Source organism: Ceratotherium simum, chromosome 2, assembly GCF_057802395.1.
Source record: "Ceratotherium simum simum isolate JZ-2026a chromosome 2, ASM5780239v1, whole genome shotgun sequence".
NCBI classification, from domain to species: Eukaryota; Metazoa; Chordata; class Mammalia; order Perissodactyla; family Rhinocerotidae; genus Ceratotherium; species Ceratotherium simum.
Window position 1 is genome coordinate 1,986,758 of NC_141901.1, and position 70,531 is coordinate 2,057,288.

At 52.5% G+C, this 70,531-nt stretch overlaps 2 protein-coding genes across 3 annotated transcripts in view; both read right to left on the reverse strand.

Annotated features, from left to right (window-relative positions):
• The window catches only part of LEMD1 (LEM domain containing 1), a 24,477-nt gene extending 23,194 nt beyond the window's left edge, over positions 1-1,283 (reverse strand). Inside the window, exons 1-2 of one of the 2 annotated variants that reach the window (XM_004425118.3) lie at positions 1,172-1,283; positions 452-574 (exon numbers count right to left, since the gene is read on the reverse strand). In XM_004425118.3, coding sequence (XP_004425175.1) covers positions 452-574; positions 1,172-1,253 — 205 coding nt within the window. In that variant the 5' untranslated portion in view covers positions 1,254-1,283. The remainder of the gene's footprint in view (positions 1-451; positions 575-1,171) is intronic. The other variant, XM_087418195.1, reaches the window with a different exon arrangement.
• A 14,207-nt stretch (positions 1,284-15,490) lies between these two features.
• On the reverse strand, positions 15,491-31,575 carry BLACAT1 (BLACAT1 overlapping LEMD1 locus). Its single transcript, XM_087437154.1, has 2 exons — positions 31,131-31,575; positions 15,491-22,347 (listed from the first exon to the last, which is right to left on the reverse strand). The coding sequence occupies exon 2, from the start codon at positions 22,307-22,309 to the stop codon at positions 22,208-22,210; it is 102 nt and encodes a 33-aa protein (XP_087293280.1). The 5' UTR covers positions 22,310-22,347; positions 31,131-31,575; the 3' UTR covers positions 15,491-22,207.
• Between the last annotated feature and the right edge of the window lie 38,956 nt (positions 31,576-70,531).

The window sequence follows — 70,531 nt, forward strand, 5'->3', positions numbered from 1 at the left end:
GGGCTGCAGGCTAAGGAGGAGTTCAGGGAGGTACAATCTGGTTCATCGTTCTTAATGGATGTGAAATCATTTAATCCAAAGAAAATAACTGTCAAATTTATTGATTGAGGCAAAGCAGAGGTTGAGACATCAAAGGAGACCCGGAAGTTACCTGCAGGAACTTCTGGTGTTAGAAATCAAACACAGATTGGGCTTTGGTTAGTAAGATGACTTGCAAATTGACTAGTCCTTCCCCCCACTTTCCACCCAATTGAGTCACTGGCGTGAATACAGACATGGAGTTACAGATGCCTTTTGCAGCCAGGGGCCTATTTTCCAGGCTCTGTGTGCAAACAGGCCATCTGCATATTTCACAGGTCACCTGCATACCATTTAAAGCTGCATAAATCACGCTGGACAAGGTATTAATAAGTGCAAAGTCGCTATCTAGCAGTACAGCTCATGAGGGTACCTTCACTGTCATCACGGTCCTGAGCTCTGTCCAGCTCTCTGTGTCCATTCATTGCAGGTGATGCACAGGGAGCTGAGACCAACAATTGCACTAGCTTTTTCTCATACACTTCCCTGGTAGAAGCTGAGGAAGAATGTGGAGAATAGATGAAGTTGCTCTGTTTGTGTGCGTGATCTCACTGGGTTCAAGGTATTTCACAGCTCAGATCCTTATTCTTGTGCCTTACATTATTGGTTAATTACGGCTTTTACAACGAGGGGAACCCACCACTACTTAACTCCTTTCCTTCCACAAACACTTAGGTGAGGCCTCTATAGATTGCCAAGGAGTCAGGCACTGGATACACCTGAGAACAAGGCTGACAAAGCTGTACATCCTATCGAGGGGGAATATGCACCATAAATACATAAATAGTTAACAGAGTGCACACACTAGAAACGAAAAAAAAAAAAAAAACCCAGGGTGATATAATCAAGAGTAACTAGTTTTTCACTATTGAAAAAAACCAATTCTTTCTCTCTGGCACCCTACTTACTAATCTGTAAGTAGGATCTGGGTTTTACATCGTCTCTTCCCTCTGTATGGTTTTCTGTTTTTCTTATTTTCCTATTTTTATTTTAATGGTTTGTATTGCATATGTTCCTTCCCAAGGACTTTAAATCTCTGGAGGTAGTTTATAAGTAATAAATGACTAGTCTCCAATATTAGATGTGTACATACGTAGTATTGGACCAGGTGAAAATCCAAGCTTATCAAGTTCATTCTGTAATTCATAGTCCCTCAGACATTTCACATCCACCATGGTGACAGATGTTTGGTCTCTTTTCCGACAGTGGAATCTTTGAAACAGTAAAACATTAAATTCATTAAGACAGCCTTAAGAATAAGAACTAAAACTTCACCAGTCCACAAAAGTGTTCACAATCCCAACTCCCCAGTTTTGGAGGTACACAGGCAATAAAGTAAAAATCAGCATTTTCTGCTGTTTTCTGCGATAAATCTCCGAATTTAGTTGCCTTGATGCAAAGCTTCGGATGGGTGTCACTTTCCCCAGTGTCCTTGGGATTCAATTATTTCTAACTTTTCTAAGCAACTAATATGAGAAAAATCTTCTGCACAAAATGAACAAATATTTCCATTACTGCTTAGGAACTCTGAGCAAGACTCAAGCTCTGAGAAGATAAGAAGTTAATTAAATATGAAAGAGCAGAGAGAGATTTTTTAGTGAGTTAAATAAAAGTTATTTATCTCTGCCCTCCTTTTGATGAGAGTACAGAGAATACGGAGCACTCAGTTATTGCAAACAGTGGTAGTTTTCACACTTGTGTTTAACTCTGAACATAACGAGATGGTAGTTTTTAATTAACCACCAGCAGACTTTGTAATCGCTGAATTGGCATTTGAAAAAAGTCAGCTATTCATTCTCTGGCACACAAATTGATTTATGTAGATTTCCACAAGTCTTGATACGGCTTTCCAAACCTGCACAGCCTCAAGTTCAAACAGGTTCACTCAGTTGATCCCTTTATCCCCCAAAACTGACCCCTCTACCTATTTACCTAAATCCTGAAAAAGACAGACCCATTTGTCAAATCTTTTAACAGAGATTTTTAATTTAGGAGTTTATTTATTGTCCCTCATTTCTATCATGTTTCCAGGCTTTTTAATATCACAGTGAAAACGACTCCAAGACAATTACCCAGCATAGGAGGATCTGGACCAATTTTAAGTAATGACTTTGCCTTTATTGGTGATCAATCAATGCCCAATTAGGAAGAACATTGTATACAAGCTAGAAGAAGCTGTGAATTGTCACGTATAACAGGGTTGTTCGAGAACACCTAGCTTAACAGTTCTCCCCACTTTTTTTTTTTAATGAGGAAGATCAGATGCCTGAGCTAACATCTGATGCCAATCCTCCTCTTTTTTCTGAGGAAGATTGGCCCTGAGCTAACATCTGTGCCCATCTTCCTCTACTTTACATGGGATGCTGCCACAGCATGGCTCGACAAGCAGTGCGGCGGTGTGAGCCCGGGATGCGAACCACGAACCCAGCCACCGAAGCGGAACACGCGAACTTAACCGATACATCACTGGGCCGGCCCCTCAGAGTTCTCCACTTTAAAGCTATACTTCGACTGGAGGCATGTTCTGGCACACAGTAGGTGCTTAGTGAATGTAAGTTTCCTTTTTTTCTACGTGCTTGGGAACCTGAACACTTTTAGGCCACTGGTAAACAACCTAATGTTAGGAAGGAAAAGGACAATACACGTCAGACTTTTTCCCCTCATTGGAAGCCAGCTTCGGCAGATCCTGTGACATTTCTTCCTGAGAAGAGCTGTCTGTTTCACCACCTTCCAAAAAATAATCTCCAAAAGAGCCCTCATCAATTTCAAGCGACACTAGACAATTGCCTAGAGGGAACCAACATATGGAAGAAAAATATTCAAATTGAATCCAAATGGATGATTAATCCACTTACCCCTTTACATGGTTGTCTAAAGTCTATGCACTTGGGTTGGTTACTAAAGCTGGGTGAGTTTCACCCAAGAGTTTCCACTAGCAACAGATCCCTTTCTCCTGTTAGATAATATGGTAATCATAATACCTACAGTGTGACATCAGTAACCCCCATGGAAACAGACTGATGTGAAAGTCAGATGATTAATTTAACCTAAGTTCAAACAGAAGGATGCACTGGTCGACTTCATAGGCAGACAGCCATCATAAAATGTCAAGAGATGCAGAGAAGTTATCATTATGTGCAGGAAGTGGGGAGAAGGAGCTGCTACCAAACTGAATGGTGCCAAGAAACTGGGAAGATAAAAGAGAAATCAAACAAACTCAAGTGTCTAGGCCATAATCAAAAGATCCACGGTGGTGGAAGGGTAATTTGGTCATAAACTCTAGCGAAAATGAGCAAGTGGAAGACACCTATATTAACTTGTTAAGGAATTGCTCTTTTAAGAATAAGAATCAGAATAGAGTACAGATAAATAATAACACAGTAGGGGCCGGCCCGGTGGCACAAGCGGTTAGGTATGCGCGCTCCGCTGCGGCAGCCCAGGGTTCGTCGGTTTGGATCCCAGGTGTGCACCAATACACTGCTTGTCGAGCCATGCTGTGGCGGCGTCCCATATAAAAAAAAGTAGAGGAAGATGGGCATGGATGTTAGCTCAGGGCCAGTCTTCCTCAGCAAAAAGAAGAGGATTGGCATCAGATGTTAGCTCATGGCTGATCTTCCTCACAAAAAGATAAATAAATAATAATAATAATACAGTAGTCCCCCCTTATCCATGGGAGATGCGTTCCAAGACTCCCAGCGGATGCCTGAAACCACACATAGTACCAAACTCTATATATACTATGTTTTTTCCTATCAGTACATATCTATGACAAAGTTTACTTTATAAATGAGGCACAGTAAGAGATTAACAATAACTAATAATAGAACAACTATAACGATATACTGTAGTAAAAGTTACTATAGATCTTAGCAACCTCAGCATATGATTTTTTTTCTTTCCTTATTAAGCTGACAACTTTCACCTTTTCACATAAAGGAAGCACTTTACGGCTTCTCTTTGGAATATCTGAATTGCCAACATCACTACTCTTGAGCTTTGGGGCCATTATTTCATAAAATAAGTGTCATTTGAACACAATCACTGCAAAACGTCAACAGCCGATCTGATAACCAAGACAGCTACCAAGTGACTAACAGGCAGGTAGCATATACAGTGTGGATCCACTGGACAAAGGGATGATTCATGTCCCAAGCAGGATGGAGCTGGACTGCGTGAGATTTCATCATGCTACTCAGAACCACACACAATTTAAAACTTATAAAATTGTTTATTTCTGGAATTTTCCATTTAATATATTTAGACTGTGGTTGACCTCGGGTAACTGAAATCAAGGAAAGCAAAACCACGGATAAGGGGAGACTATTGTACATTGCAGAATCTTGATGGTTTCAGCCTTTTCAAAGCACCTTAATCTGTTAACAAACAAAAACTCAGGGCCAGCCCCGTGGCTTAGCGGTTAAGTGTGCGTACTCCGCTACTGGTGGCCCGGGTTCGGATCCCAGGCACGCACCAATGCACTGCTTCTCCAGCCATGCTGAGGCCGTGTCGCACATACAGCAACTAGAAGGATGTACAACTATGACATACAACTATCCACTGGGGCTTTGGGGAATAAAAGGAGGAGGATTGGCAATAGATGTTAGCTCAGAGCCGGTCTTCCTCAGCAAAAAGAGGAGGATTAGCATGGATGTTAGCTCAGGGCTGATCTTCCTCACAAAATAAATAAATAAATAAATAAATAAAACTGTTTAAAAAAAAAAAAAACCTCAACCCAGTAAGTTTAAAGATCTAATGGACTTTATTCAATGATTCATGAATCAGGCAGCATCCTATCTAGTAAATAGAAAGGCGCTTGGAGGAACTGTACAAAATGGAAGGTATAGGCAGACACTGGACGGGACAGGAAAGTTATTAGCAAAAGAAAACAAAGGATTATTTCCGGAAGGTCACCTTTCTCTGGGGAAGGGCAGCAGGGATCTTATCAGGCAGATGACCTCCCTGGAGGTCAGGAGTTTTGGACTGATTGGTTTAAGGTCATACTCCTGAGAGGGGCTGAAACTGCAATTCAGTCTTTTTTTTCTTTCTTTCTTTCTTTTTTTAAACTTTTTTATTATCTTTTTTTGTGTGTGTGAGGAAGATCAGCCCTGAGCTAACATCCATGCTAATCCTCCTCTTTTTGCTGAGGAAGACCGGCTCTGAGCTAACATCTATTGCCAATCCTCTTCCTTTTTTTTTTTCCCTAAAGCCCCAGTAGATAGTTGTATTCATAGTTGCACATCCTTCTAGTTGCTGTATGTGGGACGCTGCCTCAGCATGGCCGGAGAAGCGGTGTGTTGGTGCGCGGCCGGGATCCGAACCCGGGCTGCCAGTAGCGGAGCACGCGCACTTAACCGCTAAGCCACGGGGCCGGCCCATGCAATTCAGTCTTGATTTCCTGTCCTGAGGGCAAGTGACTCCACCTTGGGCCTGTTTCTTTCTTTTAACACATATCATCTCATTTCATCCTCTGCACACTCCTGTAAGACCTCTGGGACAGATACTATCATGTATATTGCAGAAGCCTAGTTTTTGTTATTATTGCTTTATTTTGTTTAAGGAAAGATCCCTCAGGCTATTAGCTTGAGTCTTTGAAGAAAGACTGCTGAGACTTTCGAAACAATTATGCAAGACAAAAATGTAACTTTGGGAAAACACAATGCCTTAATTAAATACCGGGGACAGGAGGGAGACATCTGAAGGGGGTTAAGGCAACAGTGGAGCCAGCCTGCCTGGAGTCAAATCCCAGCTCTGTCTCTGCCCAGCTGGGTGACGTTGGGTGGGTTGGTTACTAACCTACCGCGTCTCCTTTTCCTCATCTGTAATGGGGATGACAATGGTACCTGCCTCACAGGGTTGTTATGAGGATTCAATGAGTTATAATACACATGAAGTGCTTGGCACATAGTAAGCACTATATAAATGTTTTCCATTTTTCTCATTATTCCTGAGCTCTATCCTCAGAAAGTTTCCACATCCAGGCTCTCCCTGAGGAGGCTCCATCCCATTCACACTTGCCCATGGGACCCTAACATTTTGACACTTTCTGGATTCTGGGAAAGGACTGAGCAGTTTGGGGTGATGATCATTGAGTAATCCCAGGGTATTTCAAGGACTATGGCTCTGGAGTTTCTGAATAGAGCATCAATTTCCAAACATGTAATGCAAACATTTGCCAACATCCAAACACTGGATTCACCAAACAAAGACTTTGAAAATTGACACATTTGTTTCAATCAAAGCAAAGAAATGATAGGCTTGGGTTATTAGGATGCACAAGCATTTTGTTTACATTTCCCAGAATTGCCTTCAATAAAAAAGCAGCCAGCAGGTGGAACTGCTTCCATTCAAACAGACTATTAGGAAGAAATAGGCATTTCTAAAATATCTTCTTGGTCAGACCTCAGGGGTTTAAAACAAGCTAGGCTAACAAAGGAATCAATCAGATGATCGGGGTCGAGCCCCCTATTATGTGCAAACTGTTCTGTCCGAAGTTATTCTCTTGAACATCCTACCAGTATATCCATGATTCTATTCTCAGCATCTTCTGTTTAAGAATTCCAGGGGGACCTGCCCAGTGGCGCAAGCGGTTAGGTGCTCTCGCTTCACTACAGCAGCCCGGAGTTCGCTGGTTCAAATCCTGGGCACGCACCGACACACCCCTTGGCAAGCCATGCTGTGGCGGCGTCCCATATAAAGTGGAGGAAGATGGGCACGGATGTTAGCCCAGGGCCAGTCTTCCTCAGCAAAGAAAAAAAAAAAAAGAGGAGGATTGGCAGATGTTAGCACAGGGCTGATCTTCCTCACGGAAAAAAAAAGTATCCTATACTCTGTGATATCCTGAAATATTTGGTTTTGATGTTTACAGCACCTATTTCTCTTGCTTTTATCTGTGAAATCTTGGGCATTAGCTTGTTTTTTCTTTTTTATTCCCTCCATGGCTGCAAAGATATTTTATTCCATTTCTTGAGAGAAGCACGTTTTAACTGCCAATCGACTAAGTATTCAACATGATAAGGTAGCTAAACCCTGAGAGCTTCCTCCTTTCATTAAAATGTAGATCCAATTTCTTTTCCCTTAATGCCACTTGCTGTTATTAAACTGAAATAACGGAAACAGTAAAAACCAGATGTCACTTCAGTCTCAGGTTTGATGTGCAGGGCACAATTTCCTCTCCTCAAGTTTAATCTGCTGTTATTTACTAGCCCCATCCTTTGGAAGAATGCACAATTTAAATGTAAATGCAATTTACACAGGGGAGCAGATAGCAGATTTGCAGTTTCAATTGCCAATAACCATTTGCAAAGGGGGAATCAACTAAGCAAAGATCAGCAGCTGTCAGGCTGAAGTCTGCATCACTCACCATTCTCCTACTTTCCTCCTGAAGCCACCTGCCTCAGAGCCTCAGGTAGGCAGGCACTAGGAAGTGGAGAAAGGAGGCATTTCCCCAGATATTTCAAGCTGTATTTACTATTGACTGTAGGAGAAAGGAGGAAGTTTGGGTTTTGTTTTTTTTTTCCTGCCGAGGAAGACTGACCCTGGGCTAACATCCGCGCCCATCCTCTTCTACTTTATGTCAGACTCCGCCACAGCATGGCTTGACAAGCGGTGCGTCGGTGTGTGCCTGGGATCCAAACCTGCGAACCCTGGGCCGCCGAAGCAGAGCGCGCGCACTTAACCACTGCGCCACTGGGCTGGCCCTGGAAGTTTAGGTTTCATTGAGCTAATCCACTTGCCATCGTTGTTGAAATCACTAACTGACCAATTTCTCTCAACAAATATTTATTGATCATCTCCTATGGGACAGACCTTATACCTGGGCTAAATTAGGGAGGGTAGAAGAGAATACTAGGATACAAAAGCTACAGTCCTTCTTTTAAGGAGCTCAGTCTCCTTAAACAGAAAAGAAAACAAATAATTACAAGAAAATAAGATAAACTGTTAACAGAGTGCTACAGGAGCCACCTGCAAGAAATTTTGGATTATCCGTGGATGATAGAAAGACATCTGAAATGTGGTTTTTGTCCTCAAAGGGATTATGTTTTAGATGGAGAAATAAACCAAAAACACAGAAGGGAAAAGGTAAGAAGTCAAAGTTCATAATCAAATACCAAGGCAGTGGTACTCACAAGTGCCGCAGATGTTCCCAAGCAGAGAAAAACATCACCACTGGTTGGGGGTGGGAGGTGTTCAGGGAAAGCTTCTTGAAGGAGGTGAAACTCAGAGTGGGACCTGAAGAACAGGTAAGGTCTGGATATGCAGGAAGCAGGAGGATGGGCATTCCAGGCGAGGACACATCGTGAACAAAGGCTTGGAGTAGGAATGGGAATGAGACCAGGCTGGTTTCAGCAAAGGATTTGCTGTAGAGAAGTGGATGGATATGGTTGAACCAGAGAGCCCTAGGATTTCCTGTTAAGTGTAGGCCCCCAGGCCTTCTGCGTCCAGGATATCCCATTCTGGGGCCCTCCGATGCCAATGATGGGGTGCCCCTGGAGGCCTCTGACAGAGACTGCTCAGTGATGACAGCAGTTTCCTCAGGAAGACTAACCTGATGTGCGGAGCAAGATGCATTGTGGGGAAGAGAGGCGAGCAGGGAGGGAGATGCGGGGGGTCCTTGGCCCTCATCGTCTCCCCATGAAAGGATAATGACTGGTAGCAACAGGAACACAGGGAGGCTCGGGACTCCAGAGTCTCAACCAGGAGCTCATGACCCACCAGAGGACCTGGAGAGGCAGGCGCAGAGTGGTCCGGAGCACAGACTCTGGGCCAGGCCACCTCTTTGCGTCCTGGACCTGCCACTCACTCTCAGCTCTGTTACCCTGCACCCTGGCTTTCACATCTGTAGAATGGAAATATAATGATAACAATACACTCTTCACAGAATTATTGAGAACTGAGTTAATGCATCTCAAGTGCTTAAAACACTATTTTCAGTAAGTGCCCAAGGTGAGTGCTCACAAGCGTGAGCTGTGAGCAAAGCCCATTACTAGGCCGTGGCTCCAGGGTCCTCCCCAGGGTTCTCGGTGCAGAGGGGAAAGAGGTGTGAGAGGGGCATCTCCACCCTCATGTAGTATCGTAGCCCACCTTGCCCTGGGAACTGAGGGAAACTGAAAGTAGCTTGTCCTCGTATAAAGACCAGCCGAGGATCTGCTTTTCCTCTAAGGAACATCCAAGAGAAAGAGTACGCACTGGAGGGAATGGGATCACATCACAGCAAGAGGAGAGTGTTGTTCAGCATAAGGAACAACTCACTAAGGAGCAACCAAATTTAATAAGAGACTAGACAAATCAAGATGGAGAGGGAATGGTGGGACGTCCATTCCTGTCCTTAAAAGCCAGGAGAGGTGAGTTCCCGTGGCTTAAAGGAGACTGTACCAGCAAGAGTTTGAAGACAGCCACAGAAGATAACCCAGGTGGAAGCCAAAGAAGAAAGAACAAGGAGGATGACAAAACGGAGGCAAGAAGGAGGCTACGAGAGATGGAAACCCCATTGGCCTACAGAGACATGCACTGTATTGCAGGAAGACCTCTAATTTGACCAAACTTTCCAGCCGCCACACACAAAAAACTACAATTCCATACTCATAAAATTAAAACTCATAAATTAAAAACCACTGTTCAGGAGAATTCTAACTGTTCCTGGTACTAAAAAGTGTGGATCCTCTGAGTGTGCAAAGCAGTGGAGTGACTGGCGAGGAGTGAGGCTGAAAGACTGCCAGGGGCTGGTCAGCGAAGGGCCTCAGAAGCACGAGAAGGAGCTCAAGGCTTTATCCTAGGACAGTGGGAGCCACTGAAGGTTTTATGGTGTTTTTCGTTTCCATAGTTTTTAAACTCAATTTATTTTAAATAGTTTCAAGTGGAAGTAAATTACAAACAAGTAAAGTGAAAGTATAATGGAATCCACATATACCCTGCACTTTGCTTCAAAAGTGGTCAACATTTTGGGGCTGGCCCCGTGGCATAGCAGTTAAGTGCACTTGCTCCGCTGTTGGCGGCCCGGGTTCGGATCCTGGGCGCACACCGACACACCGCTTGTCAGGCTATGCTGTGTCGGCATCCCCCATAAAGTGGAGGAAGATGGGCACGGATGTTAGCCCAGGGCCAGTCTTCCTCAGCAAAAAGAGGAGGATTGGCATGGATGTCAGCTCAGGGCTGATCTTCCACACACACACACACACACACAAAAGAAGTTGTCAACATTTTGTCTGTCACCGAGCAGGGGAGTGACACGATGACATTTATGTTTGAGAAAGATGCCTCTAGCTGCATTGGAGAGAATGACAGGAGTGGTGCATGACTGGGTACAGGGCTATCATCAGGTTGGAGCAAACCATTCATTCATTCATTCAACAAATATTTCCTGAGTCCTACCATGTACCTGGCATTGTTCTTGTTGCTGTGGTAGATAAAGCAGATGGAGTCCCTGCCCTCCTAGAGCTCCTGCCATTGGAGGGAAAGCAGACAAACAAATGCAGTGAACGAGAACATTTCAGAGGATGATAATGAGACAGACTGATGTGATGGAGGACTTGGGAGGCAGGGGTCTAATTTAGATTGGGTGGTCAGGGAGGGTCACGCTTGTGTTCCTTGAACAGCAAGAAAGTCAGTGTGCTCATGCTAGAGCAGCATGAGGGAGAGTGTGGTAGGAGGTGAGACTGGACAGGCAAGGTGAGAAGAGGTGACAGCTTGGACTAAGGTGGTGGCAGTGGAGATGGAGAGAAGCACATCTGAATGAGACTTAGGAAGGAGGGCCAATAGGATTTGGTGATGGATCAAATGTGGAGTGGAGAGTGGGGGGTGTCAAGGACGACTCTCTGGCCTGAATTGACGGATGATTTCTGGCTCAAATATCTAGGTGGACAAAGGTGCCCTTCACTGAGACAGGGAAGAAGGGTAATGGGAAAAGCCCGGACTCCCAGGGAGCCCCCTTGCAGCCTTTCAACGTGAGGGCCTGGCAAAGTGAAGCCACTTCCATCACAGCGCCAGTCAAGAAACCGACTATCCATGCAGCTTCTGGATCACACAGCTACTCTGGGCAATTCCAAGTGCTCCTCACCACCACTCCAAACCTCCCAAAGTGGGCACCAACCCACCTCCACCTCCAGTCACATAGAGAGCATGGAAGGACACTTCTGAGTCCAGCTTAACTTGCTTGGGCAGTGGAGGAGATAAATGAGATGCCACAACTACTTAACACAGCCTTGGAGGGAGGGTGGGAACACATGGTATCCACAGTGATGTTTTTATCATGACAGCAGGGGGCCTCTGAAGCCGTGCCAGTGTCTCATGCCGTTCTGCGGCGTGGCTCATCTCAATGCCCACTTGACTCAGGTGGATATGAGGGCTGAGATTTAATGGCAGTAGGGTTTTGCTGGGGGGCAATATGCAGGCCTGGCTAGAGGGAAGTCTGGAATTAGAACAGTTATACTCGCATCCTGTGACTTTTGCATGGTGCGCAGATTTATTAGAAGGGACATAAAAGGTGGCCTGTGAAGATAGCTGTGGTGGGGAGGAGAAAGATGCCCCAAATGCAATCTAGACAGGGGACCACAGGGGCCAGTGCAGGTGTCTGTTTCCGGAAATGACTCCTCCACTCTCCTGTGCCGGATTTTTAGCTATTATCTGTCCTTGCTGCACCTTGCCCTAGAAGGGCATTTTTTTCATCTGTCTACTTGGGGGTGGGGGATGGCCGGGCATTCAGGGTCACTGTCTGGGAATGAATCCTAGACAGCAGGAGGCTGCTGCTCTCACTCCTCATCCTGGCATCTGTCATCCGGCGAGGGCAGCCGCAGCCAGGCTGCAGACTGCCTAATGAAGACGGAGAGGTGGTTCTGGCTGTGCACAGGTGCCGCTTCCCCATTAACAGAGGTGACATTCCGAAACACTACTCATTACAGAGCAGACACTGGACAGGGCTGGGACACATATTGATGGCAGCGGAGCTAGCCAGCGTCTGTCTCAAATCCCACTGCTCCTGAGAGAGCAAGTGAGAGAGCCAAAAAGAAGCGTCACGAGTGTCAAACCTGCAGGTCCCTCACTTTGCAGAGAAAAATGAATTCTTGTCACTCGTCACATTTAGAGCAAAGTCATTCTCTCCAGTGCTTACAGACCCAAGGGTCCTTAGTTTCAGGCCCCTCCAAATGTTGACCAGCTCCTGAAGAGTTCCCCAGCTCTTTCCCTCCTGGGAAGGGCTGATGGTGTGGATGCCTGGGAGTGGCTGGGGCGCTGGTCCTCAAAGTCAGACCTGGATCTGGGGCCCATCAAGTCTTGCTTTAGAGATGGAATGGGCCCAAGTTGTAGTTAGGAGGTCTGGAGGTAGGCTACGGAGAAGAACTTCTGGGCTGAGGGTAATCACGGACGGGCATGGATGGACAACCAAAATCGTCGAATCTCCTTTCCAGTGGACAGCAAGAACAGGACAGATCTCCATCTTGGCTGGGATGGGATGCGCGTTTCCCTTGAGAGAGGGGAGGCCTTCCCATCACCTCTAGCGAGCCAGGAATGGCAGATCACGGCAGCGCCAACAGTTTCTGCAGGTTCCGAAGCTAGGCGCAAAGCGGCAGCGGCCCACGCGCGCACAGCCCCAAGTGCACCAGCTCGGCCACCGCCCCCGCGAGCCGCTCTGCGCAAGCGCACTCTGCCTGCCGCGCCCGCCCCCAACTCCGCAGCGGGGGCCCCCGCCCCCGCTCGCTCGGTTTTAAACCCGCGGCAGGCGGAACTCGACTTAAAAATAACTATTTTGACAGTTCAGATGTAAATATGTGAGCGACGCGTGGGGCTGTTTTTCCTCCACACTTCCCCTCACCCCTGGCTCCCTAACCCAGCCCCAACCCTGCTGGGGCTCAGACGACGGGAGAGCGCCACCTGCAGGATGCTCCCCAAAACATAGCAGAGGGAAGTGACTCGTCCCAGAGCGCGCAGCCCGCTGGGGGACAGAGGCAGGGAGAATCGGAAGTTCGAGGCAACCCAGCGCACCTTCACCACACCACACTGCATTTAGGGGCAAGTCTTTCTATGCACTATTCTTGTCTATTACCTGAGAAAGAAGTTATCTAGGACACAGGTGAGCGAATTTAAGAATTCCTGACATCTCCATGCCCCTCCAATTCAGTTTGACCTGTGTTTACTGAATCTCCATCCTCTACCCAGCACTGTGCTAGAGGCAGTGCAATATGGGAGATAACGCAAAATCTCTTGCCATTTGTAATTCTTTCAACTAACCCTGTCAATTAATGCCTTCGAACCCGCTCTTTGTGCCAGGCACCGAGCTAAGTAAGCGTCTCAACACAACTTGTGGGTGGGCATTGTTATCTGTATTTACATATGGAAAACCGGGGTCTAGGGAGCTTGAATGCATTCTCTAGGCACAGAGTGCCTAGGCTGTCACAGTGAAGAGAATTGAGATCAGAACCCAGGTCTCAAGCTCTTCCCCCCATAGCCAATTGAGAGGAAGGCAGGTGGAGGCAGAGATCCACCCACTCTACAGGAAGGGAAACCGAGGGTCAGACAAAGTCAAGTGTCCATCTGGCCACCAACAAGCATCTTAGCTGGGGCAGAGCCAGGACACAAACCCAGCAGCTTTAGGACTGCCTGCCTAAGCCTCCATCCCCAACCTTCTGGACCCAGGCAGTGCACTGGGACTAGATGGGACATCAAATGATGTCTTTTAGGTTTCCTGACAGTGTCTTTGGAAGGAGGGTAGGGAACAAGGGAGTTGGAGAGAGAGAAAGGAAGAGGAAGGGAAAAGGAGGGAAAAGGTCTGAGAGTGAAGGAGCTGAGGGATGCGTAGACTGCGTAGCCAGGCCAGGCAGAGCTCCCAGCTACCCCTTTCTTTGTTCCCTTTCCCCCACCAGCTGGTGCCCCCCTGCCCCGGCCTGATGCCCACTGATGCTCTCCTGCTTTTCCTCGCATCCTAATGAAACCTGCTCCAGGAGGGAATCTGATATAGTCATTGATGCTGGGGGGCAAGTACCTGATAACTGCCCAGTGTTTGCCTCTCTCCTGGATTACAAGCCCCCAGGGGATCAAAGCCTAAAGTAAAAGAGAGGAAGCACTAATGAAATTTCAGCCATCAGACTCCTGGAGAGGAGAGGAATTTGGGAGCAATGGGACCCACCTGTGCCAGAAGAGGCTGCAAATAGCACCTGCTTGCAAGGTCACTGCCGGCTCTGTCTGTGCCTATGGCGGGGGCAGATGTCTGGAGATGCTGCAAAGAGGAGGGAGGCATCCCTGGGATCTGTGCTTTGAACATACTTTTCTTTCCATCCTTCAGGGCTTGGCTCAAATTCCACCTCCTCTGTGAAGCCTTCCCTGATCCTTCCCCACTCTCACAGTTATGCTCTCTCAGGCCCCTGAAGCCTCAAAGCACTTTTCTTGTACTCTCCCTAAGGCATCTTGCATCCTTCGAGCCTTGGCATATTGCTTTTCATTAAAGTGTGAGCTCCTCAAGGGGCAGGGCGACATCTGATTTCCCCGTGCTTCTCCTGCAGCTTCTCCCCCAGGGCTCTGCCCAGAGTCAGGACTCAGTATTGACTGAACGGATTGAGTAGACAGCAGTACACAGCACACATTCCCCTACACAAGGGGGTAAGGACTGGGGTGCTACCAGCAGAAGAGCGAGGGGCAGGCATCCCAGCTGACGCCCAGGTGTGGGGCACTTATCTGTCCCAGACCATTCAGCAGGCACTTAACCGAGTGCTTATGTGCTAGGCACCATGGTGGCTGAACCAGGAGAAGGGGTGGCCTCCTCTCTCAGGAGCAGTCAATCCACTGCTCAGTCTAAACTGGAGAGCAGCGTGTGACACATTAGCCTCCTCCCACTCCAAACCACTCCATGCCTGACAGGAGGCTGGCTTTGCGATTAGACCTGATGGCTCTAGCTCTCTGGCCCCTCTCAGGACCCCTCGCTTCAGTGATAATTTGGAATCTCTGCCCCTCCAATCAAAGTAGAGTTATGATATAATTCTTTTTAAAAATAGTTTTATTGCTATATAATTCACATACCATATATTAATTCTTGTTCTTAATACTATGCCATCTTATAGCATCTTTCTCTCCTTCTAAGTCTGAAAATTCCCATTTGTTCTGTCAACAGTCCTGAGAAACCCAACTGAAGGTCTTGATTCTTTCCGTAAAAAATAAAAGCACCTTTAAGTCTATGTGATCCTATTGTAGTCCTAAATGACCTTCCCTGCTCCCCACTCCATCTCTTTCAGCCAGCTTTATCCCACTCTTTCTCTGAGATGCCAGGAGGCAGGCCTGCCTTCCCTCAAGTTATAGATAGCGTAAGGGAGACTCACAGCTCCGGGCGCTCAGTGTGTCTCCCGAAGCCTCCGCCTGGGCCGCATCGCCTCACTGTATGTCCATGCTCCTGACTCTTCCTCCCAGTTCCCATTCTCCCTCCTCTCCCCAGCAGAGTTGGTGGAAATAAATTTTTAGCTTCTGCTGCTGCAGTGTATCATAGTGCGAAATAAACACGGATGCCCCATCTACCCTGACAACATAATTCATTTACTGCAAAGGGATATAATAACGTCTGTTTATTACAGCAATTAACAGAGCAGCGTTTGCCGGCATGCTTTTCAGAGGCAACCAGAAAAGTGCTTATTCCAGGTGCATAGATTCCGGAAACCATGCAACTTGAGCCAAACTAAAACCAATTAGAGGCTTAGTAAATGGGTCCCAGCTTTCTTAGAAAAATTACCCATCCAGGAGTCAGTTGAGCTGAGGTGGAACCTCAGTGCAGAAGTCCAACACACTCTGATTGCTACTTTACTAGGTTAAGACCTAGACCTGTCTCCAGGATTATGGTCTTGACGACGTGCATGAAATGCTCCCCCCACCCAACCACCCCAGCTGCTGGATTCCAATCTCGCTGACCATCAGAACGTACAGGTGGGGAACATTAGCACCACTGACTCTCAGGGGCACCTTGCCACTGGGGTGGAGGTGGAGACACGGGGAGGACCAGAGGCTTGGCCGAGGAGAAGGGACAGAGAATGAACAGCTCTAAGAAATCCTTCCATTAAACCTTTACTGCCTTCAAGAGTGTCATCAAAATTTAAGATCTCAAGCCCCTGAAAGGAAACACGGCTGTTTGTTGGGGAGGGAAGGAGAGGAACCCTGGAGTCTGCTTTCAAGCCTGGAGAATATATGCTAACTTGCTTTGGGTGTCAGGACTGGACAAAGATATGAAGCCCAATTTCCCCCAGTTCTCTGCTGGAGGAGCAGAGGAAAGGGAAGTACTAGTTTAGATTCCCTAGTGATGGTAAGTGTATCTGATTGCTAATTAACCAAACGTAGCTCTTCATCCCCTTTCAAGGGGCCAGTAGTTGGCTGGTGCCACCAAAACATGCTTCAGGACCAGGTCTGCTTTTCCCAAGGACAGCAGCCCCTCAGATCATATCTGTGTGGGAAGAACTGGTCTCCAGCGGCAGCTCTTTCTTTTTTCTCTGGAGCAGCCTCTCAAGGAGACCAAGGGGCTGGCCCGGTGGCGCAAGCGGTTAAGTGCGCTCTCTCCGCTGCAGCGGCCAGGGGTTCGCCGGTTCAGATCCCGGGCATGCACCGGCGCACCGCTTGGCAAGCCATGCTGTGGTGGCGTCCCATATAAAGTGGAGGAAGATGGGCATGGATGTTAGCCCAGGGCCAGTTTTCCTCAGCAAAAAAAAAGAGGAGGATTGGCAGATGTTAGCTCAGGGCTGATCTTCCTCAAAAAAAAAAAAAAAAGTGAAACTGAGTGCCTAAGCCAGCTAGAAAACCAAAGGCTCAAAAGTGCAGGGGCGGGCCGGCCCCGTGGCTTAGCGGTTGGGTGCGCGTGCTCCGCTGCTGGCGGCCTGGGTTCCGATCCCGGGCGCGCACCGCTGCACCGCTTCTCTGGCCATGCTGAGGCCGAGTCCCACATACAGCAACTAGAAGGATGTGCAGCTATGGCATGCAGCTATCTACTGGGGCTTTGGGGGAAAAAAATAAATAAATAAAATTATATTAAAAAAAAAGTTCAGGGGCAAACCGCTGTCAAACAGTTCCCTTGGTTGAGGGGGGACCCAGTGGATTCCCCTTTCCTCCATCACTTTTCTCTTCTCAGGCCTCTGGGAGAAGGCACTGCATTGAGGGATGAAGGCAGAAGCCAGCCTGGCCTCTCTGGAACAGAGAAAGTCAGAGCTTTGAGCATCATGAACAACAGGATAAAAATAGCAGCGTTGCCATGGCAACGAAGGCTGGGAGAGTCCTGAGGATCTCATCGGGGTCCTGCCATCTCCCCCTCCAGCCTTCCTCGGATGGAACACAGGCATGAGCTGAGGGAGGAGGAAAGGCTGCCCAAGGGAAGGGAGACAGACCAGCAGCCCGCTAGGAAACTCTTGAACTCCACAGCCTGGGGTTCCTGCTGGAGCCTGAGCTGCCCAATTCTGGGGGCTCCTGGCTTTTGGAACGTCTTCCTCCGTACAACCAGCTCCTCCAAGGATGCCCTGGATTACCCGCACACCTCCCCCTCCTAGTGGATGGTCCTGACCTCCTGGGCTCCCCTGTGAATAGCCAAGGTTCCTGTTTCTTCTTCACGGTGTGTGGTTCTGATCCCACAGGAATTTAGAGAAGGGAGCCAGGCGGGACTGGCCACAACCACCCGATACAGTAGGCACCGACCTGAGGGTACGGCCTGGGGTGGAGGGCTCACTAGCCAGATGCCCTGCTCCTAGATTGTGTAGTGACATGGCCTTGGGAAGCGGTTGGTATGGGGAGCAGGGTGACGGTGGTGATGGCTCTCTCTCGCTCTGGCTTCTGTGTTGGGGGCATGGAGCATTCATTCTTTGGGAACAGATGCTGGTTCTTGGTTCTGGTGGTGGTGTTAGCCACATCACGTGCTGGACACAGCAGCCACCTTCAGGTTGGACACCAGGCTTTCTGGACCAGCCAGCAAGAAGCCCACCACACACAGCAGCCAGAGACTTCCTTCTCTGGTGAAAGCCCATCTTCATGGTTGTGAACTGAGTGTCTGTCTCCAAAAGTTCAAGCCACATCTGATACAACATGCCCTTGCGATGCATGCCTTCTTGTGAAGTAGGGAGGAAATGCGTCTTGTCCTCTTACAGAGGCTGGGAGAGAGGAAGCAAGTTGCTGAGGTCAGGAGTCAGCCATGGCAGAGTGCTGGGAAACTGGGGGCTGCCGCTCTCCATCCAAGGCCGGCCATCAGCTCATCCCACCACTAGCACACCCCAGACCACTGGGCAAAATGCACATTCAGTCTGTAGGCAGAGCAGATTGCAGCCTGAGGCACTTCCCCTCGCAAAAGGCAAGCTAATGAGGTGGAGTGGGTCAGTCAGCTTGGAGATGGGCTCACCAGCAGCTGTGCAAAGGGAAGCCGGTGGGTTACATAACTGGGGGCAGGAGCTGGTCCTTGAACTCTCATCTGCAAGGAATGGTGTGTGTGTGTGTGTGTGTGTGTGTGTGTGTGTAAGAGAGAGCATACACAACAGTGGCACCTGTGATAGCTTGGAGACTCACTCCCCTTGGGCCTGGCTGTAGGAAGGAGGGAAGGCAGAAGTGCAGGGCGTCCTGGCTCCCTGGGCAGGAGCGCGGGGGGAGGATTCTAGCAGAAGCTCTGGGTGCCTGGCTTTCCCTCTCACTCCCCCACCATTTATTAGATCTCCCGTGTCACTCCCACACATTTGCTGCATGCCTGGAGCACAGCAGCGGGGGCACAGGAAACCTGCCACCCTTCTGGTTCCACAGCCCTGAGCTCCACTGAGGCTCAACTTCTCGGACCACGGAGCCCTGACTCTGAGGGGACTTAGAGGACATTAGTGCAATCCCCTCTTTATAGCTGAGGAAACTGAGTCTCACACATAGGACATGATTAGCCTAAGGTCACACGGTCCTCAGTGTCCAAGCAGGGCTAGAACCCAGGAGACCTGGTTCCCAGCTCAGTGATCTTTGCACCCCACTATGCTACCTTGAAAATTTCAGTTAGTTAAATTATTGCTCTTTTTTTTCCCCCAAAAATAACAAGCTCCCTATACATTTCTATTGACCCATATGCTACATTCAAAAAGCCCTTCCCTGGGAATGGAGAATGAAATGACATTCTAATAAACAAGACTTCACCCTGAGACAAGAAGCCCCTCAGGGTCCCCTGGGCCAGGGTCCCAGATAGTACTCAAGTCACAAGAGCACCTTCATGTCTCATCATCCCCCACTGAAACAGCCCCCAGCACAAGAGGGGTGATGGGCCCTTTTATAGATGGGGAAACTGAGGCCTGGGGAGGCTAAGGCCTCCTACCCTTCTACAAGGAGGACTCAGTGTTATGCAGCAAGAATGAGAGGCCCAAACCCCTCCTCAGAATCGTCTACTCACGGCCCCCTGCCCCACCTCAAGGTGGAGTCTGGGAGAGAACCATGGAGTGAAGGGGATTAGAAATGGGGCGGGCAAAATTATCCAACCCAACCTCTGGGAAGGAGTGAGACTCAGAGCAAGGCAGGAAACAAGGGGGCCTGACCCCCCACCACCCCAAAGAAACAGGAGGAAGAGAAGCCTGGACTGGACGTCCGAGATCTGGGGTGCATGAGCTGTGGACTTGGGGCTGCTTCTGCCTTTTCGGGTTAAACCTCTCCCTGGGCTCACCCAGGAGCAGAGGTGGGAATAAGTCTCCAGACTGCCTTTTGGGGCGCTGAGAGGAGCAAAGTCCCCATGTTCCTGAGAAGGAAACTGAGGGACAACAGAATGTAGGATGTGTCTGGCTCAAAGCCGCTGCTGCCTCCTACTCTGGCCATTTCAGCCTCAGTGTTGGCCCCGACCTTTGCCCTGGATGAAGGGCCCACTGGCTTGGAGGCCAAGGACAGCTGTCCGCAGGCACCAGCTGGGCCTCCACTCAGAAATACCTTGACATCGGGACCTCTCCCATGTTCCCACAGCAAGGGCTCAAGATATCCAGTATCCCTTGGGAGCCAAGGGCGTTGTCTAGGGGGAGGGAGTGCTCTGAACGTGCTCACTGCCAAACCCCCGCAGCTGACATCCTGCCAAGGCCTGAGGAGTGCAGGGGAAAGCTCTCGTTTGCCACAATATCCCGCATACGTTCTCCACTCTCCTGACCTTTCCTCCAGGGAGCCCGTGTGGTCAGGACATAACACCCAATACCTCTGAGTCTCCGGGGATACAATTTCATCCTCCACCACAGCAGTGACTTCTCTAGGGCTGCGGCCTCGCAGGCCACCGCTAGGGACATGCGTGCCCTCGAGGCGGGCTCTCCGGCCTCTGTATCAAGTTACCCTTGAAAGCTTTTCTGCCCATCTCTTTGCCTCACCCAAGGCCTCTGCTGTCCAAAGGCTGAAGAACCAGGGAGTTTTTCTTCTGTCCCTTGTGACCCCACTGCCCTTTATTGCTGTTTCCTTGAGGGAAGGACTTCTGTTTATAATTCTTTGGCTATAAAAGGAAATAACAGATTGTAGAAGGCTGAGGCTGGGCAGTAGGGGCAAAGGAAGGGGTTGGAGGATGGGAGAAGAGAAATCTTGAGCTGTGCTCTGCCCTCACCAAGAAGACCTGGATCCCAGCAAATCTACCAAAAGCCCAGGAAATGCCCCTGAGCATGGGGTGTGAGCCAGACAGGCAAAGGCTGCCGGGATAGAATGTACCCTTGCTTCTCCCAGGTTCTGGACAAACCGGCAGAGGAGGCCTCCTGCCCTCCCTACCTGCCCAGAGAGGCCCACATTCCAAGGAAAGGGGTGCACAGCCCCTCCGTCTGTCCTGGGGCCCTGACCTCCTCTACCCCGGTCACCATCATCTGTCAGAAAGGTTATTCCGTCCCTGGATGTAGAGGGGATCTGACTTTGTTCCTGTGCGGAACCGTTCCTGTGATGAAGCAGAGGCAGGCTTGCCAAAGCCACAGACGCTGCCTGGTGTCTCTGTCGCTGGCAGTGCTGTCGCATGACCCTCTAGCACCTGAGAGTCCAGGCACAGTGACAGAGGCTAAGTTATATCAAAGCGGGGGCAGGGAGGGAGGAAGGAAGGAAAGAAGGAATGAAATGGTTTTTCGTTTGCTTCCCACCTCCTGGAAGTAAGCTGGGAGTGGGGGCAGAAACTGACCCCAAAGTTTGATGGAGGTGGGGAGATTAGGGAAAAAGTTAAGGAAAGTCCTAGAGGGCCCCTCCCCGCAGAGTTTCCCGTGAAGGCACCACATGCACCACATCTCCCCTCTATGGCTTCTGAGAAGAGAGGGAAGAGGCAGATCTGCAGGAGAGTGGCGAGGGCACGGCTCAGCCCGGGAGCGGGCTCCCTCATCTGGCGCTGGAAGACGTCCCTGAGGAGGGAGTCAGGCCCTGGGGACAGGCCCCCCACATCTGTGCTGCTGCCAGGGAGGCACGGTGGAAGTGAAGGGGTCAGAGAGGCCAGGGCTGGAGGGAAGGCCGCTTTCTGGTATGTGGGGGAGAGGGAGACAGAGCCAGCCGCCTGCCTGAGCTAAGGCGGAGGATGTCTGCCCTGCCTCAGTGTCCCCACTTTACCATCCTCCTCACAACCAGGCTGCCCCCTCAGGCCTCACTCCACCTGGCCCAGGAGGGTGCTGGGAGAGGACAGGAAAGGACTCATCTCTCCCGGGCACACTCCTGCGGGCGCTGCTCTGCAGAGGCTCCTGCCGCAGGTCCTGCGGTCCCAGGAGAGGCTCCATCGTGAGCTTGCAGGGGGCTTGTCTCACAACTCCGCCCAGCCTGCCTGAGGCCTCCCACAGGGGCAGGGCTGTAGGGAGTGTCTCTGGCAGAGCAGCCAGGTTCCTAGCCCAAGGCCGCAGGCCCTCAGGGGAGGAGTTGCCCTGAGCAGAGTCCCTGGAGAACTTGGGCAGGAAAGAAGTTTCACTCCCGGGGCCTCCCCAGGGCTTCTCAGTCTCTAGGAGGTAAACGGCAGGTCCTGGGCTTCCCCAGCTGTGGCTGGGGCCTCTCTCCAGGGAGCTCTTGGGATGGGAAGCTCATGGGCAGGCAGGAGGAGGCCGAGGCACACAGGAGGCTGATGCCCTCAGGTTAGTTAGATCGAGTCAGGCCAAGCTGAGAAGAGCAGCGGCGGATGGAGACTTCCTGCGCCAAGCCTCAGCCAGAAGTGGGCACCCTCAGGCCTAGAGCCTGCTGGGGGCTGAGGAAGGGGCCCTGGTTCTGCTCACACCGCCGTTTCCCGCTCTCTGTGAACTTCCTCCTTCTTCCTCTTCATCTTGCAGAAGCCGTGGAGGCCACAGAAGCAGGCGAAAGTGAACTGGGGCATGCCCTAGGCCGGGCTGGGGGCTGCTCACCAGAGAAAATCTGCAAGGAAGGGCAGGGGAGGAAGAGGGGCGGAGGAAGGCGGGAGAGAGAAGCAAGCTGGGGTTAAGGTTCCCAGAGGCCTTCTCAGGGCCGGCCGAGTCACCGCCACTCCCCAGGCTGCCCGGGCCCTGCTAGACCTCTCACACGAGCTGGGGGACAGGTCACGCCACCAAACAACAGCCTCTTTGAAACCTCAGTGTTTCCTGATCTGTGTGGAGCTGATGTCATTCCTCAGACTGGAGCCTGGGTGAGCCCAGGGTAGGGAAGAGAAAGCCCCGGCAGCTGCCGCCTTTGCTCCCCTCCCGCCCCCTCCACCTCACCTCATCACCACACACCTGTGGTTGGAGAACAGGAAGCAAGCAGCTCGAAATAAGCTCTGGCTTGTGCAACCTTACACCGGTTGGAGGTGGGAGTTTCCATTCCTCCTCTAGGTCACACAGTCTGAGGATCCAAGGCAGGGGCTTGGTGGCCCTTGAAGAAAGTCCCTCATCCCGCACTGCCTCCACCTTGACACCTGGAACCAAGTGGCAGGTCCCTCCTTCCCTGGCAGTCCCATTTGTCTGACACCCTTAGGGAAATCTACGGGAATGCAGGCACTTTGACTGCCAGGGCAGCACAGATCCCCCTCCTCCTGGTGCAGAGAACAGACAGCGGAGTTCTTTCAGCCAACAGGCTATTTTATTGAGCACCTGTGCTGGGCAAAGGGCTAGGGAGGTAAGTACATCAGGGTAAAGATAGAGTTTCTTCCCCGGAACAAAAGCAAGTCTGAGGGAGAGGCTGAGGCTGGATCTGCCCCAGCTGGGCCCATTGTCCCCCACCTCTGGCTGACAAGGCCCTCGGCACAGGAGGCAGGGGTCCCTCTGGTTTCGGTGGCAGTCTGGCTGGGGGCGGGAGGGGGCTTCAGATCAGCTCTCAGTCTGAGCGAGTATCCCTTTGTCCAAACACTCATGTGGGCCTCCCCAGCCTCAGCCACCTGCAGATTTCTCCAGCTCACTTCCCTGCCCTTCTTCAGCCGGGCCTGCCCTGACAGGAGCGGAAGTGCACTCCAGTCACGTCCAGCAGAGCAGCTGGCCAGAGGAGGGCACCCTGCCTGATGGCCAGGCCTGCACCCTGCGCCTGGCTTGAATTGCTTCTCTCTCTAGAAGAAAACTGGGGGCAGCCCAAGCGCTGCGGGGAAGGAGGCAGGGGGCTGTGGAGGAGGGGTCGGGAATGAAGGAAGCGGGAGGTGTGTCTCTGCCCCAGCCCCTCCTGCAACAGAGACTGCATCAGATGTCCCAGGCCCCAAGCGCTAAGCACATCGGCAAAGAGGTTCCACCGTCTTTGAGGACCCTGGCAAGGCCCAGGTGGTGGCTCTGGACAGTTCAAAAGGTCTAGCCGACCTTGCTGCTTTGGACCAACTTCCTTTGTGTTTCTCCGGGCAGAGTAGAGGGCCCAGAAGGCAGGCCCTCAACAAGCAGTGCCCACTGTGCACCCGGGTCCTGTCAGGATTCTCCCCTCCCTCACCCTCTGTGTCCTGGTAATGCAGCTGATGACTGTAATTAATAGGTGCAATGCATTTCCAGCGGCCAGCTGGGTGGGCAGGAGGCCCAGCTTGAGTCAGCATGGGTAGGTAGACCGGTTATTTAATCACCCACTTTCCAGCACCATCCACACACCCACTCTCCTGGAGTATATAGAGAACAGAGAGCAATCTCCAGGATATATATAGACAGAGCCAAGACACAACTACTATATTTCTAGATCTATCTACTGCAGCTATCTCTGGATCCCTCCCATGACAAACCTCGAGAGAGACAGGGATTTAAACTGGGCTTAGGTGGCCTGGGTTCTATTCTTGGCTCTGACGCTGGTGTGCTGTGTCACCCTGGGCAGGTGGCTGTACCTCTCTGGGCCTTCATTTCCTCATTTGAGTATACAGGAGATTAATCAAGCTTTAACACTTAGACCCCAAATCTAAGAGGTTGGAAAGGCAGTCAGAATCCTAGCCTGATCAGAAAGAAGGGAGGGAGACCAGGTGGGTTTCCTCGTAATGAGTAATTGTAATACATACACTTTCTTTGCTAGTGGGATGTATGTCAAGGGTGCTATCAACAAAGCATTCCCATGATTACAGGAAAATGTCCGCGGAGAAGTTGGCAGGTACCACAAAGCTCATCTGGGGAAAGAACTCAAAACTAAAACAAGCCAGGTAAGGAGCTCTGACCATCACTCCCCCCTCCCTCCCCAACCCCAGGTGTAGGGGCAGCTCAGGGTCTCTGGCCCTAGGGTGCACAATCCTCTTCCCTGTCTATCCGACTTCCCCTCCAATGCTGGCTCTTTCTTAAAAACACCAAAATGTACCTTCTGAAGTGACCATTCTTCCCCGGGATCCTTTGGGAAAGATGAGAAAATCCTGACTATTTTGGTCACTGTAGGGAAGTCTGGGGGTGGGGGTAGGGGTAGGAGGAACCAGGACCTACACATCAAAGGAAAGGAGGGTTGAATTAAGCCACTCAAGAGCCGGGCTGGGGGCTGCAACCTGGCTCTCAGAGGCATCCAAAAGCGGGCTGCCTCACTGGGATCCCGCGGTCCTTGTTTCCAAGGGCAGAGAGTATAAGGAGAGCCTGGTTATTCTGCTCAGACCTTTGATCCAAAATGCCCTGGTTGTCTCTCTGCTTCTCCACCAGGGCCTGACGAGGTCTTAACTGCCAGGTGCAAGACTCCAAGCCCTGGTCACACAGGTCTCTGGGCCAGACCCTGAAGTGGGGAGACATGGAGTAGAGAACCCCTTCCCATTTCAGTGTCCTTCCTGCTAGAGGCCCATTCCCGGTCCCCAGAATCCCTCTGCCCCACCAGCAGGTACCCGGGGAGCCCCTCTGCAGGGCTGTGGTCTCTGCTCCTCTCTGCTTTGCCCCCTGCCTCTGTCCCTTCACATTTGGCAGAGTGCTCCAGCACCAGCTGGAGGGCTCCCTGGAGAAGTCAGGTCCTGCTGAACCTCCTCTTGCTGTGTCTACTTGAGGGGAAAGGGGTCCGAATGTTTGAAATGGACAGAGTCCAGGAGTCTCAATGAAGCAAGGGGACCAGCGCCTGGTGCACTCCCACCCATCTGTGTTCGTGATGGAAACTTCCCCTCCTACCCTGCAGCTTTCCCCTCCAACCTCAATTTTCATGCCCGTAGCCCAGGAGGGACTAAGGAATGGAAAAACAGCCCCCAGAAACCCAGAATAGGAAGGAAAGGGAGCTGGATGCTGGACAAACCCCTGCTGTCCCACAGTTGGCAGCATCTGACTGCAAGCTGTTGGCCCTGGTTTCTTCCCCATCCTCCTCTCTGGCCTTTTCACAGCTCAGGTTCCAGATGTCCTGGGGTCTGGGGGCATAGCCCATCCTCTACGCAGCCAGCTTTGTAGGATCAAAGAGCCGCCAACCCACAGAGCATCATCCTAAATCAAGGAGTGTACCCAGCCTCCCTGCTGACCCCTCCCCTTGGCCCTCACCCCCACATCTCCTCTCTATGCCAGACACCTTCCCAGGGTCCTCCAACCCTAGCACCTCCAGCAAAAATGGGGCAGTGGGTCAGAGACCACTTGAACACATGGAAGAACCGAGAGGAAGAAGGGACTCAGAGCAGGCTGGAGACTAAGAGGAGAAAGCCAGGGCTCCAGGCTCGCAGAACACAAGCTCCTAGGTGTCTCAAATTTTGGCAATGTCCTCCATCAAAGTGGGCGGCAGTGGGGGTTGGAAGGGGAGGAAGATGTATTTACAAGTGTTGGGACATGCCAGGAATTCTCTGACAAACAAGAAAGGGATATCGTCCCTCCCGCCCCCATCCCCTCACCTCCCAAAGCAGAAGCAGAGTAGCTTCCAGCAAGGCACCCCCACCTTCACTCTGCCCCACCCCCATCCCAGGTAAAGGGCAAGAGAGAAGTGACCCAGCGAGGGGGGTGCCCTCACACCTCTGCAACAATGCTGAGCCCCCGCCCCGCCCCAGCTCCCCTTAGCACCATGCCTCAGTAATTAAAATATGAATTCACCTTCCCTCCCCGCGCCATTCATCACTGCGAAGGGAAGCAGCTGCGGCTTAGGAGACCGGATTTGGGGGATTAGCTTGGGCAGTGGAGCAGACACACAGGAGAAAAGAAAGGGGGTGAACTGGGTTTTCTCTCCCCACCTCGTCCCTCTCCCTCTCTCTCCTGCTGCCACCGAGCCTCACACCCATCCCTCCCCCCAAAGCCTGGCCTCTGGAGGTTTCTGGGAACTGTAGTCTCGGAGACTGTGTTGATAAACAGGCAGGCCAGGGGTGGGTGGTGGCACAAACTACAGATCCCAGGACTTCTTCCCAGAGTTGGCAGTGGCAGCAAAGCTGGGCACAGGCCTCCAGTCTGGGAGAACCCCGCGTTCTCCTTGGAGATTAACTCCTTCTTGGCCTGCTTGAGACGGAGTTCCAGCCTCTGGCTTACGGAGAGCCCTGGAATCTGGAACTAAGGCCCTCTCTGCCTTTGATGGCTTGCCCAGGCCAGCCCCCCTTGTTTCTTGCTTGCCCACTTGTGGAGAAAGAGGGGAAGCTCCCCCCACCTTTCAAGACTGCAAGGGCAGCCATGCATTTACCAGTGCTTCTGAGGGACTTGGGGGCCCTGGGAGCTGGTGGGGTCAGAACACTAACAGTCTTGAAATGTCTTTATGCCCTGGCTCCAGGGTCTTCCAGGCCTGCTTGGCAGAGGCTGGCCCACCCTAAGAGTCATCAGGAGCATGACAAGGGTTGTCAGCTTGACATGCAGCAGCAGCTAGGAACCCGGCGGTCCAGACTGTCAGTGCCAGAAGGGCCCCCAGAGGTCAAACTTCAGTGCCATCCCCTTCTAAAGATGGGGCAGAGGTTTTTTTGATAGTCTTTGCATTTAGAAAGGAGCACGGTTTTAGCAGTCAAACTCCATTTCCACTAAAAATGGGACAAATACAACCAGAGAGATTCACCTGAATCTCAGCGGTTGTTAAACACGGGCCCACTCTCCCAAGGGAGGCCTTATGCTGGGTATCTCTGAGGACTGTGAAAAAGACAGACTGCACAGACTATTTTAGGTTTCAGCTGTCTGCAGGCAGGGGACAGGATAGACACAGCCCTCTGATCTGTGAATCCTCCGGTAAGAGAGTGCATGAGGCCAGCTCGCCTATTCAATTCAGTTCAACAATTACGTGAAATATATAATTGCCCATCTCCTCTGGCCTGCCCCACTGGCAGGGGCCAAGAGACAAAAGATAGAAAGGAGCTGCAACTTTGTAACCCTAGAAGCACCCCAGGCCCAGGCCCAGCAAGGTGGGACTGTCTCAGGCAAGCTGTGGGCTTGCTCTGCATCCCTGCTTGTGGCAGCTTACTGCAACTTACCCCATCCTACTTTTCTCCAAGTTCACAATTCATTCGACTAACACTCAGCAGCCCCTACTGAGAGCCTTGCCTTGCTGGAGCTTTACTGAGGCATAATCTCTGGATGGTCAGCTGTTCCCTTCCTCCCAGGCCTAGCCCAGTGTGGGACCTTCCCAGCCTACTGTGCATGCAACAGGATTCCTGGGAGAGACCCGGTTGCGGGGGCAGGAAGGGGGCACTGCTCCAACCTGGCTTTCCAATTAGGAGAGGAGGAGCTAAGAGAAGCAAATTAGGTGACTGGATCTCCTCAGGGCGGAGTAGGGAAGAGGATAGGCTCATTCTGAGCTGGGGGCAGCCAGACAAGGAGGGAGGTGGGGGAAGGTGCTAGCTACCTCTGATCTCAGGGCGAGAGAACCGGGAGGACAGGTGAGAAACCCTGACGAATCCTCATCCCTGTTCCTTGCACCATCCAAGCTGGGGCGAGAGGGGAAGTGGCTTGGATCAACCCCAACAAAAACCCAGCTGGCTTGGGCTTTCTCTTTGCTTCTTCTATTGTTTTGATTTTTTACCCCTCTGCTCCTGCTGGAAAAGGAAAACCAGTGATGGACAAAGGGTGATTAGAGTTGGGCCACGGGGCCAAGTGTGGACGTGCATCCAACAGAGACAGAGACCTTCCCCTCATGTGAGAACAGCACTTTCAGTTTTCAGAGTACTTTTCCATGCACTGGCTTGTTGGCTCTCCCAACATCCAGCATGATGTGTTAAGGGCACAGGTTCAAATCCCAGCTCTGCCCCTTACTAGCCATAAGAACTTGGGCCGTTTCTTAGCTCCCTAGTGCCTCAGATTTCCCAGAAGTAAAATGGGATAATAATAGTACCTTTTTCATAGGGTGCTTTCCACGATGAAATGAGTTAGTACAGGGAAGATGGATAGAGCAGGCCTAGTCCGTAGCAGGTACTAGGTAAATATTGGCCAGGGAAATTAAGGGCTCTGAGACATTATAAGTAACTTGCCTTCTGATTCTCAACACCAAATATAGTAATCTCTGATTGTTCAATGGTCTGTCTTAGACAGACTGGGGCTGGAAAGGGAGGGGAGGCGAGGTGCTTCCTCTGGCGCTCCAGCCAGACTGCCTGCCTTATTTCCATCTGTTGGAGTCTTCTAGGATAGCTGGGAGGGAGTGAGGCAGATTTAGATGGGGCGGGGTGGGGGGGTGGTGCCAGTGAGAGTAGATATATGCATGGGGAGCCAGGCAAGATGAATGACACGCAGGAGAGAATAGGGAGATCAGGTCATTCACAGACACAGAAGAAGGGGGGCAAATCCTGGACAGGTAGCAGACCAGGAGCTAGGGGCCTTGGGCTCCAAATTGCAGCCCGTGGTGGGTGGCTGCCTTCCTAGCCTTACTCTGTGGAACCTCCTCTCCCCAAGTGGCCAGACTGAGCTCTCCCATTTCAGCCACTGAGAAGTCCCGAGGTCTCTCTCACACAGAAAAAGGCTGAGGATTCTGAGCTGACCACAGAGTGAGGCTGAGAAGCAGATGCTGTCCTGGAGGCACTGAGCAAAGGCCTGAGTGCTGCGTGGCCCAGTGCCCCTGACTCCAGCCCCCAAATTTCTGAGCACGAGCCAGGCTTCAGTAACTCTGCAAGGGGAAGGAACCGACTCAGAGACCTCAGCACCCCCTGAATGTCTCTTTCCATCCTCAGAGGGACTCTCCCTCTGGACTCACCAGACCAGCCTCTTCATTTCGGAGTGAGGGACCAGGTCGAGAGAGGGGAAGTGACTTGGCCAAGGTCACACAGCTTAGCCCCCCAGACCCCAGGTGACCAGATCCCCTGCATGACCCGACCCCAAGTGGAGCCTCTTTCTGGTGCCCCTTTGTGGCTGGCTCCCAGTCTGGTCCTGTGCGGAGGCGCAGGTGCTGCGGGAGAAGGAGCACGCCCTCACTGTAGCCCATGGCTTTTAGCCCTACATGAGTTTAGAACAGCAATCACATAGGAATGAAAAGCCATAGGCCACAGCAGAGCTGAGGGGGTCCAGCGGCGGGAATCTCAAAAGGACACAGGGAGCTGGGGGTACCTGGGGAGCCCTCACTCCCCTTCCCACTCACCCACGCTGCCTCCTTCAAGGTACTGGGCCTCCCAGGTTACATTCTCTCACTACCCCCCACCACCTGCCCTGGCCCTAGCAGCATTAAAACCATCCCAGTAATGAGTTTCCAGCTCTTGCCCTACAAAGGCCCCACACAATAGGCCTCACTCCGGGGTATGAGGAGGGGTGGCTTCCTGGCCATAAAGGACCTCCTCAAATTCCCTTAATTAGCCTCCAGCCCCCTGCCCAGGTTCCTTAACTACCCTCTCCTCTAGAGAATAAGGCTGATCTTTTCAATGCTACCACTGCCAGTGCCCAGGACTGGCCCCACTTCAGGCTCTCTCCTTACAAAGCTTAACCCTTTCTAATCCAGCCACAGGAAGCAGAAGGCAAAGGAGGGTCTGGGTAAAGGAGAGCAGAGACAAGAGCCTGCCTTTCCTTTAGGGGGTGAACAAGTTTCTTGAACACAGATTGGGGGCTGGCCCACACTTCCTAGACTAGTCCGTGTGGCTACCAACTGTACCCATGGCGTGGTTTAGAGGGGAGTGGGATCTCTGTCTTCAGACCTAGGTGGAAGCAGGGAAGGGCCTGAGCTTGAAACCCCCACCAGCTGAGGGCAGCCAGCTTTGGCGCCATCCCTGGGCGGATGCTGTGGGAGGGGTGCTTGGTGCTCCATCCCTCTCGCTGGCAAAGGCATCTCCAGGCCCAGGGCAAAGAGCTGAGTTGAGGGTAACCAAGGTCTCAGGACCCTGGAAAAGATGTGTTCTAAACACAAGGACTGTCTCCTCGCGCCCTCTCCCGTGGTAGGTCAGTTGTGGGCATGCATTGGCCTGGGAGGAGAGGAGTTCAGGGAAGACCTAGGGGATTCAGACTCCCAAGCCTGGCCTTGATCCCTCTCAGGGACCCCCAACAGGGTGGTAAAAAGCCTTAGGTCCAGATCAGGCCCTGTCTCTGCCAGAGAGCAGCTGCAGCCCCCACCTTGGTTCTCTGTGCAGCCACAGGGGCACTGGCTCTCTGCAGGACCCTGGCTGGAGGGAACTCCTTTAAGTGGGCTTCCCACACTCCCCAACAACAGCACACACGCACACACACACACACACATGCATGCGCACACACACACACACACACCAGTCTTACCCAACTTTAATGGCCAAACTGGACATCCTCCAACTTCCCACCTGAACTCTGGATCACGGGCCCCAGCCCCAGAAGCTTCTGCTTCTCCTTCCCTTCCTCTCCGATGGGCCCCCAAATCCCAGACTCAGGACCCACAAAAAGCCGTGGGCTCCAAGCAGAATGCCCTCGGCCCCTCCCAGAGACACTGGGGCAGGGGCTGGGGTCCAAGGGCCTGCTCACCTGGTCGGCCCAGGGAAGCCCCCTCTCCCTCGACGTCTCCCTCGCAGGCTCCCTCACAGTTCCCGCAGAGCCACTTCCTGCCTTCCAGGCAGCCACTCACTCCTCCACTTACCCCTAGAAGCTCCACGCCCAGCGAGGGCAGGCCTCCTCCCTCTTCCCGCCCACCAGCCCAGGCTGAGCTGTGCCCAGCTTAACTTGACTCACTGGGGCAGGCCTGCCGCCCCTCCCCCCGCCGGGTGGCAGTGGGGGCCACCAGGCGGTGGAGAGGTCAGGTATTCCTTCAACCCTGACTTGGGCCTGGGTAACAAAGGTCTCATTGAGCCTCTGGCTGTCTGGTCGGTGAAGCACAAACCCCTTGTATCTACTCGCTTTTGATCTCACTCCCTCTGAACCAGCCATGTATTACTCACGTCCCCCTGCCGGGCTATTGGTGTGGAGGGGCTGTTTCGTCCCCTCCCTCCCTCCTCATCTCCTTTCTCTCCTTCCTTCCCCTGCTGCTCCCCTCCGGCTTTTTTATGGTTTAATTTTTGGCAGAAGACCTGAGGCGGCACCCTGGAGGCCCCCTCTCCTGCCTGACGGCTCCTCCCCATCTCTGAAGCCCTGGTCCCTCCTCATCCAGACCCCCACTCTGCGTCCCTCCATATCTTCCGCTCCCGCACTTGTCTGTCCTTCTATTTCGAAGATCCCCAGACCAGCTCAGGTCTGGTCTCTCCACCCACCTCTACCTGGTCCTTCCCTCTGATTCCTGGCCACAGGAAGTCACTAGTTGATGGATCCTGGCTTCCTTGGTGTCCGGGCCCTGGGCACATGAAAGGCTCAGTCCTGGACCTGCCTGCCAGCTCCAGTCCACCTGACAAGCCCCAAGTAAGCTCCAGAAGCGGGTAGTCTCTCTCCAAGGTGCTTCTGGGGCCAGAAGGCCTGGGGGATGAAGAGGAAGAACAGCTACCAGGTCTCAGGTAGTAGCCTGTCCAGACCTCCTTGGGACATGGAGGAAGGGGAGGCAGTCAGCTAGGCCTCACCTCCTTTTCTGCTTCCTCCAATCCTGAGAATCTACGTCTAATAAAAGGCCACCACTTGGGGAGAACCCCAAGGACTCACCCTCAAGCCGGGACCATCCCCCTATTCCTGTCTCCTCTGTGGCCACCCCCAAATCTTCTGCAGCTCTGCTGGGGGTGAGAGCTGGGGCCTAGGCAGCTCAAGGAGCTGTATATAAAGGCCACCCCACAGAGCCACTGGTATGTTCTCTCTCTGGCTTCCCTGGCCCTGTCCCCTAGGACAAGCTGCTCCAGGAGAGACAGTCACCTTTGAGGTCTGAGCTCTCCCCAGAAATGCCAGCAGATGCTAAGAATTCACACGGTAACCCCTCCAGAGAGCCCTGCCAGTTCCCCGGTGCCTTCTACCTGTGGCCTCCTCCAGAGCCTCCAGCCTCCCTGGCCCTCAGGTACTCCCATTCAGCTGAGCAGAGGATTTGGGAAACTTCTGCCCCGACAGAGGCCCCATTCTTCCTGCTGCTCGTTCTCATTGTCCCTCATGACTCCACACATTCTTGGGCCTCTACTGAGAAGTGGAGCCAGCCACCGGCCCTTCCCGCCTGCTCTTGTTGTCAGCACAGCCTGGGCCCTGCCACTGCTTGTGGCAGGAGCTGGGAGAGGGAGGCAGGGGGATAACCAGGAGGGAGTAAAAGGAGGTGGGAGAGGAAGCAGAGGAAGGGAGGAGACAGGACTGGGAGAGGCAGAGGGCCTGGGAGAGGCAGAGGGCCTGGGAGAGACAGAATGGAGACGCTGAGAGAAATTATGGGAGAAGAGGAAAGGAGGTGATAGCAGATAGAAGTGTAGGAGAAGTTATATAGGAGAAAAGGGAAGGGGAGAAAGGGAAAGGAACTAATATTTTATTAAGTGAAAACTATGTGTCATGCTAGGCACTTGTTAATTATAATTGTTCAGTAACGCAAACACTATTATTAGTACTCCCATTTGGTAGATGAGAAAACTGAGGCTTACAGAGGCCGGGGGCTTGGGGGGGTGCGTTTTTGCTCTTAGAAAAGAGGGCAGGAGAAGCCTGAGAGAGAGAAAGGAGAGAGCCTGAAAAGGAAGAATGCTGACAGCCCCAAGAGTGGAGGGAGAAGCGCAAACAAGCAGAACAGGAGGAAGTGGAAGGAAGAGGAGGAGGGAGAGGGCGAGTGGAGGGGACATGAGGCCTCCCTGACCTCCTGCCATCCCCTCAGGGCTGGCTGCCTCACTAGAGAGCAGACACTGAAGGGCCCCATGGGTGTGCCCTCCCCTCTCCAGTAGTAAGTCCTTTAACTGGCCCAGCTTGGAAACTGAAGTCTGTTTCACTGGGGAACAGGCTGCAGCAACTCCCTTTTCAGGGACCCCCAGTCCTACCGCTCCCTTCGAGGGCACACAGTCACCCTGAGCCTCAGCCTACAACTGGCACTGGGGTTGGAGAGGGCTCTAGCAGAGGAGAAGCCAGATGGGGGGCACTCCTTGGCAAAGAGAGGAGTGGGGATGGGGCTAGTGAGCTGTTCACCCTCCGTGGGAGACAAAGCCACAGAGGAAGGGGCGAGGGGTGCAGACTGGGCTCAGCTCAAGAAAGGATGGAAGAAGAACTAGAATTGCTCCAAAAGGAGCCAGAGGAAGTCACTAGAGGAAGTCAAACACAGGGTGCACAATCACTTCTCAGACCCACTGCCAGGCACACAGTAGGTGCTCAATAATGGCATGTTAATGTAGAAGGGATTCTTGTACCTGGAAGATACATCAAACCTAAGGTCCCATCAACTCCAAGATTTCATGCATCTACATTGGAGCCATCTTCTCCCGTCAGAGCTCTTCAGAGACTGTACTTTTTTGGATGGGCTTGGAGCCCAGGAGCCCTGCCTCTTTGCCCATGGTGGCAGGAAATCGGGACATTAGGAGGATACCAAGTAGGAGGCACTCACTCTCACTACCCTCCACACTCTAACTTAGAGGAGACTAAACTTGAAGCATATCACATTATTCTAAGGATGTTGGCTGAATGATATAGGTCTGCATTTGTTGAATGAATGAATGAATGAATGGCTGATGAAGCTTGGAAACAAAGGCAAGAGATCCAGGTTCTCCCATATTTCAGGCTTAGTGTGTGCCTGGAGCTCCCTCATGCCAGTACTCTCTGGGAAGAGGGTGCCTGTGCTGGAGCTGGGTGGGGGTGGAGGTAGGGAACAGACACATCCTGGCATCTGACCCCACCCACCATGGGGTCGGGGGAGGCACTGCTGAAACTTCAGAGGACGCACAGGCATTTGATTTTGCTGCCTCTGCCCCAAACAGGCCTCCAGATTTGGAGTTGCAATTGGGATGGTGTGGGTACAGTCCCTGGCCCAGAGCTGACCCAGGAGACTAGTTCCAGATGGACCTGGCAGTCTCCCATCTTTTGTCCTCCAGACCTGACCCACACCAGCGTTGTGCCTGCTACCAAGAACAGGATGATCGCCCTATTTCTGGACCCCTAGGTAGCCTTTCCCACGGCTCAAACCCTTGCTGCTCCCCAGCTCCATCTCTACTCCAAAGCAAGATCAGCTCAGGTTCCCTCCTCACTGGCTTGGGAGCCCTTCAGTGGGGAGGGTGCTGCTCCACTGAGCAAGAAGGAAGAGAGAGGTCAGGCATGGCTTCTTTTCCCCAAGGGCTTTCTCTAGTTGTCTCGGGAGCCTCGGTTCTGAGCCTTCCCAGGCAAATAGAGGGAGCTCCCAGCCTGGCAGGGTCCCTGGGCTCTTGGAGACCTGGCACAACAGCCTCAGGCAGTCAGGGCTGAGAGAGACCAGGGAAAGGAGAGAGCAAAGGCAGAAGCCAAGGGGGTCTCTACAGCCTTTCACTTCCAGCTCCTGCATCTGATGGCTACCAAGCTCCAGGGCTGGGCTGTGGGAGGGAGAAGAATACAGGAACGTGCTTGTGTCACCAGAACCCAGCCACCCCAAGCATAGGCCCTGGGCCACAGTTTTGCCTCTCAGAGCAGTCAAGCTGTTAAAGAAAAATACAATAATGGGTCATTGGCAAACTCACACGCATTTCAACCTGAGCAATCATGAATTTCAAAATGTTCCAACTTCTGCCCAGGCCCTATTCCTCCCCCACTCCTTTCCTCCCATGCCCTCTCAACCCACATAGGAACGGTGCCCCCATCTAAAGAATGACACAGCTGGGCGCCCGCAGGCCCTGTGGAGTACCTCTCAGAGGAGGAGGCAGGCAGAGATAAAGGGTGGGGAGAGGTCTGCAGGGGCAGCCACTCACTTAGCAGACATGCACTGAGCTCGTACAATGGGACAGGCCCTGTGCTAGGCACTGGGGACAGTGCTCAATAAGGCACAGCCACCAAGCAGGCAGTCCAGTGGGAGGACAGGCCAGATGTGTGTGATGGCATTCAGAGCAGTCCTACCACCTAACCCCTGGTCTCCCCCACCACCCAGAGCCTGCATGCTGCCTTCTCGGGGGTTAAACTGAACTTGGCCCTTATTTGAGGGTCCCTCCTTCCTCTTCATGCCTTTAGGAGAGTGGCCTCAGCTGGATATTCTCTCGTGTGTATGTGTGTGTGTGTGTGTATGTGTGTGAGCGGGCACGTGTGTGTGTAAGAGAGAGCTTTCTCTTTCTTCTGTCACAGGCCCCGATGGGGCAATGGGGAGCTGGAATTGAGTGACAGAGAGAAAAGCTGTTCCCAGCCCCCAGTCTTAGCTGTGGCCTCCTGGAAGACATAAGCAGGGTTTTCAGGCCCACCAACACTGCCCCTCAAGGGGGCTTCTTAGAGGACAATCAATTCAGAACTCTCTGATCCTGAGGCTCCCATCCCAGCCTCAGAAGAGCTGAATTTCCCTCTAAAGTTAGCCTTCTTAAAGCTTAAGTTGGGCCAGGCTGTTCCCTGGCAGATGAAGGTACACTGAAAACCCACCAGGAAAGAGGAAAATCGAAGCTGAGTAAGAATTCGCTAATAAGGGTTGAGGAAGGAGGGCAGGACACTAATGCTCCCAAAGGAAGGCTGTAGACGGTAGGTCAGGAAGGGAGGGCTCTCCCTTGGGCCCCCAGGCGCCCTCTCCTGACCGGTTTGGTAGAGGCAGGGGTGGGGGGCCAGTGGGGTTCCCTGGAGGCGCCCTGTCACAGACCCTTTCTCAGGAAAGGGAGCAGCTAACCTCTCCAGACTGCCTCACCGGCCCCACCAGGGCCAGGTTCCAGCTCCTCTTGGGTGTGCAAGGGCCCTCGAATTCAGGAGAGAGGTGGGAGGAGGACCCAGGGCCAAGAGTTGGTTTTGCCCAAGGAAATGCCTCCTCCCAGCCTTCCAAGCGGGGTCTCCTGAGGATCTCTGGCCCAGGGGTTCCGGACACCTCTGCTTTTCCCTTCTTAGTGCCAAACAAGTGCACAGGTGTCACAACGTCCTGATCCCTGCCTCACCTATAGCCCCTCCCCCGTCCCACCCCATACCCTGGGGTAAAGGAAACCGGGGAGCCACCCACAGCGGGTCTCTCCCAGCCGGAGCCAGGGCTCTAGCTCCCTCTCATACTCCCCACGGAATCCCACCAGCTGCAAAAACCTTTAAAAGGAACAAAGGCAATGGGGGCGGGGTAGGGGCTTCCCTTTGGCCGACCTGGGGCGGCGGTTGACGCAGCCCGCGGCCGGTCAGCGCCGGCTTGCAGGTGAGCGCCTGGACCCGCATCCTGGAGTCCGCCCATGCCTCAAGGACCCCTCACCGCTCAGCCAAACCTCCCGGCGAAGAGGCGAGTCCTCCTCAGCCGCTCCCGGCCCCTCAACCCGGCCGAGGGGTCCCGGGCTCGCAGCACTTTCTGCCTATTTGTTTTCGCTCTGTACTCACAGTTCGGGTGCTAAACCGTCTCCGCTCTCGCACTCACTTCCTTTGTCTCTCTCTCGCTCTCTCTCCCTCTCCAATCTCTCTCTGTCTTCCCTCCTTGTCTGATTCTCTGCTGTAGCTTCCAGTGGAGAGAAATAATTATTCTTCTCAATGGGTTCGCACGGGGCGCGCGCGCGCGCGTGCACACACACACACACACACACCGCCGTGGTACCCAATCAATGCACAAATCTTCGGGGTCCCTTTAACCTCTGCGGATGACTCCGGGAGTTAATTATGAAGCCTATTTCGGCGCAGCATAAATATGCATTAAGGTATGAAATGACAGCCGATGCACTGAACTTCAGGGAATTGGCATTTAGACAGACTTCGTCTCGCCGCCCTCCATTCCCTCCGTGGCCCCACCAGCCACCTCCACAGCCTCGCGCCTTCCGCCAGCTCGCAGTGGCCATCGCGAGCTCCTAGCCAGGTGTCAGGGGGCCGCACAGCAGCGTCGGCGCCGGGCCCGGAGACCCCCTAGGGCGCCCCCCGCGATCGGGGCAGACCCTCAGCGGGCGCTGCCACTTCCACCCGCCCGCCGGCCCGGCCCAGGCTGCCTCGGCCCCCGCACGGTGCCTGTCTCTGAACAAACTCCGAGCTCAGTCCTTTGAGGAGCCGGCGAGGGCGGGACGGCTACCTGCCCGTACGCCCGAGTTCCGGGCAGAGCGAGAAAGACCGGGGACGCGATTCGACTACCATTCCAGCAAAGCCACCTGGCGCCTTGGGGTCCCGCCGCCCTGGCGGGTCCCGGCCCGCACACGCATGCACGCATTTGCACACGCGCGCGCATACAGACACTCCCGCGCGCGCTCACGCCCGCACACACTCAGGGTTATAACAAAGGAAGAGGGTCAGCGCTGCCTTACTTTTCTTTCTCTTCTCTCTTTTGCAGACCCCAAACCCCGGGGCCGGCGTGCCGGGCCCACCCAGCCCTCCGCGCCCCCCGACGGCAGCGGCGGCCGGCATTCCGGAGCAGCGCGTCGGAGCGGCAACTTCGCGCCCGGGAGCCCGCGCCTCGCAGCCTGGCGGGCGGGAGACAAAAGCTGCGGCGCCGCCGGAGGCCGCGCGGCCAAGGTGTGCTCGCTAATTGTCAGGAAATGTGTGTGTGCACGCCGGGAGCCCGCAGGGGCGGGGAGGGGGCGGCCGGCGGGAGGGGGAGAGAAGAAAAGGAGACCCACCCCCCCAGGCCCCGCCACTCGCCAGCGCCGGGCACCAGAACCGGGATTAGAGAATAAATTATCTGCTCCCCTCTCATTGGGCTGTGGCTGAGGACGCCGTCGGCGGCGCCGGGCTGGGAGCTCGCCCGGCTCTTTGCATTCACCGCACAGCTCCTGCTCGCCTCGCTTTGTAGGGGCCGAGAGCCTGGGGCCTTGGCTCCAAACACCAGAGGACACCAGCCGGCTGGCCGCGCCGCCCTCCCCTGCCGCCTGGCTCAGCCTGACCCCTCTCCCCTCCCAATTCTGGCTGGTGTCTTGGGGACGAAGAGTCTGGAAAAAGCAGCCCAGAGAATGGAGATCTCAGAGTTCCTCCTTTCGCTCTCGTTCCCCATCTCCCTCCCCCAAGAAAGAGAAAGGCGAGGGCAGCTGGGGTCAGTCACCTGAGCCAAGCCCACCGCAGTCAGAGAGGATCTCTTTGGTGACCAAGACCCCTCCCTTGGGGCTGTCTCCTGCCCTCCACACAGCAGCAGTGACAACAAGGAGATGGCACTAAGGCTCTTTGCTTTCTCCTCTCTCCAGCCTCATCAGCTCCAGCCTAATCTTGTTCTTCATTTCCTGGGCCTTCCCTTGGTCCACTTGGGAAGACAGCTCATTAACTGCCTGCAAAGGAAATGCCCTCTGGTTCAAAGCAGCTCCCTGCCAAGAATTCATTCGTTCATTCATTCATTCATGCAGCAGACAATATGCAGGACCACCTCTGTGCCATGACATGGGCTAGGCACCAGGAATACAAAGGGAAAAGATTCAGATGAGACAGTCATGTAAAAAAAAATAGAATTATAGCTGTGTGAAGGGTGCTATACCAAGGCACAGGCAAACCCACAGGCAGGAGTGACTAACTTCAGCCATTCATTCAACAAATAATTGAGCATGTCTTAACTGCCAGGTTCTGTGCTGGGCATTGGGGATACACAGGTGAACCAGTGGGCTTGGTGCCCACTCCCCTGGAGTGCACAGTTGGTGGACAAGATGGGCACTGACTGGTGTGATATGAACTAATCAGGAGACAGCAAATAGCAGGGCCTCTTAATCTACTCTGGGAAGCCCTGAAAGTCTTCTCTGAGGAAATAAGATCTAAGTGGAGGCTTAAAGGATGGAAAAGACATAGCTCAGGGAAGAGGGGATGGGGAAGGGCAAGGGAAGAGTTCTGGGCAGAAGGAACTTGTAGAAAGGCCCTTGAGCTGCTAGTAACTGGCTTTAGAAGCCAAGTAAATGCCCAACGTGCAGAGAGGGAGGTGGGCCTGCAAAGGCTCAGGCCCTATAGGCTAATGTTTTGAAAGAGGTTCACTTGTATGTTGCTATCTCTCATTCTAGGCCAACCCCACACCCTACCCCCATTTTACTTCTAGTTGCTGTTGCAACTCGATCACCTCTGTGCCTGCTGAAGACAACTCTAAAATAAAGAACATAGATGATGCCATCCCTGCTTCAATGTAGCCCTTCCCAGCAGCTTGTACCACTCTGTTTACTTGGTCATTCAGTGACCCTTGGCCCTTACGTGGGGGAGCTGTCCATAGGACTGGCCTAGACTGCTTTCTGTGTGCTGGCATTGTATGCCTTCCAAGCACTTCTGCATTTATGATCCCTAGATTCTCACAACAGTCCTTTGAGTGAAGTTTATCTCCATCGGACAGCTGGGGAAACTGAGAGTCAGAAAGGAGGAGTTTCCTGCCTAGTGCCACATACAAATTCTGCGTCCAAGCAGAGTTTGTGGCTCCCTGCCTTCTCTCTACTAGACTTCAGGTATTTGCCGCCTCCTCAGCTCGTAGGTGAGCCCTGCCAAGGGAGGGGCGAAGCGATCCCCGACCTCTCTGAGAGCCTTCAGCACCTAGGACAGGGCCCTGCACACCTAGGATCTCGAGCCAACCCTGCTGAGTGGCTGTGGTGGAAGGGAAGGAAATGATTGAACGGCAGATTGGGAATATGTTATAGCAGAAATTGCATGGGCTTCCGGTTTACACATACCTCGATGGGAATTGCCACGGTTAGTAACACACTCTGTGCACTTCACTTAGCCTTTCTGGGCCACGGTTCCCTTATCTTCCAAAAGGGATTCACGGTACCCACCTGAGAATGCTATTGTGAAGATTAAGTGAAGTTATATATGTGTGGAATATCTATGGAAAAATACATTGATAACAGCAGTTTCTGCTGGAAAGGGGATCTGAGTGGATGGGGCACAGGAGTCAATAGAAAAACTCACTTCTCATGGTTTACCCTCTCGTAGTTGTGATGTTGTACCGTGTGCATGTGTTACCTGTCCAAAACTAGTAATGAAATATTTTAATGAGACAATATGTGAAGCAGCATAACAATAGCAATAAAACAGGCACTCCATACACATCTCTTGAGCTGAATTGAGTTTTGCAGTTTGAAACACAAGGAGGTGGTATCAAGGAAAGTCGGAGTCCCTTCAGAAAGTGACGCCACCCTGTGTACAGGCAAAGGAGAAGATGTCTAACCAGGTGAGATACTTTCCAATCCTGCAGAAATTCTGCAGTTCAAATCTTCAGTCACAGAGGGAAACAGCATCCCAGCAGAGCAGGCTCATTGTTCTATCGAGAGGCCAAATCCCTGGAAGTAACTAGAGAGGGATGGGGATGGAGCAGGGGTGATGGGGAGGAAAGGCCATGGGGTCTGGGCAGCCCCTCAGCAGGCCCTATTCTGTCCAGACAGGACAGGGCAGGAAGGCCTCCAGGGCCTGCTTCCTTAGTGTTGCTCTTCCAAGGTGTAGTGAGCGAGCCACCTGCCAGTGCCCTGTGGCCCCCGTGGAAAGCCGAGAGCAGTAGATACAGAGCCCAAGGAGGGGAGTGGGCTTTCTCCTGTTACCCTCCAGGTACTGAGGTCCCAGACCGGACAGGGAGACCATTCATCGGCCAGCACAAAGAGACATTTTCTCAGCCACACAGAGACCAGGCCAGGTCACCTGACACACTGGGGCATAACATCAGTGGGAACTTTAGAGGCTTCTTAAAAGCAATCTTCGGACTCACATCTAACGGTATTGGGGGAGGGGTTGGGACAGGAAGGAAGCACTTTATGGGAGATTCTGGGGAGGAAAAGACAGAGATGGTGGCCCCAGCCTCAGTGAAACAAAGAGGAGGGCAAGCAGGATCAGAAAGGCTAGAAAAATAAGAGTCAAAAGAAATGGAAATCATTTATTCTGGAGGGGCAGCAGCTAAGGGAGAAAAGGAAGGATGGTCAAAGGCCCAGGGCTGGAATGGCCATCTTTCAGTCTAAGGGCAGAACGTGGCTGCTCCTTTTTCTGCTCTGAGTTTCCAGGGAAGGGCCTGGAATGAGGGTGCAGGATTTTAGTCTGGGGCAGGGGCTGGGGGACAGGGATGTCCTGCAGCTCCAGCCCTGGACAGGTCACCTTCCTGATCCCCACCTTTGCCTCCTGTCCCCCTCTTCCCAATTAAGGCAGAACACAACTACAGTCCAGTCCCTGGGCAGTCTTGAACACAGGAATGACATTCAACAGAAGGGACACAGTGCAAACTATTTCCATATTAAGAAATCAAAGAGATTGCTTAGAGATTATCATCACCCACAGGGTTCTGAGCACCTGTGGCATGCAGTGCGCTGGGTTCTGGACTGCTCATATGACAGTCACCAGAGCATCAAATACATGCAGTTTTAATCAATGAATATGCCATGAGCCTGGCACAGCACTAGACATCTCGGGATTACAAGGGTTCATTTCGCTCATCCTTTTCTTCAGTAGAGTGCTTACTTGCCAGTTAAATACTCTGGACTGTAGCTTTAACTGACTACCCATCTTCCTCAATGGTGATGTAAGGATGTGCCCCATCACCCTTCATATCACAAGTCCTAGCCTCCCACGTCCATAATCCCATAGACGGAACCTCCAAGCCACTCTGTACAGCTACTATTGAATCCCACCTCCCACCTCTCCCCACCCTCCCAAACCTTTCTACTGTAGCCTCTGGAACTCAGTCTGCCACCAGCCAATGCCCCTCCACCCTTAAACCCTCCACTGAGCATTCCCTTGGCTGGCTTGCACTACTGACATCTGGCTGTCCCATAAAGATATTGCTGGTTTTTTTCTCTCGCACCCCACATATCTCAGGGTCTATAGAGGTGCTTCCAAACTACCTCTCCTCCTTCTTGCTGCAAAACTCCAGCATCTTTGATATGAATGGGGTTAGACCCCACCACATGCTACCTTTTTGCTGTCTTCTCCACCCACTCACATGATCACACCCTAAATCTTTTTTTTTTTATAATTTTATTTATTTATTTTTTCCCCCAAAGCCCCAGTAGATAGTTGTACATCATAGCTGCACATCCTTCTAGTTGCTGTATGTGGGACGCGGCCTCAGCATGGCCAGAGAAGCGGTGCCTTGGTGCGTGCCCAGGGTCCGAACCCAGGCCGCCAGTAGCGGAGTGCCCGCACTTAACCGCTAAGCCACGGGGCCGGCCCAGATCACATCCTAAATCTTGTCCTCACCAATATCTGTGCCTCCAATAATCTCATTTTCAAGCATATCAGTCTCTGATGCCTCTTATCTTTCCAGTTAACTTTCTTCTGGATCCCCATTCCAACTATTCTTTGATCTCATAGGAACCTAATCCTCTGAACAAGTTTTTATTGTCCACCATGCCCTACATGTGACCACTTCTCTCCTTACTCAGCTTAATTTCTGTGGTTCATTACAAGGATCTCTCTCTTACAAACGCTCTCATCTTCCTTGCCTCTCTTTTCCTCCATTGTACTTATCTGGCAAAACCCCAATTCTAGTTAAACCCCGCTAGCCACCTCCCCCTCACCTGTACCCAAGCTGCTGAGCATCACTGAAGAAAGTCACACAACCGTGCTCATTGACTGGGCTCGCTCTGCACTTACGACTTTGCGTCTCTAAAGAGCACTCTACTCTACCCAGCAAACCTTCCACACTTCCATGAGGTATTCCTCTTCCTTTCTTCTCAAAGGACTCTTTCATACTTCCTCTCTCCTCTCTCTCTTCAAACCTTCAGCACCATCCCTCCATGTGACTCTGCCCCATACTTCCCTGATGTAATAAATACAAAGAAATGCAAATATAAGATCTACTTCATCTTCCCACCAAATCTGCCAACCCATCTGCATGATGTCTCCTCATATCATCTGCCATCCCTGTGGTTATAACAGATGAAGAGGCTCTGTTCTTCTCTGGGGCCAGTTCCCCCGTTTGTGCACTGGGCCCCGTCCACTCTTGCTTCCTCCATGACTTTGCTCCTTGCAATTACCTCCCTCTCTCCTGAATCATTGGTCTCGCCTTAGATGATATATACTAACATAAAAATACGCCTTACTATTGCCCACCTTAAAAAAAACCTCTCCTTGACCCCTTTCTCCAGATAAAGCCCCATTTCCTTGTCATTTTATAGCAAAACTCAAAACAGTTCTCTGTAATTACTCTATACTTCCTTATCAGTATTCGCACCTCAACCCATTCCAGTTTGACTTCTGTCTTCACCACCTGCTGACATCTCTCTTGCCAAGGTCATCACCAACCTCCCTCTTTTTTTTTTTTCCAGCCTCCCCCTTACCAAATCCAAAAGCCAAAGCCAGTCTGACTTGACCTACCATCAGCGGTTGACACAACTGACTACTTTCCTCTCCTTGAAACACTGTCTTCCTTTGAAACACATGGGCTCTCTTTTCTCAGCTTTCTAGGCAGTCTCATCTAGTCCTATGGCTAAAAACCAACTCTCCCCTGAGCTCCAGGCCTGCACGTCCAAATGCCCACATGACCTCTCCACTTGGGTACTAGTTTCCTAGGGCTGCTTAACAAAGTACCACAGACTGGGTGGCTTAAAACAACAGAAATTTATTGTCTCACAGTTCTGGAGGCTAGAAGTCCAAATCAAGGTGTCGGCAAGGCCACGATCCCTCTGAATCCTCTAGGGGAGGATCCTTCCGTGCCTCTTTCAGTTTCTGGTAGCCCCGTTCCTTGACTTGTAGCAGCATCGCTCCAATCTCTGCCTCTATCTTCACGTGGCCGTCTTCCCTCTGTGTCTTCACATGATGTTCTCCTCTCTGTGTTCCCAGATTTTCCTCTTCTTGTAAGGACTCTAATCATATTGGATTAGGGCTACCCTAATGACTTCATCTTAACGTACTACAACTGCCAAGACCTTCTTTCCAAATAAGGTCACATTCACAGGTATTGGAGATTAGGATTTCGACATCTCTTTTTGGGGAGACACAAATCAACCCATAACAGATGTCTACTAGGCATCTCCAACTTAACGTGTCCGGAATGGAATTCTTGATTTCTATACCTCTTGCCCCGACCTGTTCCTCCTCCGATTTTCCCCATCTCAGCCAACAGCATCATCAGTTCTGTCCAAAAACCGAGAGAACATCCTTGATTCCTCTCTTCCTTGCCCTCTACATCTAGTCTATGGGCAAGACCCGTGTCCAATCCCATCCCTCCCCCCTCGCGTCTCCCCTGCTGCCCTGCAGTCTGGACGTCTCGCCTCTCTCCTGGACAGCACATCAGCCTCCTCACCGGCCTCCCTGTTTCCCTCACCCTTCCTACTTCAGTCTCCTTTCCGCCTAAAAGCCAGAGTGATTGTTTTAAAGCATAAATCAGATCACATCCCTCCCACTGCTTAAAACCTTCCAAAGACTTCTTACTGGAATTAGCATAAAATCCAAGCTTCTTAACTTGGCTTAGAGGTTTTATATGATCTGACCCTCTTCTCTCATTTCCTACAACCCTCTCCTGCACTCACCTCCTCTCCACTGCACAAGTCTTCCTTCTGTCTTCCCTGAACATTCCAAGCTTGTTCCTGTCTCAGGGCTTTGCACTTGCTGTTCCTTTTGCCTGGCACACCCTTCCTCCATCGTGGCATGAATAACTTTTTCTCTCAATCCAGTCATATCTCAAATGTCCCCTCCTGAGAAAAATCCCCCACTGCACCGCTCTTTATCTCTTCACTCTGCTTTTTTTAATTCATAGTTTTATTACTACCTGAGATTGTTTTATTTGCTGGTTTCTGTGTTTACCCTCTAATTCTCCTTCTAGACTGCAAGCATCATAAGGGCAGAGGTTTAATCTGCCTCTGTCACTGCTGAATCCCCAGCACCTACAACAGAGCCAGTACATCGTAGGTGCTCCATAATATTTATTCAACAAATAAATTTACTACTATACACCAGGCACTGTACTAAGGGCTGGGGATTCAGCAATGAGTGAAAAACAAGATCTGTTCCTTCTCCATGAATCAGACAGCGGCCGTCCCCTGGAGGAGCATGTCACAGAGGTAACCAGCTCCTGAATGACTTCTTAGCAGCATTATCTCTGAGGATGGGTAAGCTCTCTCTCTCTAGCCAAAGAAGCTTCTCCAAACCTACACTGCTCCTGACACTTCCTTGTCTCCTCACCTCAGTAGATGATTTTGTTTTCTATTTCATAGAGAAAATTGAGGGCTGGACCAGGAACTCCTGCCCCCACCCCCTCTTATCTCCTTCCTGCCAGCCCTTCTGGAAAGAGTGTGGACTTTGGGTTCAGGCAGACATGGGTGCCAGCCCTAAGTCTGTGAGGGACCTTGGACAAATTACTTAACCTACAAGTCTCAGTTTCCTCGTCTATAAAGTGGTTGTGATAACACCTACCTTGTTAGGTTGTCCCAAGAATTAAACACGACATCTACGTCACATGCCCGTCTTTCCACAGATGCTCAGTAATGTTTCATCCCCTTCCCTGCCCCCTCTCCCCCACCCTGTGAGATAAGGGCTGCCATTCCTGTTTGGCAGATGGAGAAACTCAAGACAAGGCTAGTGATGTTCACGTCTGTTGGTTAATTTACCCAAAGTCACATCCTGCTATGTGGCAGACCCCACATTACATCCCAGATCTCGGAGTCCAGACCCCGGGCTTCTTGCAATGCTGCAAAGGCAAACATAAAGACAATCTAGTGACTTTTTTAAAAAGCCAAATTAATTCAGTTTAAAAGATTGTCCTTCAGTCTGACATTTTGTCTTCTCTCTCTCTCCTTTAGTGTTAGAATGTCCTTTATCTTAAGAAATGATTGTTGTATTTTTTTCTTCACTTGGAAAGAAAGCTAGCTACACAACATCCACTCCCACTATTACAAAACTGCCTCAAATAGCCCGCAGAGGCTGCGGCTCATTCCCCTCTGGCAGAGGGCCGGCCCCAGGATTTCTACCCTAGAGGGGCTCAAGGTGGTGGTTGGTTGGAAGGAGGAGGGTGGGGGAATTGACTTGAAGCTGGTTGTATAACTATTAACCTTAGTCTGGAAGGATTAACGGAGATTCCAGAGAAATTAGAGCCCCATGCCAGCCCCTCTATCCCTGCAGTGTCCAGCCACACAGCCACACAGGCGCGGCTGAGAAGAAACACCAAACTGCTTGGACATGCCACTCCCTCCCTGTGGCCCCCCTTCCCTGGCCAGTTCTAGGATGGTCTCTGCTTTTTTCCTCTGAATAGTCCCCAGCATGCCCCATGGGGAAAATTTTGGATTTGAACGAGGAGTATAAAAATGTGGTCAGCATATTGGCCCTGGTATTTTATTTTCTTTTTTCCATGCCGTCGGCCCCAGGAGGTGACAGACAAGTTGGGCCAAGCGCGCTGACAGCCGTGTCTCTGTGTGCCCATACTCTGGAGCCGCACAGACTCCTGAGGACCCCGTAGGCCGGCAGAGAGCCATAAATCCAGCAGGCTGGAGGCGGGGAGCTCGCTGACTGCACCGGGGAAAAGCAGCCTGATCTGATTGCTACGTGCGCTGGACAGAGAAAAGGTGGTGACTGGAGTGCTGGAAATACAACCACTTTGGAACACAATGAAGCAATAGAGGGATGGCGGGAGGGACTGTGGTATTTTCATCTGTACGACAAAGGGGCTGGGTTAGACTGCATCTCAGGCCCTTTCGCCACAGAAATTCTGGGTGCCACTTTGTAACTAAGGTCAAGTGTGATCAAGCAGATGTGGGAGATGTCAGGGCAGGAAAGCAGGATTGGCAGACCCAGAGAAGCCAGAAGGAGGAGGGGGAGACATTTACTGACCAATTACTATCACATTTAATCCGCAAAATAACAAGTAAGGTAGATAAAGTCACCCCCATTTTACAGGGAAGAACACTGAGGCACAGAGCCTAAATTAATTTTCCAAGGTCACATTGCCAAGTGCTCAGGCTGGGATTCTAGCCCAGCCAGGCTGATCCAGAGCCTGCCTTCTTGGGCATGGAGCCATCTTGCCCGAGTATGGGGTGTGAGCAGGAGACACTGGAAGAAGCACATCACAACTCCTGCTTCTCCACTTGGAAGGGGAGGAATGGAAAACAGATGATCCCCAAGGAGTGGACGGTCCAAACTGTATACTTGTCTTCCAGAGGAGAGGAGTGTGTGTGTGTGTGCATGTATGTGTGTCCGTCTGTCTGTAGGGGATGTGGCAGACAGAACCAGGAAGCATGGAGGTGAAAATAATCAGCAGGAATGAATGTAAACTCCTGTACCTGGGCACAGAATCCCCATTATATAAGAATAGGATGGGGGTGTTAGGACCAAAAGGCATCAAGTTAGGGGTATCGCCTGATAGCAAGCTCAAGTTGAGTCACCAGTGTGGAGAGGCTTCCAGAAAAGCCCACCACAGGGCTACATCGACAGAGGGGCAGTGTCTTGAACCAGAGAGGTGAGGACCCCTGGGTTCCCCATGCTGGGTTGAGCTCCAGGCCCTTGCTGTAAGAAGGGCAGGGTCGGGCTGCAGAGGACACAGAGGAGAGCAGCTGGGAGCAAGACGGATGTCTGGGGAAGAGGTGAAACACTCCCCAGTTGAAAGAACTAAGTGACCTTGTGCAAGTTGTGCCATATATGACAGCCTCCATTTTCTCATCTGTAAGAGGGGTGCAATAGTAGAGTTGGCAGAAAGAGTAAATGAGGTAATGCTTGTAAAGTGCTCAGCTCGGGGCCTGACACAGCACACGTCAGCAGCAGGTGCCGGTGTTAAACTCTGGGCAAGCTTACCTCAGAGCAGAGGTCCCATCAGAGACATGCTGGAGGGTCAAGGACAGGGGTCTCCGTGTCAAGGGTCTGTCCACAGCCACTAGCTTTGTGGAGTAGGTGAGTGCATCCAAAGGCCCTGGGGCTTGTTCCTCATCCTATGACGTCAGTCCTGTTAAACCTCAACAGCCCGTTCCTCTTGGTGGCCTGGGAGGCCTCTGGGTGATCAAAGCAGAGAGGAGTCCAGGTGGCTCTGTTCCCTCCTTCGCTGGCAGGCTGGTTAGGTGGACAGGGCAGTGGGATGGATGGGACCAGCAGGGAGCCAGTGACGGCCAGGGTCTCAGTGCACCTTCTGCTTGTCCACTCAGTGCCTTGCTGCCCCTGTCTCTCCCCCTCCCCAGTCCACTGCCCCATCTCGCCCTCTCCCCCACCCTCCCTGCTTTCTTGCTGGGAGCAGGGACAGTGATGCTAGTCTCCTCTTTGGCTATTTCCCTGAGCCCTGGCTGAGCTTCAGAGTCCTACACTGGTGAGAGCGAGGCACACAGTAGGCACATAATGACCAGGAGGATGGAGACTGAGTGCTTAGAAGACATGAATGTACATCACAGGCTGTTAGGACCAGAAGGTACCTACGGGATCGCCTAGTTGAATCCTTAGTCTCGGTGGTGTTCTAACATAACCGGGCATAGAATTACGTGGGGAGCTTGTTACAAAGCAGATTCCTGGCCCCCACCCCACACCGACTGAATACAACCCCTTGGGTGGATACCTGGGAAGGTCGTCTATAACCAGCTCCAGCAGGCGCTAGGCCACGCAGGTGGTCTGGCGGATGATTTGAGGAACATGGCTGTGGTTCCTGACTCCTCTCTGTATTCCTACTCTACGCCTGGACCTATGGGGAAACCATAAGAAGCTGACAAAATGCCCCACCCTCAAATAGTTCACAGTCCAGCTGGAGAAAGAAGATATCTGTAGGAGCAGTTAGTGCTAAGGTCCTGACAGATGCCACTGCCACGTGCTGAGAGAGTTTAGAGGCCGGCTGGCCCCGGTCGGAGAAGGCTGTGGGGAGGAGGTAAGGTTTGAGCAGGGAAAAAACAACCAGGTAGTTTTCTTACCCAGGCAGCTCAGATACGCTCCGTGGTGGAGGTGCCCAATTAGCCAGCCTCATGAATTCTGCATGTCTTTCTGAAGACAAGCAGTCAGCTGAAAGCTGACTTTCATCCACCTCTCCCTCCTCTCTTCAAATGAGCCCTCTGCTCCCTGGGACGTAATTACAATATCTGACCCGTTTTAATGAAGGCAAACATATTCAGTACTTGTATGTGGCTTCTCCCGTGTTGGAGAGGGTTGGACGGGCAGGCAGAGCGGAGAGGCAGTTCTTTGGGAGAATGAGAGTAATAACTTCGCCTCACACATCCATCAAGCACCTCAGTCCACAAGGCCCGTTCATGTATATTTTCTCATCGATTCCGCCACCCCATCACCGTGGCCATGCATTTTAGAACCGTTTGTGCCAGCAAAGTGTGCCCACGTGGCTTTTACAATGATGTGGACCTTATGTCAGTTGAAGTAAATCAGTATTTCCATCTCAACCAACTCATTTAGCTGCGAGTTCACATACCAGGATGTGGATTAACTCACGTGATCCCAGCATCAAAAAGGTTTCATTGAGGGGCCCTGCCCGGTGGCATAGCAGTTAAGTTCACACGCTCTGCTTCGGCGGCTCGGGGTTCACGGGTTTGGATCCCAGGCACGGACCAACGCAGGGCTTGTCAAGCCATGCTGTGGCGGCGTCCCATATAAAGTAGAAGAAGATGGGTACGAATGTTAGCCCAGGGCCAATCTTCCTCAGCAAAAAGAAGAGGATTGGCAATGGATGTTAGCTCAGAGATAATCTTCCTCACACACAAAAAAATGTTTCGTTAGGGAGTCAATTTTTATTTCCTTTATCGTTCGTAGTGATATTCACTAACCTCTGCCTAGCATACTACACAAACCTTGGACCATTGACTGCAGTAAGCACAATTATTTTACAAACCACTAAGAAAATAAGAGCATTGCCAATTACTACACAACCACGGGTTATACGATGTGTGCTGATTTCAAAGATATTAAAATTTGAAACATAATGCATGTTAAAATTGGTGAAATGGTATAAACGACAGAGAACACAACAGTATACATCAGTCCACCTGGCTTTGGCATATGAATCTTTTTATTGAATGTTTATCCCAAATTCAATAGCAAACGGGAAGAGGGTACAGAAAGAGAGAGGTGAGAGGCAGTTTCTAATTTATCAAGCTAGAGGACCGCAGCTCATTTTTCTTAGGATCTAAAAGGGCACTAGAGATTTTGAACTTTACAGTTCCATTTTACAGGTGAAAATTTCAAGGCTCAAAGACATTACATGGTTGCTCAAGGCCACGTAGGTGGGAGCGGTGTGGGACTCAATGCTAGGGCTTCTGCTTCAAAATTCAGTGCCTCAGCGACCCAAATGTCCATCAGCTGAGGAATGGATAAACAAAATGTGGTATAAGCATGCAATGGAACATTACTCAGCCAGAAAAAGGAATGCAGTACTGATATATGCTACAACATGGATGAACCTTGAAAACATTATGCTGAGTGAAAGAAGCCAGACACAAAAAGGCATGTATTGTGTGATTCCCTTTATATGAAATGTCAGTAGTAGAGAAATCCACAGAGACAGAAAGCAGATTAATGGTTTCCAGGGGCTGGGGGGAGGAGAGAGTGATGTTAATGAGTATGAGGTTTCTGTTTGGGGTAATGAAATGTTTCGGAACTAAATAGTGGTGATGGTGCACAATCTTGTGAATGTACTAAATGTCACTAATGGCAAGTTTTATGTTATGTGTATTTTACCACAATTAGAAAGACAGAAAGGTAGAATCAGCCAGAACAAATTGGTTCCCTTTCCTCCCTGGAGCTGCGGTAGCCACAGCCTACAGGCTGGCATGGCCAGTGCTTACCACACAGTGGGCACTCAGGAAACTGTTGATAGAATGGGAACAGGGGCTGGTTGCTGTGTGGGGAGTTGCCAAGGGACAGGAAATCCCCCAGAGAGAGGACTGCACGCTGCTCTGGAGGTCACAGTCAGGATGGCTGGGGTGGAGAGGGCAGAGAAGAGAGAAACGAGAAGGGAGAGCTGTGGAGAGGCTGGTAAAGGGAGAACCAGAAAGAGAGAAGAGAGAAAAGTGGAGAAAGGGGCAGGACCTGTCCCAAGAGAAAGCAGGGCAGGAGGGGAGAGGGAGGGCCAAGGTGAGATGGGGGGGCGCACAGGCACTTAGCAAGCCCTCCACATACACACAGCCCCACCCCCACCCAGTTGTGATTCTCCCTCCTCCAGCAGGAAGATGAGCAGAGCTGGCCCAGGATCATCTGTCTTCATTACACCACCCCCACCAGCTCCATCGCTTCTTGCCAGAAAACTCATCAATATTCCCCTGTGGCTTGGCAGACCCAGCCCCCTCTCTCCCCTGCCCCCACCCTGCTTGGCTCCTCCTCCTCCTCCCAGGCTCCGTGCCTGGACCAGCAGATGAGCACAGTCCAGCCCTCCACTCTGTGGTCCCTGCTCTCCTCTCCCTCCCCAGGAGATCTAGCTGTGTCCTCCCTCCCTGGCCGCAGGGTCCCTGGATACCTTCCCTGGAGGTGGGGAGGGGGCTCTGGGAGCCCGCCTGGCGGAGGGATGCTGTCTCAGCACTGTCAGCCCCTTCAGGAAGCATCCCGACCCCTCTATTTGAGATTTCTAAGCACCCACTAGCACTCTGTACTCCTTGTGTCTACTTCATTTTTCTCTCGCGTAAAGCACTGATAATTTTCTGATATGAGTCATGTACTTATAACCTCTGGTACAAATGCCGTTTACCGGTCTCCTGTTAGAAGGTTTGCTCCATGAGAGTCAGATGTGTTCACTGCCACACACCCAGTGCCTAGACCAGTGCCTGGAACTAACACATGGAATGAATGAAGGTGTGGGGGCTGGGTTGGGATGCCAAGAGCAAGGTATTAGCACCTTTGGGGGCCTAACAGGCTCACCAAATGTTGGGTTGGGGAGTTTCAGTACTTCTGGACCCTAATGGCTTCCACAGCAAAAAATGAAAGTGTCAATCAGATGGGAAATTCCCCTGCTCTCACCCATCCAGTGGCCTCCACTTCCCTTAGAACAAAATCCTAACTCTTTCCTAGCTGGTCCCTGGCTGTACCTCTGAGCTTTCCTGCCGCTCTCTGCCTCTTCGCTCTGGGAAGCCACTCTGGACCTCTCGCAGCTCCTCCAGCCAGATTCCAATGCTGTTTCCCACTGGACGCTCCACTGGCTTCAGAGAGCCTGTCCCTCACTTCATTCGGGTCCAGCCGAAATCTCCTCTCGGAGAGGCCTGCCCTGCCTACCTGAGCTAACACAGCACACCACGTCTCCCTCCATCCCTTACCCTGCTTTACTTTCCTTACGATGCTACCTGACTATATGCTGCATGTCTGTGTTTATATCTCTCTCCAGCATGTCAGCTCCATGAGGGCAGGAACTTGGGCTCCACCCAAGGTCGCAGGTGCTGTTGGCGCTCGGCTCACCTCCTCTGCCCTGCCACAGTCAGGGCCCAGCAGGCTGGACTCCAGCACCCGCACCTGCATTTCTTTGTAGGATGGCTTTCTCCTGCTGTGCCTGCTCTGCTTGCCTCTGCATGGAGCAAAAGGGAATTCACAGGAAATTAACACACACAAACACACACGGAAGCACTCAACCAACAGCTTTGGGGATTGGTGGATATATGCCCCTGCCCCCTCTCCTCAGGCGGGATGACTCTGAAGAGCAAGTTCTATACTGGGTCTCAGAGTTAGGCAGTGGCCTTAAGCTTCGATTATTCTCAGTGGTAATTTGCTTGATAATGATCTTTTGTTGGCTACCTTCCCTTCTCTTTCTCCCTCCCCTATTCTCCTACTGGTGTTTCCTGGGGTCACTTCCCAAATAAAATCCTACCTACCAGGTAAAACTTTATCTCTAATTGGAATGCTCACGAGTTGCTGGTGGCGATGTAAAATGGTCCAGCTGCTTTAGAAAACAGTTTGGCGGTTTCTCAAAATGTTAAACATGGAGTTACCATATGACACGACAACTCCACTCCTGGGTATACCCAAAAGAACTGAAAATATATGTCCTCACAAAAACGTGCACACAAAGGTTCATAGCAGCATAATTTATAACAGTCAAAAAGTGGAACATCCTAAATGTCCATTAATTGATGGATGGATGAGCAAAATGTGGTATATCCATGCAAAGGAATAGTATTCAGCCATAAAAAGGAATGAAACACTGACATATGCTACAACATGGGTGAACCTTGAAAACATTATGCTAAGTAAAAGAAGCCAGCCACAAAAGGCCACATATTTAGTGATTCCGTTTATATGAAATGTCCAGAATAGGTATATCCACAGGCAAAAAGTAGATTCATGGCTGCCAGACGGTAGAGGGAGAGGAACATGGAGAATGACTGCTAATGGGTATCGGGTATTCTTTATGGGGTGAGGAAGATGTTCTAAAATTGATTCTGGTGATGGTTGCAAACTCTGAATATACTAAAAATCGCCAAATTATACACTTTGAATGGGTGAATTGTATGGTAGATGAATGATATCTCAATAAAGCTTTTTTATTTTTTTAAAGCCCTTATCTCAAAGTCCACTTCTCAGAGAACCCATACTAAGATCCTCAGAACTTAGAATTGTGCCTAGCACATGGTAGCTGCTCAGTCAATATAGAAATATATGGTGAATGACCAAACAAATAGAAAGGAATTGCAAACGAGGCTTGATGACAATCACACAGACAACCTCAAACAGAACTGCAGCCACCACTCCCCAGCTCGTCCGCAGCCATTACCTCATTCCCGGCTGGAAACAAATTTCAAATCTCACAGGCGTGTCTGTTTGGAATCATCTTAGCATGCGAAGGGAGCAGAGTGGTGTGTGCACGTGCATCAACGAAACGGTGCGGGTGGGAAAGGTGTGTGTGTGTACATGCGTGTGCAAGTATGTATGTGTGTACGTAACTGTGTATGAGTGTGTACGTGTTTGTGTGTGTGCATATGTGTGGTGACGCAGGAGGCACAGTGCAGGAGTCTTTCTGTTGTCAGGAATCTAACAACAGAAGCATCAGTGGTCGGTGATGGAAGTCTCTGAGCAGCGGAGACCACCTCCTGACATCTTAGAGCCAGTGAGCACCCTCCCAGCCCTCTTGTGTCTCCCTTTGGCCTATGACGCCCCTCCCACTGGAATCCCTGCCCGCTGGGGTCCCTGCAGCAGATCTCTGTCGCTGCTGCAGGATGTTCCTACCTGCAAAGGCTTGGCCACATTCTCAGCTGTTCATTGCTTGTGTGGTTCCATGCACAGGGATTGAGGGCTGGGAGGAGAAAAAGCCCAACTATGAGCAGATTTAGAGAGCAGAGGGAGCCCCCTCCCCCATCGTCCAACATTCCAGACCTTTTCTTATCTGTTAGCAGTAAGACCAGTCCTGAATCGATTTAGAACATAATCCCCATTAGAATGTGCTTCCGATTACCTGTGACTCACCATCCCACTCAGCAAAGTGAGACTTCAGGGTCCCCTGCCCCACCCGCCCAGTGCTCTGCTGAGCTTCAGGGGCTAGGACCCGAGGTCCCCCCCCGCCACCCCTGTGCGTTCTTCGAGGCTGTACGGTGGGTGGGAAGCACTCCGTGACCAGAGTGTGAACCCTGGCCCTGTGTGGACCCCTGGGAGGCGCTGAGCAGGCCGCAGTTTCTGCACAGTGTGGGGAGGCACGGAGCTGGTGTCTGTGGACACTGACATGTGGCGTCCTGTCCAACACAGGACAGCCCCCCTGCCCTCTCCATCTTGCAGCCGCCAGGACCACCGCCTCCTTCCTCACACCTGAGCGGTTCAGGGGTGCCTGACCAGCTGCCCCATCCATTCTGCAGGGCCGTGTGGACTCTCTCTCTAGCTGTCCCCGGTCCCGGAGCGCAGAGGCAGAGAGTAAATCCTCTAGGCTGGCTCCGCACTCTACCTTCCTGGGCACCTGCCCTTTCCACGCCCGGCAGATGGCCACAGGGCCCGGGGAGCTTCGAGCAGGAAAAGAGGAAGCATGGCACTCAGACCAGGCGTCCGCTGACGTTGCCTCTTGTGACCCTGGCATCCTCCCTCGGACCCTCCCCAAACAGAGACCCCTGTCCATGTCCAAGCAGTGTTGGCTGTCTGCCCCAGCCCACCCCAGGGCTCCTACTGACTGCTTAGTCAGTCATCGCTCAACAAATATGTTTGACCTGTCTGCTCTGAGCCAGGCACTGTGCCAGCTTCTGGGGATACCACGATGAATGAGGAAGTGGGAGGGTCCCTGCCCTCAAGGACCTGGGGAGAGGCAGGCAAGTGGCACAGAACACATGATGGAAAAAGCAAGGATAGTGCTCATAAAGCACAGAGAGCTTACTGTGAGCAATCTCCTTTTGTTTGTTTCTGTGCAATTACTGTTGTCAGCACTTTACATATATTAAGTCATGTAATCTCACAACAACTCCATTGAATGGATATTACAAATACAGAAGCTGAGGCTCAGAGAGGTTAGGTAACTTGTCCAAGGTCACCCAGCTAGTAAAGGGAGTGAGGAGGGATTCAAACCCAGGCCGTCCAGCTCCAGAGTGGAGCTTTTAAACAAAGCTGGATTGGGGCGGGCCCCATGGTGTAGCGGTTAAGAGCACGCGCTCCGCTGCTGGCAGCCTGGGTTCGGATCCCGGACGCACACGACGCACAGCTTGTCAGGCCGTGCTGCGGCGGCGTCCCACATGAAGTGGAGGAAGATGGGCACAGATGTCAGCCCAGGGCCAGTCTTCCTCAGCAAAAAGAGGAGGATTAGCATGGATGTTAGCTCAGGGCTGATCTTCCTCACAAAAAAATAAATAAATAAACAAAGCTGGATTGCTCCAGATGAGTACAAGAGAGAGAAGCACAGGGGCCAGGGCATCTCAGCTGTCCAGACGGGCGGTGAGAGATTGCTGGACCGTCTACCTTCCCCGCCCAGCCACCTGGAACTACCTTAAACTTGGCTCTGAATACAAGGGACTGGCTGGACAAGCCTCACGATATTAAGTCCTTAACCGCCAAAGCCCTCTCATGCACTGAAGGGCAGCCACGTGGTCCTTGTCCTGGAAGGGATGAGGGAGCAGGGTCCTGGTGCTCGCAATCTGTGGCCATGAGAGACCACAGGGCACCATGTCTCTGGCACCGGGTGCCACTGCGTGAGCAGAGGGCAGCCCTGGGGCCCCAACGAAGCCTGACCCCGTTTATTTCATTCACTCCACTGTGCTCTACACTTCCTTGGTCATAACTCACCACACTTGAACTTCATTGAGTCATCGTCTGTCTGTCTCATAACTCTCCAGGTCCCCCGGGAGCAGGGGCTGCGTGTGTCTTAACAAAAGTCGAGCCCCTGCACCCAGCGCCATGTCTGGCATGGAAGACACTTAACAGTTATTGAATGAATGGATGGGTGGATGGGTGAGGGGTCAGCGGATGACTTTGAGCCTCGCAATCACCCTGGGAAGGTAAAGTAGGTATTATTAGCTCCATCTTAGCGCCCATCAGGGCACTGTTGTGGCAGAGCTATGGGACCAGATCCTTGGTCTGCCTAGGGAACTTTGTTGGGTCACACTACGGGCAGGTTCCCAAGGTCACAAGAAACGCTGTAGACCCAAGGAAAGTTGGGGGACAGCAGACCTCTCGCCACCCCAGTTCCCATTTTTCTTCCTCTTTGCCTCCTCCCTCTGCTGATGCCATCCAGCCATGCGTCCACAGACCTCAGGAGGCTCCATCCCTTCCCCCGGCATGACTCATCACTGCGTTCTTGATGCCCAAAGTCGTGGAGTGGATGTGTGCCCAGGGGAGGGTGCCGAATGTTGACGTGTGTTCATGGCACCACGGTGACACCCACACCATCCTCCTGCATCAGGCATCCCCCCCCACAAAGGAGACCCAAACCAAGCACTCTCGGGGGAAATATTTCATTCATTCAGCACATATTTATCAAGAACATGCTGTGTACCAGACGGAGTTCTAAGCACCAGGGACCCAGCTCTGCCCTCAAGGAGTTCTCGTCTAGCCGGGGAGAGAGACGGGAAGTCAGGTGGTCACAAGCCAGCGAGACGAGCCCTGTGGGGGCGCACTGAGGAGGTAAGAGGAAGCTACCTCTCTGAGGGGCCCGGACACTGAGTGAGCACTAACACTATTTACAGGGGGAATTACAAGAAAAGCCAAGCTGCTGAAGCAAGGGCGTGAGGCAAGGACGGTGGGGGTAAGCCGGAGGAGGAGGCAGTACCAATGCCGGTTCTAACTGCTCTGCACAGAAAAACTCATTTAATCCTTACAAGTCTATGAGGCAAATACTCTTAAAATTCTGATTTCATAGGTGAGGAAACAGTGGCACAGAGAGGTTCAGTAACTTGCCCTTGGCCACACAGCTAGAAAGTAGCAGGCAGGATTTGAACCCAGGCAGTCAGGCTCCAGCATCTGTGCACCTGATCACACACTGCATTGCCTTGGCAAGCCGGCGTCAAACCAGATATGCCCTTCTGGTCATGCTAAGGAGCACAGGGGATGGGGAGACCCTGGCGATTTAGATGGGAGGGAGAGCTGCTCAGACTGGCCTGTAGGAGGGCGAGCCTGGAGGCCATGGGGAGGATGGGTTTTAGGGGCAAGGCAGAGACAGCTTTTAGGAGGCTGCTACTGCAACCCAGGTGAGAAGAGGGCAAAAATGGGAGCTGGTTGGAAGGGAGAGGCTGGGTTTGAGAAAAACTGAGAAGGTAAACTTGCAAAATGTGGCGACTGGCAAGAAGCGAAGAGTTGCAAAGAGGGCGGTGCGAAGGGGGACTTCCCGGTTCCAGCTGGGTCCTCAGGTACCCAGCCCAGGAGAAAGGCTCTCGGGAGCCACAGTGAGCCTGGGTTGGGACACGCTACCTCTGAGGGGCCTGGGAGACACCCAGGTGGAGACGTGCTGCACTTACATAAGAGCCCCACTGCCTCCCACCCACCTGCCCTCTCCCCAGCCAACCATCACCCGGCCCCATCTTCCATAGCCACCTCAGAGCCACCTGCTTCCTGGAAAGCCCCCGTGCTTCCTCCGGCTTCCCAGGGCCCACGGTTCCCAGGCCCCTTCCCTGGGCAGCGGTTTGCCTCCTGTGGATGGGGGCATCACAGACCCCGCCCCCCACTTCCGGCCTACCCTCAGGTGGCAGGATGGGACTTTTCCATTCAGGTTTCCCCTGGCAGCAGTGGGGACGGTATCGCCTCTGTGTGATGACATGACCTGTGATTCCACCCCTAGCAAGTGAGCCTGCGCCCACTGAAGAAGACCCCAGGCTGATGCGCACGTGGGAGTTTCGAGTCACCCCTCGGGATTCCCTGAAGGCAGCCCCCGTGTCTGCGGTGGGAGAGGGGGGAAGAGCTGAGTGTGGAGGGGCTGGTGGAGGAGCATGTGTGGCTGGCAGTGCTTGGGATGGGAGGGGACCGAGGTGCACAGGAGTGACCTCTCTCTGGGCGTCAGGAGCCCTAGGTGCCAGTCCGGCCCTGCTACTGACTTGCCCGGTGACCCTGGGCACCAACACCCTTGCTCGGGTCTCCTTTGCCATATTTAGGCTGACCAACACAAGCTCCCAGCTGTGGCCCTCAGCCTCACCCCTCCCAGAAGGGCAGCCTCACCCACCGTTGGGAGAGAGGAAGCCCACAGGGCTGCAGGGTGCAGGTCCGCGGGGAGGGGTTCTTGGCAGAAAGCTTGGTGAGGTGTTTTATCTACGAGCAGGACAATAGAGCGGCTTAGCACTGGGAGCTTATCCCACTTATTTCCCGTCTGTGTCAGTGTGTCGGGGCATGCCGGGGCTGGGTGTCTACATTCAGTAAGCCTCTCCCCACAACGGCGTGCTCGGCAGCTGCAGTCACCTAGACCACGATGGTAATCCGCTCAGGAAAAGCCCGGCCCTGCCGCAGCCCGGCTAGGCTAGCAGGGGGCAGGGCACCTGCCTGCCTCTGCAGCCCCTCTTACTTGCCTGCTCCCCCTCGCTCGCCCAGCGTGTCACCTTCAGATGCCCTTCAGGCCCACTGACAAGAAGGTGTGCCAATGGATCACTCTCAACTGAAAGGAACAGAGTTAGACTCCAGGAAGAACTGTCTCAGGGTTGGAGTGGTTGAGTAAGGAGCAATGTGGTCTCTCTTTGTCTAAAGAATTTGAAAAATATGAGATATCTTCTTGTCTGAGGTAGAGGTTAGATGAGTGGAAGTTGGGCATGAGGGCAGGGAGATGGCCATTAAGCCTCCATAACTTTCTGGAAAAGAGTTGAGTGGCGGCTGGGAGAACTACACCAAAGCCTTGGGTGAGGAAGACCCCCAGGAATAGCCCTCCAAGACACAGCTCCCCTTTCCCACTTCAGGTAATGAATTTCACCGTGAATCCTGAGTCCTAGGTGTGCGTCTGACTATACAAACCTCTCTGACCCACTGTTTCTTCTTCTGTCACACAATTTTTAGGCGATAAAACGTCTCTGACCTGACACTCTCAGCATCTGATACTCTTCACTTCTCCCTCCATTTTGAATCTTCTCCCTCCATTACCAAAAGATGACATTCTTCAGGTTCTCCTTCTTCTTCCTTGTGAGGAATCTTCCATTTGCGGGAAACAGAAAACTCCACTCAACTGGCTTAAATAACAAAACACATTTATTCATTCACCAATGGTTCAGACAAGGCTTGGTGGAACAACTCTCGGATGTCACCAAGGGCCAAGTTTCTTGCCATCTCCAGCTCTGACTTCCTTAGCCTGAGGCCGGCTCCCCTTGGGGTCCCAGATGGGGGTCAAATGCTCTTGGTCCTACCTGCCTCTTTGTTCACGTACTGATGGAAGGAGCTTCTTTGTCCCGGCATGTCCATCAAAAGTGCTGTAATTCTCTGATTGGCCTGACTTAGGACGAATGTCCCCCTTGAAGAAATCATGGGTGCCAGAGGGGAGCCATCTGCTATACTCGGGAGCTGCTAGGATGGGGAAGGAGGTTGACTGCTGGGGAGGCCCTGACACCCCCTGCCCCTGGGCCCTCCTCTTCTAGCTCCTCTCCCTGCCACCTCTCTCCACACTGCTTGCCTGGCAGCCGCACTCCCTCTCAGGCTTCAGAGATCAGGTCCGTGTGGTCGATTCCCTCCTTTTCTATGTCTTGAGCCCTGACTCTCTGGCAATATCCTGCCATGCATCTTGATGTATGCAGAGAGCATTTCTACTTGATGTCCTCAAATGCATGCTCACATAAAAAGAATTAATCATCTTTTTCCTACCACTGTTCCCTCTCACGTGCACACTGCTAGACTCTCCGGTTATCCCCAAATTGTCCTTCTCCTTCACCCTCCCACATCACATCAGGCTCGATGCCCTGGCTGTTCTTCCAGAATCCATGCCCTCTCCATTGTATCTACAGTCACTTTAAGCCTGGACCACAGAAACATCCCCCTCTTCTTGCTTCCCAATAAGCCCAGTCTCCTCATCACTTTCATGTCAGCCCTCCTGGCACACCATTGCTTCCTGTCACACTCTCCCTCAACAGCCTTCTATGTCTCCCCACTGCCCCCATGATCAAATCCACCTCCCTCAGCCTGGCATTTGAGCCTCCTTGTGAGGCAGCCTCCTCTAATTTGATGAGCTCCCATCTTGCCCCAACTCTGCCGTCTGTTACAAACCCATCTGGTTCACTGCAAACCTGCAAGACCGTGAGCATTCCCACCTCTTCACTCTCCTTCCTGCGGCTTCCCAAAGGCCTGCCTCCTGCCAGCCTTCCCTGACACTCCCGCCCAGCAACCTCTCTTGTCATTGTCCCCCACCAAGCCTCACATCTGTGTGTGTGTGTGCCCATCTGCCCCTGTGTTCCCAACTGCATCAAAAGCCCCTGGACAGAACAGTCGTTGCCCTCAAATCCCTGGGTGAGCTTGTTCTCGGCAGAGATGTGCTCACGTGTGTGGAAGCACGTGGAACATTCCGAGTTCCGTCAGGGTAGGGGGGCATTGAGTGTTTCACCAGCCAGGAGGGCAGGGGCAGGATCACTGAGAGGAACTGCAGAAGGTGGAGCCTCCGGGAGGGTGTGGTCATTAAAGACAACCTGCTGACCAGGAGAGAGCCACACCTGGCTTCAGAAGGTACGAGACGAGCTGCGGTCCCAGCCACCTGCTAACCAGCTATGGGAACCTGGGCACGTCACTTAACCTCTCTGAGCTTCAGGTCCCTCACTGGGACGAGGGGCATTATCCCACCTGCTCAGCCTGCGTCCAGGGTCATTGGGGGGTGACGTGAGGTGATGTGGAAATAGACTGGAGAAGGAGTGTTTACCCAGGGACCTGGCCTCAGTCGGGAGGACACAGAAAAGGCTAGAAAGAAGCCTGGCCTGCCCCAGCGGGAGGCTCTGCACCAGTCTGTCCCTCAGCAGGCCTTGGGGAAAACAGGAGCTGATCACAGGCCAGGGCTGTAAACAGCAGGGACCACACCTTTCCCCAGCAAGGAACCTGCAGACTCCATCTGACACCCTCCTGGCCGCCAGCAGGGCCTTCCTGCCATCTGGTGGACACATTTGGGAGGTGCACCCACTTCTGTAGTCACAAGGCAGGTGCCAAGATCTGTGGATGTCAGGATGCCACTCTGCACCAAGCACTGTGCCATGAACTTCATCTTACAGAATCCTCAACAGTCCTTCGAGGTCTGCGTTATCATCCCATCTTACAGATGGAAAGGCTAAGGTTTAGAGGTGATGGCATTGCACCAGCCCACACAGGTCATAATGGAGCTGGGAGTCCCAGGCCAGAGTGTACCTGGCAGGGTCTGGGTCCCTTTAGATTCCCCTGGGGTGCTAGCTAGGGGCTGGGAAGATGTAGGGTCAGTGTTGGGAGAGTTTTGTAGTGGGAAAATCAGGGCAGTTGCTCTGGCCAAGGCCTCCGGAGAGCCCGCCCCTCCCACTCCTTTGTCACCCTTGTGGCCTGCCGTCTGCCACCTGAACTTCCCCCAGAGGGTTTCCCCTCCAACATGGGGTGGGTCCTGTGACCCAGGTCCTTTTGTCTAAAGTAGGGGTCCCCAGACGTTTCTGTGAAAGGCCAGATAGTAAATAGTTTAAGCTTTGTGGGCCGTGTGGTCTCCATCGCCGTTGCAGCAGGAAGCCGGAAGCAGGAAGCAGTCCCAGACAATGCACAGTGAATGAGTGGCTGGGTCCTAATAAAACTTGATCTATGGACACTGAGATTTGAATTTCATGTAATTTTCAGGGGTCATCAAATATTGTTCTTTGAATTTTGTGTGTGTGTGTGTGTGTGTGTGTGTGAGGAAGATCAGCCCTGAGCTAACATCCATGCCAGTCCTCCTCTTTTTGCTGAGGAAGATCAGCTCTGGGCTAACATCCGTGCCCATCTTCCTCTACTTTATGTGGGACGCCGCCACAGCATGGCTTAACAAGCGGTGCATCGGTGGGCTCCCAGAATCCGAAGCGGCAAACCCGGGGCCACCACAGCAGAGTGCGCATACTTAACCGCTGAGCCACTGGACCGGCCCCTTCTTTGAATTTTTCAACCATTTAAAGATGTAAAACCCCTTCTTAGCTTGCGGGCAGTACAACAGCAGGCAGGCAGTGGGCTATAATTTCCCGACCCCTGCTCTAAGATGCGGGAGTCTGTCTCCAAAGGATTCAGGCTTCGCCTCCTTGGTCTGACTGCTCTCGCACTGTCCCTGGTTCCGTTTCTTCCTCCAGGCGCCTCGATGAGGCCAGAACACGGTCTCTCAGCCTCCCATCTCCTCCACCTTCTCTCCCCATGGGCACTGGTTCTTGCAGCTTCACTAGTCTGGGGCGGGGACTCCCAGCATCTGGCGCCTTCCCCCACTCCTCAGCCAGAAAACCTTTGTCCAGCCATCCCAGCTGGCTCGGCAGCCCTTCTGCTTGAGTAACCCTTCCGCATGCCCTTCTCCAAACCCCAGGAGTGACAGGGCACGCCCCAGAAAGCACACTGGTGCTGCTGCCACTCTGACTTGGATCTCAGTCCTGACTCTGGCACCAGCCAGCGTGTGATCTCGATCTCGTCCTCCTCCAGGCACTCGTTCTGTCCGTGTCTTATGCTGCGTCATTAGAGAAGCAGAGGGGTGCTGTGACCTGAGAACTGAGTTAGGAGCCAGGACACCAGGTGGCTGGTTCTAGCTCTGCACGGAGGGGAGTTCCGGGGGCTGGGGTGTTACAGCCATTTGCGTCGGGGTACGCAGAACTGGATCTCAGAAGATATCAAGATTTGGGCAGAGAGTAGTAGATCTTAACTGTTCTCACCACAAAAGAAAGAAAAAGGTAACCCTGGCAGGTGACGGATGTGGTCGTCAATTCACAATGTATACTCGTATCCAATCACCATGTCCAACACCTTCAACTGACACAGTGTTGTACATCAATTACATCTCAGTAAAGCTGGGGCAAATGCTGGAAAAACAAAAAATATATATGTTTGGAGTCAACAGCTTGTAAATGGTCATATAGCCCTGGGAGAGGATGACATCACCAAAAGACTGAAAGGAGAGGAAAAGGGAAGAATCCCGAAAAACACCCACAGAGCTGCTCTGAACCCTCTGTGACCAGAAGGTGGCAGCATAGGCCACTAAGGGGGGTTCTAAGGGGCAGGAAAGAGGGGCCTAGGAGAGAAAGCTCCCTCCTGGGTGGGCAACAGTGCCTGGCACCTGGGCATGGGAGGGGAGGGGAGCTGAATCAGAGAGTATATGTGTGTGTAGGAAGAAATATACATGGCTTTTTCCAGCTAAAAACTGGATGGGCGTCAAGCAGGTGTTTAATTGCCAAGAGCACTGAGCTAGGAGCCCAGAAGGTAGCACTCATTTGGGAAGGAGTGGAGGAGCACAGGCTACCTGCTCCCAGGCTGCCTAGGTTGATATCCCAGCACAAATTACTTAACCTCTCTGTGTTTCAGTTTCTTCAACATTAAATAGGAACAACGAGAGTATCTATCTCCATAGGGCTATGTATTAGATGAGTGGATACATGAAAAGCTCTTAGAACAGTGGTTGGTGCATAGAAAGTGCTTAATAAGTCTTAGCAAGTAACGTTATCTTTAAGATCCCACACTGAATGGGAAACCCTCTGGGTCCCTCCTTCCCATGAGGAGGCCCCAGGATCTCAGCCAGGGACTCAGCAAGGTAGCAGCCATGTCAGGTCAGCCATTGGGAAAGAATCCTGGCAGAAGCACAGCATATCTTGCCACCCCAAGAGCTTCCGACTTCAGAGGCCATGCCCAACAGTAGAGTCAGAGGGCACATACCTCGTACTCTGATGCCCTTCTTACCAGGATCTAGCACCTCCCTTCACCAGTCTCCAGGAGGGATTAGAGCTAGAATAGTCCCAAATGTGTGTGTATATATAGAAGCGGGTGTGGGGGGTGTGGGGGCGGTGGGAGGGGTGGGAGGGCAGACTGTCTCTCTTTTCCTCACCACTCCCGCTACCCCAGTTTGTCTCTGATCTTGAAGTCAAATGATGGGATGGAAAGACCTCTGGGCTGGGCATTAGGTGACCCAGGTTCCAGTCCTGACTGTGTTACTTTGGGTGACATACTTTCCCTCTCTGACCTCAGTTACTCGAGGGTCCTTCTGGCTCTGATATTTCACGGTCTTCGGGTGGGCTTGTGTTTCCTCTTCCTGGTCCTGCAGCCCCACTGCAGACTCCTCTTCCACTGTCTTCTCCCTCACCCTCCCCCACCCGGCTCCAGCGTCCTGTAAAAGGCTCCTAGACCTACAGATGGGTTAAGTCTTCTGGGAGGGAAGGAGAGAAGACAGACGGCCTCCCAGCCTATCAGTTTCCATTTCCCCTGCAGCGATGCTTCACACGGCTCAGGAGGTGGGCCCAGACTGCCAATTTAGCAAACGCTGGGCCCCTGGGAACGCAAGTCTAAAAACAGCTAAGGGGCAGACGCTGGAAGGTCGGATGCCTCAGAGCAGTCTGCATCGGAGGGCGGGGTGGCCTTCAGCTCTGCCTGGAGTTCCAGCTCTGGGACAGGCAGCCTGCCCTGGCATCATTTCCTGACCTTATCGCTCAGAGCTCTGGCTCCGCCCTGAGCCCAGCAGGTGGGGAGGGGCCACGACACTGCTGGCCGATGGAGGAAGGGGGCGGGTGGAGGCACCCAACCTCACAGGGCATGTAATACCTAATGGGGCTGGGGACTTCAGGGAGACCGCCCTCAATTGCCAGCAACCAGGGTGCCCGGTTCCCCCCAAAAGTCCCTCTCCTCAGAACCAGCAGGAGTGTGGCCTTCTCCCGCCACACTGGAGATGCTGGAAGCCGAAGGAGGCATCTTTCTGTCTGACTCTCTAATTTCTCATAAGCCACAGCACGAGGCCTGGAGGATGGGCAGAGAGACGTTTCCTGGGCATAGAAAATCATGGAATGATAAAATGTGGCTTATTCCAGAGGCGGGGGCACAGCTAATCCTTTCTGATTCACGGAAAAGAACCCAGATATTAAACAGGATTGGCTAGGTAATTTGAGGGACCCAACGCAGTGAAAACGCAGGGCCCCTTGTTCAAAAAGTATTAAGAATTTCAAGGGGCCAGCCTGGTAGCGTAGTGGTTGAGATTGTGTGCTCTGTTTTGGCGGCCCAGGATTTGCAGGTTTGGATCCTGGGCACGGACCTATGCACTGCTCATCAAGCCATGCTGCGGCAGCGTCCCATACAACGTTGAAGAAGATGGGCACGGATGTTAGCCCAGGGCCAAGCTTCCTCAGCAAAAGGAGGAGGATTGGCAACAGATGTTAGCCCAGGGCTAATCTTCCTCACAAAAAAAAAAAAAAAAGAATTTCAAGAAGGCAACAATAAAGCATTAACCCAAACGTGGGGCCTCCTGCGTGTGGGGCTCTTCTGAACACAGGGCTGTGTTCAACTGCATGAATGCGTACCCGTGAAGCCAGCCCTGCCAAGAGTGATTGTCTATTAAGCACCTACTGTGTACCAGACACTTTACATGCATTATCTCATTTAATCCTCAAACAGCTCTGTGAAGTAGGCGTGATTAGGTTCTCTTTATGGATGAGCAGAATCAGACTCCAAGAAGTTAAACAGCTTGCCCGAGGTCACACATGCTGAATCCAGAGTCTTCTGAGGCCAGAGCAGGTGTTCTTCTCTTGAGTGGTGCTGCCTCTGATTCACAGTCTGGGGGCCGCTGGGATCATAGCATGTGAGAGTGGGCACTCTGTGGATGTGGCAGACTCCCTCCCCTGGTTTGACCTGCCTAGTGCTGGAGGGCCTGGAGCCTCGCTTGAGCATCAGGGCATTGCAGAAAGCACATGTGCTCTGGCTCAGGCAGACCTGGGTGTGTATTCAGCTCTGCTTCTCACTAAGTGACTAGGAAACCTCTTTAAGTTTCCGTTTCCTCATCTGTACAATGAGATAACAATATCTACTTTATGTTATCATGAGGATTAACTCTGACCTATCTAAAGTGCCTGACACATAGGTGCCCAGTGAAGTCAATTCTCGTCGGGAAAACATATCAGCTGCCACCCCCTGCCCCACACTTTTTCTCTCTCTTGGCAAGCCCCACTCTTTACCTGCTCTCTGCCCTTCTCTAAGGAGGCTGAATTCGCTCCATCCCTAGGGCTTCTTCTCCTCCAGTCCAGCTGGCAAGGGAGAGCCCCCAACAGCCTCTCCTTTAAATGACCTGCAGGGTACATAGAGTTTCTAGGCTTATTGCTAATCACACCAGGGAGAATTAAAATGCCAAATGTGGGGAAATTACAAAGGTTTTGGATTCTCACAGAGTCGCGGTGGGTCTGAGTCTTTTTTGAGGCGGCAGCCGCTGGCCCTGAGGCTCATGCACTCCCTGCTTTCGTTCCTCAGTGGGGTCTCACCCAAGTCCCCCTTCTTTCCTCCTTGTCTCTTTCCAGGGAAAAGCAGGCTGACCCCTTCCTGATGAAGGCCTCCTTCCCCTAGAAACCTCCCCCTGGGGCACCTGGACAGGACCTGGGGGCCTTTCTGTCTCAAGGGAGGGGTTAGGGGTTCTGAGAGCTCCTGGCTGAGGTCCCCCATCTGCTTGACTTTCAGTCCTCTCAGGGACAGTTCCCTGGGGACAAAGTCCCCTTCCAGTCACTCCTGGCCCATGCGAGGAAGAGGAGGTAGATGGTTGGGTGGGGGGATACCTAAGGTCTGAGAAATCCTCTAGTACCTGAGAAAAGAGAGGAAATTCTCCCCTCCTCTCCCTTCCCTTCCCCCAGAACCCAGCTGACGGCAGCTTCAGGCCACCTGGGGTGCCGCCCACCCCTTTGCCCTCTCTCCAGGAGTAAATATTGGATCAGGTTCAGTCACCAGCTGTTTAACGAAGAGCGAAGTCGTGGGTTCATAACTTGCCGGGATCTTGGGGAAGAAATGCTGAGCAGCATTAGTGCCCTGGAGGGACTGTGAGCAAGCTCCCTGGGGTAAACGGTAGGCCTGCTGGGTCCAGACTGTTCACGCAGCGCTTCCTTCCCCTGGCTACACCAGGCACTGCCAGGTACCGCTTGTGAAGCTGGGCTGGACACCTGGAGTAGCTGGTCCCTGCAATGGGTTTTTCTTGCATGCTATTTGGCATTCTGGTCTGACTTGGGGCAGCCTGGTATATTCAGGTATGGTACTTGGTCACACCTATTCACTCTGGTAGACTTGCCACCACTGCCTGGCCACTCAGGTGCATTTTCACCTGGCAGTCCCTGACAGGTTCAGGTGCATTTTGATTGGGCATACCTGTTTATTTGGGTGTAGGGTCCCTGGACCTAGCTGATCATTCAGGTGTGTCTGAGCTGAGCAGGCCCAGTATCTGCTCTATCACCCAGACAGGGTGTGTCCCTGGGAGGCCCTGGTAATCCACACCATTCTGGTCACAGGCTCACCCCAGAGAAAAAGGGATTGTGAGTATAGCCCCCTACCTCTTCCCCACTCCTCCAGGTTGGCCCCCAACCCCGGGCCTGTGCAGAGTGCTTCTGGTTCCTGACCTCCGCTGACCTCTCCCATCTGCCAGGCGCCACTCTCTTCCCGCAGGCCACACCTGGCTGCTCTGGGGCCCCAGCCCCTCCTAGGCTGCAGGAAAAGGGGAAGCTCGTCAGGGAGGAGCCCCCAGGGAAATTAGCTGTGGCTCCTGGGAACAATGGTCCCCAGGGCTGGGTTCACAAGGTGTGGTGACCAGGGGCACCCTGCTGGTCCCAGCAGGCCCTAGGCTGGTTCCTCCAGGCCAAGGCGGGAGTGGGGCAGCTGTGCCCTCTGCCCCGGGCACATGCCCCACGCCTGGCCGAGGGCCCCTGAGGGGTTGAGATTTTGAGAGAGAACTGAGAGGAGCACAGCCCGCCCAGGCATTTCTCCGGGCTGTGCTGACCTCAGAGGCCAGCACTGTGAGTCACCACCAGTAGGCTGTCCTCACCCTCGCTACCCAGATTCGGGGAGGCAGGGAGGGGTGGCAGTGTGGGCCTGGGGCCAATCAGAGCAGAATAAGTACCAGGGGAGAAGGGCAGGGGCCGGGGTTTCTGTGCACTTTTCTGACCCTGTCAGCAGAGTTAATTCCCTGGGCTGTAGCTGGGCACTGGCCACCAATCCATCTGCTCAGTTTTAATATAAAATGCCTTGCAAATGTCTGCCAAGCAGCATCCACATCTTCTGTCCATGCCCTGGTTTCAGAGGCTCTGGCCTCTGGGTCTCCCTGTCTCTGTCCCCAGTACACTCGCCTTCTTGCCTGTGCAGAATGATTTTCTCTGTGGCTCTGTCCTTCTCCATCAGGATCCAGCTGCTAGAGCTGGAGCTTTGAGCTTGGAACATCACATCACCCAGGCCCAAGCCACTCAGGCAGAGGACCCAGAGAGCTCTGGAGGGATGTGGGCGCTCCCCTTTCCAGGCCCTGGGCAGCTGCCTTCTCTCCAATCTCCTCTCTCCTGCTCCATGCTTACTCTGGGCTCTGGGCAGCAGCAGTTGGGTAGATTACAGAAGCCCTGGAGCATCTTCTCTGTCCTTCAGCTAATGGTCACGGTTGGCTGGAGACATCTGGGCATCCAGGGCAAGCCGATCACTTGGCACCTCTTCGTCAGGATATCTTCAATATTTGTGCAAAGTGGATTTAGAAAAGTGGTCAAGGGCTTGGTGCGGGTGGGCAGAGAAGAACTGCTGGGCCAGCCTTGGCCCCTCTTGCCTCCCAATTGGTTTCAGTTCCCCACTTAACGAAGTGAAAGCTCTGCTGTCTAGCCAAGCCCACCATCTCATCACTAGAGCCATCTCGACTGTGGAGGGAGCTCACCTCCACCCTAAGCGGCTTGTCAAGTGATTTCTCCTACACATATGAGATTTACATTTCCAGGGCTGTCCCGAGCACCTGGCAACGAGGGCCTCTGGGGCCATCTTGTCCAGCCCCCTGACTGCGCCCCTTGCCCCAGCATCCATTCCTGTCAGCCGCTGTCTGGGTCAAACCACTGGAGTGTTTGTGTGTGTGTGTGTGTGTGTGTAGGCACACGCGTGTGTGGTGGGGGTGCTTAGATGTTCTCAGACAAATCCGGAGCAGAGACTTCATGACCTCCCCTCTTTCTAGGACGTCACTTCCTAAAGTCCAACTCAGAATCGCCTGTAGAAGCCAATTCAGCCCACTTGCTCTGGGTGGGTGGGTCCTGGGTGGCCAGGTAGGGACAAGGTGGGGCCCTCCTCTCACTCCATGCCCTTTCACTTCCTTTCCCTGAGGACTTCCCAAATCTCCTCCCGAGGTCATGGGAGGGCTCCGGGGCTCCCCACTCACAACTCACACCCCTCTATTTCCCTTCCCCCAGCAGGGCCTGGAGCAAGGCCTCCCCAGTGCTCTGCCCCTCCCCACTGCCTCCCTATCCCCCCAGGAGGGGCAGGCGGGTGCCTGGAAGAGACAGGGATTTTGTGTTTAATCATGGAGCAGGCGTTTGGCACCGAGGCGGCTCCCAGCAGGGTGTGCAGCTTCTCTCCGCACCCTGGCTAATGAGATGGTCCAGCCCGCTGACAGAGGCAGGCTCTGTAATTTACGGGGCCGAATTGCTGTGGAGGCTGTTGCTTTTTAATGCCATCAGGAGCAAAAGGCTTCTTCTTTTTTTTTTAATCTGTCCAACTGGGAGAAATGGAGTTCTGGTCTTTCCTAATGTGTTGTCCAACCTGGACACACTACCCAATGTCACCACGGGGTCCGTTCAAATGTCCTCTGAGCGACTGTTCAGAGCAGGGTCCTGAGGGGGTGCGGAGAGGAGACTCAAGGAGCCCCGACCGCACCTCAGACTAACTCCCTTGAGCACCGT

Bases quoted from the DNA above. Each gene is read 5' to 3' on its own strand.
- BLACAT1 (XM_087437154.1), bottom strand. From the start codon at position 22,309: ATGCCCCAGTTCACTTTCGCCTGCTTCTGTGGCCTCCACGGCTTCTGC.